General features: G+C 39.7%; 1 long non-coding RNA gene across 1 annotated transcript; it reads left to right on the top strand.

Moving 5' to 3' along the window:
* The first annotated feature begins 41,005 nt into the window (after positions 1–41,005).
* On the top strand, positions 41,006–48,330 carry LOC132322233 (uncharacterized). Its single transcript, XR_009485052.1, has 2 exons — positions 41,006–46,263; positions 46,943–48,330. It is a non-coding gene; the product is annotated as an uncharacterized LOC132322233 (long non-coding RNA).
* Positions 48,331–72,089: the final 23,759 nt, after the last annotated feature.

Genomic DNA, 72,089 nt, shown 5'->3' with positions numbered 1-72,089 from the left:
ATTCTCTACATTGTTAACTTCAAACACAGACATTGCAACTATCTTTAGACTATCAGCGGTTTCAGCAGTATTTTAAAATGAACAGTATTATAACTGATTTAGTTTCATTTCCAGTTTCACATCATACCCCCACTTCAAAGTATGTGCTTGAGACCAGCTGTGGTTTAGATATTTTTGTAAAACATATATTGGCACTTTAATGTTTTTCCACTGATAAGTTTTTGTTAATGCTTAACCATGAGCAAGTGTTGTATTGGATCATAATATCACTCTTTCACTAGTCATTAAAATGATGAGGCATATCTTCTTCTCATGCCCCAGGTGCTTATTCCATTAAGAGGAGATGACCTTTAACTGATATATATTTTGTTCTCAGTAATTCAGTGTGACAGAAAAACCTACCTTATTAGTCTTTATATCCCATGGAAGCCGTATAAACTGCTCCATACTTCATGGAGAAGTTTAGAGATGCAAGTAACATGTTTGGAAGTACAATACACACAATTCTTAGCCCTTAAGTGTGGAGGATAAATCTCCTACCACTGTCAAACAGGGGATTAAAGAACCAGGCTACCTGCAGACAGGGTAGGTGAACTAGATATGCAGTATGGAGAAAACCAGGAAAGAAACTGCTCTCCTCCCAACTCCTGAAGTTTTGCTTCCCGGGGATCATGAGATTTGCTCATTTTTCTTTTTGCATATAAACACATGGGCTGTAAGGGACTAATTTCTGTGGATCCTGAAATGCAACTGATGCTAATGTATTCTGCATTTAAGGGAAGAAAGGGTGCATAAGAACCTGAATTTCCAGGGTACTCTGGTACTTCTGTGCCGGTGAGAAAAATATGCCATTTTAAATGGTGACCTGTGAGAAATTCATTAGGAGGACTGTCATAGGATATCTTAGGGTATTCTTTTCTCTTTCCTTTTCAGCACAAGGATGCTTTTCATCTCTGGGTTGGCTATTTCTGATACTAGCTGGGGCATGTTTCAAGGCAATCTCCACACTTCATGAAGAGCTAATGAAAATGCTATTTTTATCACATGACTATTAGCAAGTCTGTCCAGTTCTCCTGCCTCCCTCAGGGTCAAATTCTCCCCTGAAAGGGCTCTGATTATGTAAGAGATTTAAATTGTAATTCCATTGGGAAGCTGTGGCTAGCATAAAGCCAAAGAGAAAATTACTTGTGTGGCTTTGGGCAAACAAAAGAAGATCATTCTCTTAAATAAATCAGCATTTATTTTTGTTTCCTCTGAGGTATCAGTGGTTTAATAAACATCCAACACATAACTTTCATTCTCAAACCAGCTTACATCTCCTGCTGCTTCAACATCCTCTCCCTGCCAAATCTGAGACAGGAAGATTCTACGAAATAGCTACATCTCTGTGTATTATGACCATTATGATCCTAGTCATTATGATCATAATGACTAGGATCAAAACCTGATATTTCTAGTCCCACAAAGAGTATTTTCTTATCTCTTCATGAAGTCTGAGATTACCTTAAGTTTCAACTATGCAATTACCATGATCTATCAGTAGCAGCACCATTTTACTCCTTTACTCTATGTCCACAGCATGTAGTCACTGGGCCAGACTTTAGCCTTCTCAAGAAGCAACACTTCTCAATCTAATCCTGTCTGTTTGAGAGACACTTTTGTTTAAAGAAGCAGTCACGATACATAAGAAAATACTGTAATACCCTCACACCATATATGGATCATTGTAATATGTGTTTTGTAACTGTGTGCAGAAACCTGAGTTAGCCAGCTATTATAAGTCCAGCAAAAGTTTTGAAGTATAAATGTTACAGCCTGAGAAGGAAAAAGAGGGAAAGAATTTATTTTAGAGTTGTCTACACTTGGATGACCAGCAGTTCCACAGGTTATATGCATTCTAGAAGAATTTAAATAGCAGAAATGTTTGTGGTTAAAGGAGTAAAGAGTATCCAGGTCAGCAAGTGAAGTAAGGAGTAGCAGCAGGATCCCAGAGTAGAGTTATTAGAAGAAAGGTTTACCTGGCATCTCACAGTGAGAAAGTCCTTGTACCTCTGTTTTGAACAAACGAGTTCCACTAGATGACCTTGATGTGATGCAGACATACTCCTTTTTTCTGATTGGCAATCTGGATTGTGAAATGAAACTAGCTGAGAGACAACAGATTTGCTGAATGCTGCTGGCACAACAGAGAGTGCAAAATGGCCTTGTGATTTCTTCAGTAGTGGGAGCAGCAATGAGAATTTATGCAGGAGGGCGCTCCTGCATAGGCAAGCAAAGAAGAAGGCAGAGAGGCAGAGTTCATTGCCGCCCCAAAAAGTGGTGTCAATCATCAGTTTGGTCTGATTTAGTTGAGAAGGACAAGAGGACCTTAAAGGAAGAATGAATCTTCATTGCTAGGAATGAATGGGCGAATGGTACTCATAATTGTGAGATATATATTTATACACACACATATTTACTCTTCATTAGATAAATGAAATGAAAAATGACAGGAGCCAAGCATGTCTTGACTTACCTTGTAATGCCATTAAGCACATCATCTCTGTCTTACATGAGAACGGTCACCAATACTTGCTACTGCTGTAGTGAATGCAGTCTGCCACTTTCTTTAGGGTGTGCTGAAAGAATTGTCTTGTCTGAGAACTTCAAGAAATAGTGAAAAAGACATATGTTTGATACAACAGAAGTCTCAGCTATCACACAAACTGCCAGAATTCAAGCAAGCTGTATTATATATGTTTTCAGCAATGCAAAAGAGCAATACAAATTTCTACCTGATACATAGAGAAAAATCAAAATCGTCAACAAAGATGACAATGATCATGCATGACTAATCATAGTGGGAAATTCTGGTAGCGCAACATTTTTACAGACATAATTTTATCAATTTTCTGTAATAATTTTTTGAAAGTCCAAAAACTTAAATTTAGCCAGGCTAAGCTTTACCATTCTTAATATAATCTGTTTCGTAGTGTTTTCATTGGCCAAGAAGCTGCTCTTCTATTAATACTTTTAGTTAATTCAAGAATATATTTATTTAACTTCTTTAGTCCTAGTATGGCAGGGATCATAAACATAATTCTGTATAAGTAACATTCATTTACTGTTGCTGTAGAACCTCCATTCTGCCTTGGTGGCAAATCATGCCCCACTTGTCAAAGGTAACAATACTCATGGTTACAGCTGTACAAAAGAAACATCGCCAAGAAGGTGAATTCTTTAAAAACAAATGTTTTCACTCTGGTTTCATCACAGTGTTGAATGAAAGAAAAGTGATACCAAGAAAAAACTATAAGAAAAAAAAGGTATCATAATAGATTTATAGGATTCAGACAAATCAGAATGATGAAACATCTCAGCTTGCATTGGGGCCTTCTATTCAGCCCATCTGGCTCAAAGCCTTTAGCTAGTGCTGGCTTCAGAACTATTATCTGAATTTCTCCTTCCCTAGACTACATCAGGCATTCAGCACAAAAAATATTTCAAGCATCTACCCTCAGAATTGTTTCCTACTCCATGAGCTAATCAGTTTTGTCAGAGTTGTCCTAGATACATCACTATACCACTACAAATACTTAATGACTTTCTAAATTCTGTTTTTATTAATAGTTGGACTTAATTTCTCCGCTAAATTATGGGGGAAATATAGTCTATCACAATTGCCAGGATTAACTAAATTTTCTTCTCAGCAAATTTTTTCACTCTCTTTCAACATGTGACTAAAAGAACTTCTAAAATTCACTTGCCAGTATTTTTCTAACCCAAAAGCCTTTTCTTTAAAAAAAGGTAATATATTTTAAAACACTTCTGGTTTTGGCTCAGGTCTCATGAATGCCACTCATACATTCTTCTTAAGCTGTTTCATTTAGCTAGGAAAAACAGCAAGAAAAGGAGAGACTTAACCTGCTTAATAGATTGTCAGCAGCACCTACTCTAAGTGCTATTTTCTGCAAAAATTAGGAAAATAAATTTTAGGAGATGGGGACTAGTGGAAGGGATATATGTGTCTGATTTTCTCCTTAATGGAAAGTGAATTTACAGGGGATCTAGGAAGTGCTGGGGTACATAAAAAAATGAGGGCAATTTCAGTAACTAGATGAGGCAGGAAGGTGGTAACCCTTTATGACTTGCTTTGAAGTTCCTAGGGCATAAGAGTGAAAACAAACAGATAAAACCCTTTGTCCCAGTGGGGAAAAAAAAAAAAAAAAAGCCAGAACAAATAGCTCAGACTCGTCACATTTAATTACAGAAAACAACAGTACTTGGAAAGGGTAGTAATTTGGCTTCTATTGAAACTGTTTATGCCATGTTACACGTCTCCATAAGCATAGTTTGGTGATAGTGGTACAGTTCTATAAATCCCTCCTGAAACAATGCCAAGGAGGCAGTTTACTGCACTCATGCAGACATTTAACATAAACTTACTTATGGTGGTTACTTGAATCAGGACTTTTAAATGCCTGATGCTGATTTACCACAAGTAGACCTCAATGCTTTTGCAAAGGAAGCTATGCTTTATCTGCATATACAGACATCCCTTTTTTTGTAATTAAATGATGGTATTTTGATCCCTAGTGCTGCCATTTCAAAAACTCAAGTTTAAAAACTTCATATCCTAGTCTCAGTTGAGGGGTCTGCCACAGATTGTAACTAAGAGAAGTCTGTAAACATGACCAGACCAAAACTCACTGGGGAAAAGAAACAGAGAGGTGGGAAATAACATATCCAGAGGCTGTTACCACTGACTCAGGTAACTGAAACAAAAAAACTCCAAGTGAAAACCTAAAGGAAACTGGTATGCTTATTAGTACAGATTTCAAATGGTCTGGTGGGCTACATCCAAGACTTTCTGCAACTTGAAAATGCAGGCAGCATAGTACTAATTATAATATTATTCACCAGACCACCAGAGAAACAGTTCCAACTCTGTCCTAGCATAATTTGCTGAACTTTGCCCTTCAACTTACCTATTTTTGAAGAAAGGCTGCAGGGTAATGACTAAATCATAAACTACATTACAAAGGTTTGACTGATGGTGAGCTGTATTAGCTGCTCAGTTCTAAGGTGAGATATGTTATATAACTATAAAATGTCTTTTCACACTGAAGTTTTTAGAATTCAAAAGAAAACTTTAGTATTCAATGCAAGTCTTGCAAGAAAATGTTCAGGTTAGAAATCCTCATGAATTGTAAAAATTTACTATGTATTTGACCCTTGATTTTACTCTCTAGAAACCATGTGCAAAAACACATTAAGAATTAATCATGCTATAGAGCAAGAATAACAATAAGAATAAATATGACTTCTTACAGATGCGTGCATGTGTGTTATAGACAGATGTTGCGAGTTGGCATTAAATATAATTCAGTATGCAGTACAATATCTTTGTTCCTTTTCTAAAAATTAGTTCAAATGCCAGAGATTCTTAGCAAAACATTCAACTTCTGGGATCTTTACATTGATTTTAGATCAGGTGTTCTTGCTTCCAACTAGGGTAATAATGGCACAGATAGTGTTTGTTCTTATCTATTTTTACTCCTTTTCAGAAGCCAGTTTTTAGTGCCTGTGAAACACACCATTTTTTTTCCTACAAGAGCTCAAGCTGCAGTCCTAGACATTTTCCAGGAGTCCTCTTTGCTCCAGATATTGTATTACTTAGTAATTTCATATCAATTCTGGATCTTGCTTTTTAAGAAGAAATTACACACTATGAGCAGTGCTGAATTAAGAGCATACTCTCTTCCCTGCTTTACTAGATCACAAGGAGACCTGGTGAGAGTATTAATTCAGTCCTTGGGCAGCAAGACGCTTGTGGCTGAAAGATTGGAATTCTGCATAGCTTGAGCACTTGGAAATTACTAGGAAATTTTCTCTTTTGTTCTCATTAACAGAAGTCCACTAACTTTCTTGGTATTATGAATCAACAGCACTTCCAGCCCTCACTGATATGACACCTTATTCTAGTCCCTTGTTACTTATATTTACTCATTGGGAAGAATGCAAGGAACTAAAATTTCTCCACGGAGGTTTGTAATAGCAATAGCCAATAAAGCCACTGCAGACAAGGAGATAAAAAAACTTTCATTTAAAAATGTAAACTAGGAGTCATAAAATAAATTTTATGCAGATCTATCGGACATAGATAAAAGTGAATACAGAATAATACCAGTTGGGGGATTTTTACACATAACCACACCAGCCAGTAAGTAAATAAACTTCATCTTCTGTAGGGACTGAGAAATACAAAATATTGGAGAAGGAAGACTAAGCATAACATATTTTGGTGACACCAAACATCTCAGGATTAAAACAGTAAAAAAAATCACCCTACAGAAACCCAAATAGAAATGCAGTTCTTTCCAGTAAATGCAGATCTTGTAAACTTTAATGAGAGAAATCGAATTTAAAAAAAAATCACCTCCAGTGGTTCAAACACCTCTAGTAGTGTTTAAAAAAATTATTCTTATAATTCATTGCTTCTTTAACCACCATGATGCCTGCAAGATTGGCTGTAGGAGTACCTTAAAGTACCCATGACATAAATGTTAACTATACACACAATTCTTAACAGCCCACAGATTCTTAAGAGCACTGGGCTGCTTAGAGATGCAGTACCATGTTGGATTAAACAGCTGGGAACGATGTGCATGTCACACAGCCTTTTTTCTTTGCCAGCTTGAAGAACACATCACAAGCCAACAAAATTAGGAGACGTGTCACCACCAAAAATTTGATAATAAAAAAATTAAGAAGGTAAATTATTTGTCCAAACAAAACAAAGTAAAACAAAGCAGACTGATTTCCTTACTTTTCAGAAGAAAAATAACAAGGAAAAATATTCAAAAATATTCAAAATGTTGAACTTGCTACTTGGTACACCAGACTTTCCAGGGAATGACTAACAACTACATTTGAAAAATCCAGAAATGCCTTCCAAGAATTTACCAATCATGCAACAATCAGCTGATTTCCAGGACTAGTTTCTTGGTTTCCTCTGCAGGATTCTTTTTTTTTTTTTTTTTTTCCTGACAGAATGGCAACTAAAATACTCCAATCCAAACGACTGAGTCTGATATGGGACTCCAGTACTCAGGAGTTAGTACTCTGTTTCCAGGAGTAAATGGTGCTCACAGAAATTTGCAACAGCCATCTGCTAGGACAAACTAAAGCCCATTGTTTGTCATAAAATACTTAATTTAAAAGCATCTATAATCACGGGCGATTTTTCCTCCTTCTTTCTTCAGACACGCCATGGATTTCAGCAAACCCTGCCGCGCAGCCCCCACGCACACCAGCGAGGCCGCACCCACGGCCGCCAGGCCCGTTCGGCGGCCGCTCCCTCCCCTCAGGGCGCTCCCGCCGCCCGCGCGCCGCCAGGTGGCGCCCCTCGCCCGCGCGCCGCCTGCCGCGCCCCGGGGCAAGATGGCGGCCTGAGGGCACGCGGGAAGATGGCGGCGGGCGGGGCTGGGCTGCGGTGGGTGCGGAGGGCTCCCCGGCAGAGACACTCCGCTCTCGTCCTCCTGATGGTCTCCTCACCAAGGCAACACTTGCTCTTCTGGAAAGTTCCAGCTGTCAGGCTGCCTTGCTTGCAGCTGTCCCCCATCTAGCCCTCCCCTTGCACTTTTATCAGCGTGTCCTAACAGCTGCTGAGGCCTCTTCCCTATCTTCCATGTAGAGCAGAGAAATGCTGATTGCCTTAGTTTGTAAAGGGCTTGGTGAGCTGCAGAGAGGAAAAAGGAATCACAAAGTTCAGTTCATGCCAGGTTTGGCTGGTAGATGTGCTCAGAACATGCCGAAGGTAGCCGGTTCTGCAGTCCCCACTGGTGAAAGCTGTTCACGGTCCTAGGGGATCAAGGCTAACTGTAAAAACCCTGATTTTCCTCAGTTTCTTTGTGCTTTGCAACATAATTCACACTATGAGAATTCTGTACTCAAATTAGGTAGCTTGTGTCGGCCACTTCTGATGGAAGAGTGAAAAACTCACCTTTGTTTTCCTTGTTTGCTCACTCTGTTGAAAGACAAGCTGGGGGAGCTTATATGACTCAAATGCAAACTGGTTATTATGCAGTAAAAGTTCTTCAGACAAAAAAAAAAAAAACAAAAAAAAACAACCAAACAAACAAACCAAAACAAAAAAAATCCCCCAACTCCACAAACTAAAAAACAGAGGCAATGGTTTAGAAGTTCTCCTTTTTCACGAAATTTTTGTAGAGTTAAACTGCAGCAGTTTCAGTGGACTACACTAAATAGGAACATATACTAAATAAGGAACATATACTTCATCGGAAACAAATATAGGTCCAGTACCAAACATACAGTAACTTATTCCAGATGGTGTTGCCAAATGGAGTAACACAACATGACAATAATATCAGTGTCTTCTATCTAGTACCTTTATGAATGTATATTTTTCTATAAAAACACCCATTAGGATGTCCTTTGGCTCTCTATTTTCCTGGCCTTTTTCCAGAGAAATGTCCCAAAGAAGAGGAAGAATTGCTCAGTAAAGCAAGTGTCTCAAAGACAATTCCTAAACCTTCCTGGGTGTGCCATGCTTTGGTGTTCCATTGCTGTCCTGTTGGTGAGCCAGACTGCTATGGGAATATGGTTTGCTTAGACTGGGGCTGGTGTTTTTTCCTCTGTTGCTCTTGTGAGGACAAATTGCTAAGCAGGGGATGTAAAAAACCTTACCATCCATTAGTGTTGGAGCTGTATTTTTCTGTTAATGAAGCTCAGACTAACGTTATTGAAATGAATGGTCTTTAATATAATGAACGGTTTTCAAATATATCAATAACAAGAAGAAAGCAAAGGATAATGACAGACATGCTACTAAGCAAGAGGAAGCAGAGAATGCAGAGTTACTGAATGCCATCTTTGCATCAGTCTTCACTGAGAAGAGCAGCCCTTAAGAATCTCTGACCCAGGAGACCAGAGTACAGAAATATTGGAAGGAAGATTTTTCCTTAGTCAAGGAGAATTGCGTTAAAGAACATCTATACATTAAGGTGTATAAGTCCATGGCTCCTGATGGGAGGCATCCATGAGTGCTGAGAGAGCTGGTGGACACCTAGTAGTGGCTGCTCACAGTCATTTTTGAAAGGTCTTGGCAGCCAAGAGAGCTCCTGGAAGCCTGTAAACCATGGCTGGATATTTCTTGCTCTTGTGTGATACAAGTAAAATCCGTGGAAAGTAACTATTGAAGAGGGGTCGGCATGGAATTGCAGAGTTTTTCCAGCAACTGGAGAATATTTAACCAGACCTAACTTTAGTGGTCTGTTCTCAATGCGCAGTCCTCACATTCTTATATTGTGTTTTCAGTATTATACAGATATTATGTTAAAAATCTTAGGAATTTCTAAATTACAGGCTAAACATCTCTGCACTGAAAAATGTAGAATTATAGTGAGAGAAGTACCAAAAAACCAGTCTTTTCCTTATTTGCTGGTAACTGGCATAAAGTCCCTGTACATCTTGGAGAAGCAGGTGATTATCAAAGAAGGGGAGAGACCTCAGCAGCTATGGAAATGCAGCTGCCATCTTTCTATTAGCCATCCACACAGCAAATGGTTTCTGGCTTTATAGTCATTCAGCATTGCTTGAATTTTATTACACAGAATTGCTCAGTAAAGCACAGTCTCAGTTGCTACATAACTTCAGAGATGTGACTGATAAGAGTAATTTTAGGTACAGAACCATGTAGTGCTCCTTGTGTTGCAGTTTAAAGATAAACAGTATTAATCCCAGGAAAACAAAGTTAAGAAATTCTCGATGCCAGATTGAAGCAAAGATTTCGTTGTCCATCCTAAAATGTTGATTCTCTTGCTTAACCCTGGTCATTAGAGAGGAAAGAAGAATGTAAAATATAAAGAACTGGATACATTACCAGGCTTCTCCTTGGAAGTCAGTTAATACACCTGGAATATAGAATGTGCTGCCTGTCTGACTAGAGAAAAGAGAAAGGAACTATTGAGAAATATATAATTTCTGTGTTTTAGTAGATGCAGCTGGAATAAAGTGCAACAGCTCTAAGTGTTACTAAACTTTGTATGGAAGAGTTTATCGTACAGTTCGTAAGATTAAAATAAGTGACAATAGCTTCTGAGAATGTCATTTGTGAACATGTGAATTCCAGCAAAATTTCCTTTAGCTGAACTGATTTTTCACTCTCAAAAATGTGAAAATTGATTGTGGACACCATATTCCAGAAATCATTCAGCAGAACACTAAAATACATTTCTTAGGTAGATATTGACCCATGACTTCACTCCAGCACAGAATTACAGCATTTTCTGGTCACCTGTGCTGTATTTAAGAGTAAAGGTATTCCAGTTTTCTTGACTGTAGGTCTGTGTAGGTCAAGTTAACCACGTCAGTTCATTTTATATGGGCTGATAAATAGCTGTTAGATAATGTCAGATTCCAGTTCCTGCTGTGCTAGGCAGGATGCAGCCTGTTGCCATAGAAGTCTCAGAGCAAAAGTACCTCTAAGATGCTGCTTTGAATCTGTTCCAAAGGCTTTTTCAGAAAGTTAAGGTTTCATGTTCAGTTGGTCTGTAAATGATGTCTAGAAAATGTCTTCACTCTCTACATGCATTAGATATGCATGTGTCCATGGAGACTTATATTTCAACAGTTGTTTGATTCATACATGCCAGTCTGCTTTAAAAAATCCCCACAGCTAAACCTGGTAAATACAGTGACTTTCTCATGTGTGAGCAGCTTGACAGCTGTCACAGTAAGCAGTGGGTTAGGTTTGATAGTACGAGCTTCAGCAAGTAGAGCTTTTACAGGCATCAAAGGGTTGTTGTACATTGTCCTGTATTTTATATGTGTGCATACAAATTTATATGTTCGTACTTCTCCAGCAGGTCCATTGCTTGCTCTTCCTTTCTGTACTGTTTACCAGGCAGAAAAGGGATTTCTTGAACTGATAGACCTGTGTGAGGCATGGCCATTTCCTGAGACAAAAGTGAAATCATGGAATAGTCTGAGTTGGGAGGGACCCACAAGGGTCACCAAGTCCAACTCCTAAGTGAATGGCCTATACAGGGATCAAACCCACAACTGCAGCGTTATTAGCAACATGCCTAACCAGTTGAACCAATCTTAAAGTAAGGTGTGTTCCCTTGGAAAAAAACTGGTTTCTTGAACCCTTTTTCTAACCCAAATATTTCTAACAAAAGCTTTTCTCTGAGCTTTTGTAATAAATGCACAAGGGTATAAAGCAAAACTGTATTTAAATGTTTGAATCTAAGAAACAAACTTCTATATTAATATTTACCATATCCACTTTAGGCATTAAGCCCCTCATGTTAAAATCTAGTTTTCCCAGCCCCGTTCATGTTTCCTTTCCTTCTAAGCTCAGATATTTTTCTTTGCCTATCAGTGTTATGTCATTTTGAATTCATTGCAAAACTCATTTGGAGGAAGAAAGGAAGGATAATGAAGCTATACATAACTTTATAAGAAGGTGTGAAAACAGCAGATGCCTGCTCAATCAGGCAATGAGATAATGGTCCTCAAGGTTTCTCTCCAGGATTCTGGTCACTAGAAGCCTAATTAAAGCCCATGCTGAGCATGAGCTGAGGCTCCTTCTCACCTCTGAAGGACTGAAATCTAGAATTTAGTGAGGGTCATGCTGTAGTGTCATACTCACCTGTCATCCAGAATTGCACTTAGCCTGACTTTGGGAAGTTTCTGGCAGGGCTCTTCCTTTACCCAAGTGAAGATATTATTGTTCTTCCTGTGCTGCTATCAGCCTTGTCTCCCTGCAAAAGTGAAAGCAACATAGCCGCTAAACCGTTGTATTAAGGCCTGCTTAAACTAACACAATTAGGTTCTCCTGTTGGAGTTGGAATTCACCAAGCCTCTTTCAATCATTTTCCAGCACTCCTTGCTAACAAGGGAGGTCCCACACAGCCAGAGGTGGTCTGGTGTGATGCACATCTGTTAGAAGGGTTGGAAGGAGGATCTAAAAAACTACAGGCTTGTCAACCTCAACTCAGTGCTGAGGAACGTCATGAAGTAGATCAGCCTGAGTGCCATCATATGGCCCAGCCCACCACAGCTCCATTGTGGTGAATGCAGTTAAATCCTGTTGGTGAGCAGTCACCAGTAGTGTTCCCTGGGGATCAGTATCAGATCCAGTCCTATTTAATATCTCTATCAGTGATCAGGATGAGGGGATTGAGTGCACTGTCAGTAAGTTTGCAGATGACACCAAGCTGATCTGCTGGAGGGCTCTGCAGAGGGATCTGGACAGCCTGGATTGGCTGGCCAAGGTCAGTTGTATGAGGTTAAACAAGGCCAAGTGCCAGGTCCTGCACTTGGGTCACAACAGAACTGCAGGCTGGAGAGGGAAGAGCTAGAAATCAGCCCAGAGGTGAAGGGCCTATTAATCAGCAACAGCTGAACATGAGCCAGCAGTATGCCCAGGTGGCCAAGAAGGCCAATAGTGTCCTCCTGGCCTGTACCAGCAATAGTGAGGCAGCAGAACCAGGGCAGTGATTCCTATTCTCAACACTGGTGAGGCCAGCCTTGAGTTCTGTGTCCTGTTCTGAGCCCCTCACTACAAGAAAATTGTTGAGTGAGTCCAGATAAGCACAATGGAGCTGGTGAAAGCTCTGGAGCACAGTCTGATGAGGATCAGCGGAGGGAGCTGATCATGGACAGCCAGTGAAAAGGAGACTCAAGGGAAACCTTACAGCCCTCTACAACTGCTTGAAAGGAGACTGTAGTGAGGTGGGCGTCAGGCTCTTCTCCCAGGTAACAAGTGACATGGCAACAGGAAATGGCCTCAGGCTTTATCAGGGGAGGTTTCAATTGAATATTAGGGAAAGTTGCTTCTCTGAAAGGGTAGCCAAGTACTGGAACAGGCTTGAAATGGGGAGTTGGTTCAGTCACCATCCCTGGAAGTATATAATAGGTAAATGTGGCATTTGGAGATTTAGTAGAATAGATGGCAGTGTTAGATTAAGAGCTGAACTCAGTGATCTCAGAAATCTTTTCTTGATCAATTCTGTGGTGCTATAAAAGGAGTGAGAGATAGAAGCTGCATTAGCATGTGAGTTAGACGGTCTATTTGGATATAGTGAGCAGAATGGACCACTGGGTACCTAATTTAAAACTACGAGATTTCAAATGGCCTGAGCTGGCAAAGACACCAGGCACGAAAGCATTGCTTATCAGATTTTCCACAACTGTCTGTGTATTGCCAAGTTGTGCCAAAAGAATGTATTGTAAACATGAAGACATCTGGTCTCATGTTTGAATGATATTGACTATAGTGGAATTTATAATCCTGAAAACTGGTGAAATGTAGAAAAAAATACTGGTATTTTACTTACTTTACTTACTGTTTGCTGTAAGACACTGGTATTTTAGAATTTGACAGCTGTTGTTAAGACGGGAACATCAGTGAAATGTACAGTGTTTCTTTTTAATGAGTTTTGCAAATTTAATTGCATTTCAGTAAAAATTCCAGTTGAGTGAAATATATGTTTACATTTGTGAATAAGCTTAAATATATTGAGGGATGGCAATTTCAAACCAATGCATGGTTGGGAGGTTTACTTTGAGATAAATATCTAAAAAGCCAGAATTTGGGGGCAGAATTGTTAAAAATAAACCAAAAGAAATTTACAGCAGAAACCCATTATGCTGGTAATGGTCTGCAGAAGCTTGTACAATCACACTGTTAATTGGTGAAGCCTTGCTTAGGCCTGTAGCAACCAAAAGATGATGCTGTGGTTGGATGGAAAAGTCCCTATCAGGAAGCCCAGTGCTGTTTCAGCTGCCCACAATACCAGAGAGGGCAAAGCATCCTCTTGAATGAGCTGCTTTCCCACAGTCCTAGGTCACAGTGGCAGCAGAGACAGCAGAGGAAGTTCAGTCTTCTGTGGAGTGTGTGTGTGTGTGTGTCTATGCCCAAGACTGCTCAACGTACATTTGATGGGGACAAAAGGAAAGCTCTTTTTCAGTTACTTTTGCTAGCAAGTTTCTCCAACAGTGTTTTCTTCTCCATAAACTATTCTACTGACTCCTGGAGTTCCTCTCAAAAGCCGTGCAGTTTGCCCAGCTGTGTTTCCTGCCTGACATTGCAACTGTTTGCTTTTAAGTCCTTCATAGACAAGGGCCTTCATAGACTGTTCCTTTCTCTTTCTCCCACATTCCTTTTAGTTCTCTCATAAAATATAATCTTCTTACTCTTTTGGCTGCTCCTTTATTTGAGGAGAGGTAGGCTTTGTACTGCTTCTTGTAACATGAAGGCATCTACTGCAGAAACCCTGATGATATCCCCTAATATGGGGACCTGGACAGAATCAGCAGGATTTGGAGGTCTCTGCTGCCTAGCTCTTAGTAGAGCATACACTCTGCTGAACCAAAATGCTCCTGTATCATCTTATTTCTTGCTGCAACAAATTACTTTATTGAGTGCAAAAACTGAATTGGGAAGAGTGGAAATACTTTCTCCATTTTTCTTTAGAAATAAATAACAGTCTTTACTGTGGTCCTAGTTGATGAAATGTGGGAGATGCGCCAAACATCTGTTTCAAAAAGTAACACTTCTTTACAGAAAAAAAGAGAGCAAACAAAACCAATCAAACAAATAAAAATATCACAAAAAGCCCCCAAGCGTGGCAGCTTTTAAAATCCACTGGATGCCAGTATTGTTCTAATATGTCAGTATGATTTCTTTCCATTTCTCTCATATTTGAATTGTTGCTGGTTGCCCTTAGCTATAACACAAGTTCTTCCACTTAGTGGTTTGTCCCTTGCATCTGAAAAAGATGTGTAATACTGAGCAGGGAGACTCCTTATGTTCACTTTACTTGCACATATTTTTTTAAATTTTTTGATCCCACTGTTTCTATGGTGTCTTCTTAACGAGGATCCCAAGGACTGGTGATGCCCCAGGCACTGCTTTCCCTTTCCTTACACCCCCAAGAGTGATCCTCCCAGCAGTGGGCATTCCTGCAGCCTGGTAGAGCAGGATGGCCATGCTGGTCTCCTACTACCTCAGCAGTCAGTTTCCAAATCAAAGCACCTGGTTGGCTGCACCTAGGCTGCTATGAGATACTTGAGAGACAGACTTACATTGCTTGCTGTTGTCTTCTGTTTGTTTTTTCTTCATCTACCACAGTTTGTACTGATTCAGTGCTTGTACTACATAATGTTACAAAGTCTTACAGTTTTTTTTAAAACATGTGTTTTTTTTTAAACACATGACAGAGTGACTGTAAAATGAAGTTCCTCTGAGATGAAGTTGGTAGCATCTCTTTGGCTTGAGAATGATATTTATCAATAATTTATCAATTATTAAATATTGAATGATATTGCAATGTCTGTATTCAATGTCTGTATTTCAGATAGCTCTGTCTCACAGCTTGTCTACATCTCTTTATTATGGATGCTGTTCCACTGAATTCTTGCCTACCTATGTTGTTGAGGTTGAGCACACTGAAGTTTTGATGAAAACAGTTACTAAGCTACATAATTAGGGAAGTCCTACAGAAACTGTATACCTGAATTTGCAGTTAGGAATTAATTTATTTTGTTACAGCAAATTTAAGGGGTCAATGGCTGGGCATTTTGTTTATAGACAGCAAGCTGTAACTAATGTACTCAGTGACTCCAGGAATGTGAGAAGCTTGTTTATTAGTATTCAAAAGCTCAAAGTAATCAAGATGTAACTTCTAATTTCTTTTTCTTGCCAAAATCCCAGGTTGCCAATCTTTTCTGCAGGGCAGTTTAATATGTATGCAGTAAAGTTTAGTATGTATATCTAGAACACCATAAAACATGGTGTTAATGATAAAGATTGGTTTCCTTTTGGGGCATCATGCAGTAAAATTAAACAGTATGAAGCTTAATTTTTCAAGAGAATTTTGGTTTACAACCATAGCTTCTCTGTTTCTAAGTGCAAATCATTATTTAGTCTTCTCTTCTGCTTAATTCCTCTATTTCACAAATTTGCAATCTCATTCCTATGTAGAATTTTTAGCTCATTCAACTGTAATTGCTTGCTATTTAGAATTTAGTTATAATCATATTTCTGGATAAAATTTAAGAAGTCACTTCCCATTGTGGACTAAATAGTGCCACTATGAAAGAAAGTGTTTATATTTAGAAGGAAATCAGTGCACAATACAGCAGGGCAGAGACATGAATGCAGAGTGTAACTCAAGCATGTCTAGGGATACTACTCCTTTACTGTTACTGTAAAGGTGTTCATGAAGAAATCATTGCATTTTCTTTTTTAATTTATGGTTAAACTGGTTATTATTTAATATATCTTATTATTTTCATTCTCCCTAAAATTCATTTTTCAAATGGGTCTGCTGTCATGGTTGTGTTGCAAATATTTCCTGTCTAGTCTCCACTGGTGGCTTCTTGGATGCAGCTGAAAGGACAGAAACCATGTTCTTGTGGATTCCTTCAGGGATGGTGAAACACAGACTTTAGAGTGTGTGAACTGAATCATTTTACTCTCTTTCACCTACCTCTCAAGTGTAATGTCCTGTTGGACTCACATTCATGATAATTCAGTTTTTGATGTTGTAGCAGTCTTTTCCCCCCTCATCCTGGAAATCAGGTTTGATTCTCAAGACTTGCCTGCAATCAGCTGCTACTGGCCTGTCACAGAATCATAGACTCACAGAATGGCATGTTGGAAAGGGACCGCAGTGGGTCATCTCATCTAACCTCCCTGCTCAAGCAAGGTCTCCCTCCCTATAGCACACTGTTCAAAATTGCATCCAGACGGTTCTTGAGTGTGTCCAGGAGATATCTCCAGGAGGAGAGTCCATGTGGGTGTTTCCTCTTCCTCACCTCTCATAGCAGAATTCTTTAATCTCCTCCCAAAGAGCAGGCCTGCGTGCCTAACGTATCTTCAGCAGTGGCTCCCTGCCCAGAGCCCCATATGGCAGAACACTTGCTTCCCAAGCTGTTGCTCAGGAGCACCTGCAGGAATAGCACAGCCTCTATAAGTGATGGTCGGGGCCCTGGAATTGTGGCCACATGCTTGGGATGGTCAGACTTGCTGTCTGCAGTGCACTTGCCAAGGCACCAGTGCTTCCTGCAGAAATGTGCCACCTGCTTCCTGCTCTGGCATGCCACTGCCATGGCATGGACTGGGATGTTAAGTCACAGGCATGACAGATAACTCATCCAACAGCTGCTTCCCCACGCTGTGGGACAAGAAAGGGACTATCTGGGTTCATTTTCAGCTTCTCTCACAGGACTGCCAGGCAGGAGGCAGCAGGGTCAAGTTGTTACAGGATAGTGATCCCTAATTCTCCAGTCATGGGCTTGTGCTGGAATGTATCCAGAAAACATTTAAAATTGAACTTATGGGTGACTTTGAGAGCCGGAGAGTAACACTGTCTCAGCAAAGACCCATAGACCAGCTTTAAGAGCCTAATCTCCTGTCCACAGAAATTAATGAAACTAATGAAATTAATCTAGCTGCAGAGATTGTTGTTCAAGTGCAAAATCATGGTTTCAGAACTGGGTCAGGAAGACAGGAAACTAAGATTAAAACTTTTCTTCCTTCTTGCATAAGTGGAAGAGTAGCAGCCCAAAAGTATATTTGCACAAGTCTGACCATGGTAAAAGTCCTTTAGAGATTATGCAGATGGTAGTCTTTGCTTTATGACCAAAGAACAATGCAGCATTTAAAATAGCAAACCTGTGACCATTAGGCAAGAAGATAGCAGCAACATAAATGGCAAACAGAGGCTTTTCCAGTTCTTACAGAAATTCAGTGTTCTGCTTCCATGCAGATAAACATGCTGATAACATGATAAAGGTGTTACATGTTTATCATGTTACATGCTGGTAACATGGTAAGCATGGCAGTGGGAACAAATTATGTAAGGATTCTGATCTGGTGAAAACTAAGCAAATGTTGACCCTTTAAATATTGTTGTTACAGATGACCCAAACTGTTCTTTTCTCTGGGAGATATTCATTGTGGTTAGTGCAAAGATCAGATGATTCAGTTTTTGCTAGCATTTTATTTGTTCATTTGCTTTATGAAAGTAAAGAAAGTGTGTCAACTGAAAGAAAGAATAGGCTGTTCTTTTTATTATAATATATGGCAACTGTGTCCACTGTTATGTTATACTTCTCTGCTGGATAAGGTCCCTGATAGTCTCTCTTCCACTTCTCTGACTTCTGTCCCTGGTATTTGTTGTAAATGTGAATCTGTGTTAAACAGCAGCTCTGATCCTTTGAATCCCTGGTTATTCAGCAGCACAACTGTTTTGCATGGAGCTGTCTGTATGTTTTATTAATCCCCAAATTAAAAATTAAAATCAAAACTGATCTGCCTGATCTTTCAGATGTGAAAGGAGTATTTTAAAAGGATTTTCCTTTTGTATCATAAAACTTACAAGCTGTTGTGATTGTAAAATCAAACTTGTCCTAGCTAAAACCTATTTGTACTTTAGGCGGCTTCATTTTTTAAAAATGTCTACTCCTGTTGTCACAGCCAGTATAGCCAGTATGGGTTATTCTGTTGGTAATCCGTGGGCTCTGGAAATGTTTCATAGCTATTATAATTTTCATTTCTTTTCATCTCTTCTCTTCAATTTATGCTGTACAATTTCCTGTTTTCCTAGTATTTCAAAAATATACCTTGAAGTTTGACTTCAAATGATAAAAAGCAAGAAATTCAGACTTAGAGAGAAACTTGTAGTTAATTTGCTTTCTGGCACGTAAAGGCCAAAGAGCAGCAGGACTTCATTGGGAGACCATCTGGGAAAGCTCTTGGCTTGCCTCATTACCTATTTTTCAGTAATCTCTGCATTTGCAGAGAATCAGGAGACTGAAAAGTATTCATAACCTGCAGTATATTGGGGCCAATATATTCAGAAGGAGGATTGTTCAGTCCTTGTAACCATGGCATAATTCATGTGATTTAAAAATTGGTGAAGTTTTGTTTGTGTTCTTTCCTGGTAGACCACAGCTTTGGGAGCCAGCTTTGATTGACAGCTTGGTCCAATGCTCTAAGGTAAACTTCAGTTTTAAACTTTGCTTGGGAACAAGGATGTGTTAGGAAGCCCAGTTCAGGGTACTGAGAAGAGAAAACTGGACCTGTTCCCGAAGGGAAGTTTCTTTGGCCTTAGCCTTAGCACAGGCCATAGCCTGAAAAAAGGATGAAAGAAGAAATTGCAAAAAAAAAAAACTGCGTTAAAAAACAGAATTTGTCTTGGCTGTGACATTGAGAAGGAAGTTAGCCTTTATAGAATGAAGGCTTTAGAACTCAGGGAAACTGTCATAGGAAATCTAGTAGGCTTGTCCAAGCCCTAATACTATTCCTTCAGCCAAAAGTAATCCTTTTTTCCACAACAGACTCCAACAACTGCAACTGGACCTGTGGAAGATACAATGAGAAAGTTTCTTCTGGCTCTGACCCTGCTATTGAGACCAGGTTGTTCAGAGAAGAAAGACAGATACCAAGGTTGTAGCAGCTAAACATCTGTATGTCAAAAGTGAGAGAGACTGTTGGAAAATAATATCAGCAGAAAGGCAAAATTAATTTTCTGAGTTTTGGAGTGGAATAGTAGGGCCAGAGATCCAGCTTCACATAAAAAATATCTTTGCAACTTGACAAGGAATAGAGATTTGAAGGGTGAATGACTTTGACTTGGCAGGAGTAAAAGTTGGAACTGATTTAAGAAAAGATAAGTGTTAATAGGTGAAAGTGAAATTGAAGACTCAAGGAGAGACAGTACAATATGTTGTGCAAATTGCATTTAAGAGAGGTATGCATGATAAGGCATCTAACACTTTTCATTTCTGAGACTGTTGGAGGACAGGATCTTGTGAGAAATAAAAATATGTAAGAGTTTCAGTCCTGCTCTCTCCCTCCTGCCTTTCTCCACATCTGTTCTTCTCACAAGATTCCTCATGATGACCTGGCTTTGGTAGATGACATCTCCAGGATATCTTTGCTAGATGAGAAATTGCTTGTTTGAGCCCCTCTTTCCTTAAGACACTCATAAAGGTGTGGAAGAATTGTTGGATGAATGAAATAGTACATTATATTTGCAACTCACAGACCTGTCATCAGTTTAGCTTAGAGCCACAAAGACTTCCAACAACAAAGACTTTCAACCACAAGGACTTCCAGCCACAAAGACTTCTAGCCACAAAGCCTCATCTTATTGTGTGGGACATATGCATCCTATTTTGCATAAACTGCTAGCACTTTATGTCTCAGGCAATTAAAGGATTTGAGGGAAAATAAAGTATTGAGAACGAAGAGTAAAGAATTTTCATGCTTCTGATGGCCTAGAGTGGCATGGGTTGCAGAAACCATAGATTCGAACATAGACTTATTAAGCACAAAACATTCTGCATAATAGGTTTTATGTTGTTTGAGAGTCAAATACCATGCAGTGGTGCTTGACACCTGTGCTTGTATCTACTGGGAGAAATACTTCCAACAGATACCATGCAAGATAATTTTGAAAGAATATACAGTTAAAGCCTGTGAGGTGAGATCTAGAGCATTACCCTGTTTGACTTTAGTAAAACTTAACTGATAAGTCTGAATACTTATTCTGCTGCCACAAGGCCTGTCAATTGATTTTCCTTTATCCTTTGCATTATATCCATGACTAAATTTATGATTGAGTCCCTGCTGGATGACTGTCCCCATAAGAAGTTATTTTTAGATCTCATTTCTTGGCCTTTGTGATTTTCTTACCTGCTTCTAGCCCTTCTGCTTTCTAAACATTAAAGGCAAAGCCATATCATTTTATGCATGTCCATATGACATGTTGGGTTTCCCTGTCTCAGCTGGGGAATGACAGAGTACAAGGTAACAAAGGCATTGTTCCACTATTCTGTTGTCTGTATAGTTTTTCTTTCTTGCACTGATGTGCAGTGAGGCTGGGAGGAAATATTCTTTGTGAGACAAATACTATTCCAAGTGAGGAAAAAGTAGGCAGACTTGTAAATTGACATAAAGATCAGAGATAGCAAGAAACTCACAGTAACCTGGGCTGAGTCAGACTGTTCACCAATCCTTGAAGCCATGATTCTGCTGAAAAATTGCTTGATTTTAAGTTTCTGAAAATTTTCTCAGATTCTCATGCTTAACATTTTTTTTCTCCCTTAGAGCATCATAAGCTGGAAGTATGACTAGAAAAGCAAAGTTGTATTTCTTATTTTCCTAAAAGACCACATTTTTGGGTGACAACTGAAGAACAGCACTGCCTTTCCTTCCCCCATTGTTCCATGTGTGGAACTGGCATGAAGAGTTGCATACAAGGAGTACCCCAGGTAAATAATCCCTGTATTCAGTACCTGTGTAGCTGTTTCTCTGCTTGAGGCAGACAGATCTGTGCCATCCTACCTTTAAAGATATAAACAGTGGAGAGAGAGATGTCACACTGCCAGCCTGTGGGTGCTGTCAGAGAAGGGATGAGATCACTGGCTCTTCAAACACCTTATCAAATGTACTGATGGCTCACATATACCCTGTTGTAGCCTCCAGTCACAAGTGATGTAAAAAAACCTGCAGATAGGGTGGTTAGAATGATCCTGTGCTGCCAGAAAGCTATGTGGTAAAAGTTTAACCTGCAGGGTCTTGGTTTCTTGCAGGCACAGCTGTTAGGCAGTAGGGTGCTGTTAGGCTGCAGAAAATGCTGTTGTCATCTCTCTTGTATTAGTGTTCTTGAAAAGCATGAAGCAAGAGAAAATGCTATTTCAAGTGTATAGGAGAAAATAGAGCACTTCCTGTTTAATGTGCAGAACAAAGTGTTCCAGCTTTTCTGCTGTCTGGTTGTAAACCTGTCTTTGCTGATACTGATGATGACTGAGTTCCAATGCGTGGGGCTGCTTCAGCCAAAAGCATGTGAACGCTTGCATGTTGTCTGGCCAGCAGAGGACTCTTCACCTTAAAGATGTGGTGTATTTTCCATGCTGTAGGTATTAGTATGTTTGAGCCCCATTTACAGTCCTGAGGAAGTTTATAGAAAAGACAAGACTTTATAATTTGTATCTGCATGGTTCTAAAATTAAAAGCTCGCTTGTCACTTGATTCCATAGCAAGACATTTCTCATGAAATTTGAAATGTGACTCACTGGCGACTTTCTGACTCATAAGGCTGAAGTCAAATTACTTGAAAAACTTCTTCATCATAAAAGGCTTCAATGTAAACTCACTGTTTACAGAAATGAGGAATTTGTATCAAGTGACTAATCTGAACTAATAATGAATTTTACTCTATAAAATGTTTGTATGATTTCCTAGGAAAATAATTTGATTGTAAGCTAACTTACTCTAAATGTGAATTAATATTTTTTGAGCTGTAATGAGCAGCTAAAGGCTCTGGCTTTGCCTAGTTTGGAAAAAAGGGGACTAATGGGTGACCTCATTGCTCTCTTCAGCTTCCTGAGGAGAGGAAAGTGAGAGGGAGGTACGGAGCTCTTTTACCTGATACCCAGTGACAGAATACATAGAAATGGTTCAAAGCTTCACCAGGTGAGGTTTAGACTTGATAGTAGGAAGCATTTCTTCATTTCTTCACTGAGAGGGAGGTGAAATACTGGAATGGGCTTCCTGGAGAGGTGCCTGATGTCCCAAGTATGCCAGTGTTTGAGATACTGGGACAGCACCCTCTTAACCTTTTTGTCACCCCAGAAGGGGTCAGGCAGTTGGACTGGATGATTTTTGTATGTCTCTTCCAGCTGAAACTATTCTGTTCTTCTGTATTATAGTCCATTTCATTCCATTATATTATTTTACTAAAAGTAATTTAATTGGTTTTTTAAATACCTCTCACTTGTTTTTTGATATGGCTCTGAATGACAGCATTTCTCATTCCTTGAGGCCAATGACAAATTTTCTACCGATTCACTGTAAAATAGTAAAAGATATACTGTGGTTAATGTGATGCAATAAATAATTTTTGAAACTGCTCAGCATGAAAATAAATATCAAATATAATTTTTTATTGGAACTACCATCTTTGCAGTAAGTTCTTCCTGACTGTTTTAGTTATGGATTGTCCTGTTTTCAGAAACTATGAAGCTGTAAAGTTCTCTGCATTTTACTTCATCTCTACATATCTACAATTCAAATTTAGAATATCCTCCCTGGTGTAAATATTTTCATACTTTTTGAAAATTTTGGCTTACAAAGCTTTGAACAGATCTTTTTAGAGTTCTCAGAAACTGCTAGTTTAATATTGTTCTGACTGTTAAGGACATATAACCCAATTACGAAGAGAGTTTTCCAAATCTGCTCTGGCTAATGGAATACCATGACTTTAGTATTGAACTTTTCCTTACCACTCAGACAAAGATCCTCTTTGAGCACACATGCTTGAAAATATCAGCAAACACTGCTGTCCTTGTTGTCCAAACAATGTGATATTATGCAATTTTAAATTGGATGGATTATTACTCTTCTGTGGAAAGAAGCATCAATTTTGCTGCTTACAGAAAATTAGTTTTCAATTATGGGATAAATATGGAGAACTACTGTGTTTTGGTCCTAATAAAACTGAGAAAACTCTCATTGACTTAGGGTGATACAGATTTTTTACACAGCGAGGTTATTCTGAGAGTTTATACAAGTGAGAAAGCTTGTCTTAGTACCTGATAGAGTCCTTCTTAATCAGAGCCAGCTGACAGCTTTTCACTGTGAGGAACAAACCTTTGCTAGCTTGTAGATGAGAAACAGGATTATTTTTTGCCTCAGGGTGAAAATAAAAGGGTAAGAAAAGTCAGGACATAATCAGGAAGCAAAGCAGATGTCTGAAGGGTAATGCTTACCACTTTTGCAGGTTTTAGGGGCTGCAAGAGATGCCAGAATGCAAAATTCACCCTTTGTCTCAGGTCTCTAATAAATCAACTTATCATAGAGTAGAGCCATGGTCCCTTTGACTGATTTTCCATCAGTCTTAACCTGAACCTTGCTGTGCCTATGTTTAAAACTGTCACTGTTGGACCAATTCAGAAGATCATGAAAGTAAAACATTCTACTGAAGTTAGTACTGCTTTACACTAGATGAAGATTTGACTTTCTGTGTATGTGTTTACTCCCAACATATATTATGTTTTTTACATGATATGCAAAGTTACCTTTGAAATTTAAGATTACCCATATAGATGACAGCTCTGTCTCTCTTCCAGTAGAACTGACTGCATTAAAGACCAAATAAAAAACTATTGTTTGGCTTTCTTGCAGAATTTCTAGTCATTAGACTGCTTGTAAAAGCTAGGTATTTATCCTCTGGCGTGAAAAAGAATTCTTTGTTGGTAGCTGCACTATATAGTTATAGGCTGATTCTTGGTCCTTGATGCACAAAGACAACTTTTTTCAACAACAGAAATAGACTTAAGACAATATTATAGTTGCAAAAGGGAAACATAGGTGGTTAGTGTGATCTAATCCCTGTTGCTAGAGGCAGAGTTGTTTTCCTATGAAAGCAGTTGGATGTTGTAGGTTAGAAACTCACAGAGATGCAGAGAAACAGAGAATTTTCCAAATAAATCACAGTTGTTGAAGGAAGCAGACATGTCTGAGCTTTTCTGGAAATGAGTCTGAACAACCCACCACAAAAAAGAACCAAGATGGTTTAAGCAGGCATTCGATCCACCAAAGTAAAATATTTCAAGTGTGCCTCAAAAAGTGCCATATGGCTTAAGTGATAATGCATTTAGGATCTAGATTGGGAGTCTATCACCCACATTTACTCAAGGTAAATAATTAATTCAACCTGTTGTTAGTACTGAGGGAGATTGAAAATGCTTTTACTTTACCTCATAATCAATTTTCTGCTAATTCATCCAGAAACCAACCTGAAGTGTTATAAAAATAATGCATTTGTTGTTAATTTCATTTTTGCACCATTCACATTCTTCTTATGCTTCTCTTCATGAATATAGCTAGGGAATCTTCTTAGACAGCTCTAGAGAAATATACAAAATGTTTGCTCAAAAATTAGTTGTTTGTGAACCAAAGAAAAATTTTTAGAAAGGACTGAATCTAAATTTATTTGAGAGGAGTCTGGACCTAGTCAAAGAAGAGGGAAGAGAGAAATGAAATTGGGGAGCAATGCAGGGACAAATGTATACTGTCTTTACCTTTTTGCTTGAGGCATGATCAATCCTAACATTTATTTGCTTTCCCGTTGTTGTTTTTTCACCATGCTACTGAGGAGAAGGCCATGTAATTACAGAACAAAATTAATACTAAAAAACTCTGGAATTCTTTATGCTTATATTAATGACAGTATAAAGCTAGATGCTGAATAGTATTCAACAACAACCTCTTCCAAGAGAAAAGGGAAAATGCAGATATTTTTTCTCCTTTAGGAGTGCTTTATCAGTACAGTGTTTTTAGTGCTCTTGAGTGGTAGCAAACATTATTCATTATGAAGAGTGCTTGTTTTCCTTCAGTGTAGAAAATACTGGTCTGACCTTAAAATTACCAGATTTAGTGTAGGCAAGGGCAAGCAATTTGATAAAATGGGGCAATATTTGTATGTCTTTGTTCCCTGATATTAAAATATTATTTCAGATTGGGAGGAATAATGACATTTTTTTTTCTGAAAATGTGTCCTGCTTGTTCAGAAAAATAGGCTTGTTACCTTATCTTCCAGGTCTCCGTACAATAAAATGTTTCTAGAAAGTCATGTAGCAACTTCCTAAGTGAATCAGAGTTACTCTGAAAATTCAAGGGAAAATTAATTTCTGGTGGCCTTGCATAGGAATGTACTGATTAGCAGTTCTCATCACACTGAGACATCCCTTCTGCTTGCTTCGAAAGACCATTATTTTTCTCTTTTCAAGGGATGCCTTTTGTCTTAATTAAAAATGGCTCTTTGATGAATGATGTCACAGTAAATATCCTTAAGCCATTAAGCCAGTTTCTCATTCACCTTTGAATAAAGCTGACTGGGATGTGGAGAATAATCTTCAGTATTTCCATAGCTGTGGCTGCAGTCCTTCAATTGAAGAGAATAATTTGAATAAATCACATCGGTGAAAAGTAAGGATACCTGATTGAGTGCTGAAGAGAATGTTCCCTTCCTAATCAGATTAATTCCACTTCCTTTAATCACTGAATCATTGAATGCTTTGGGTTGGCAAGAGCCTTAAAGATCATCTAGTTCCAACCCTCTGGCCATGGGCAGGGATGCTACACATTAGATCAGGTCCAATCTGGCCTTTAAAATTTTTCAATTCTGTACAAGACTGCCATGAAGTAAAGCTCTTTGACTTACTGAATGACAATTCAAATTACAAAAGCAGAAGAAAAACACCACCCCAAAATACTGATATTCAGAGGACAATGTAATCACTAACCTGTGGGACTGGAAGTACTCTGGTGAAACTTCTGTTTAGCATTTCCTGTTCTTCTGTTTCGTGTGCAAGGACTTACATCCATGCAGCTTTAGTTGAATATTCTGTTGCTGTTGATTTTTTAGATGAATTGTGAGGATCCAAGATTACACTTTCTAGTGTATCAAAGTATGTCATCTGGGACACAAATATCAGCACTGTATAGAATGTCATGGAAGTCTGATCCTCCATGTAATTTGATCACAAAAGAATGTCTATTAAAGACATTAAACTCTCTTTTACTTTGTTATTTAATCTTACTGCTTTCATAATGTGCTCTTGATTAACCAGTGTTTATTGCCATTCAGAAGTATATTTTCCCCTAGAAATATCCCTTTAACATCAAGGAGACAGCAATTTTGTTCTTGTCATACTGCAATATTAGGAAGACACTGTTTACTCTTAGGAACCCAATTTCATTTTCAGAATTTAGTCTTCATGTTCCACACACATGTTCTTTGTTTCATCCAAGAGCTGGGGCTATTTAGCTATTTCCCTAGACCTCGTTAAAGAGGCCTGATACTTAGTGATGTAAGTGAAAGTCACTTTTCAAATTATTCAGAGAGTGGTGGTGATCTTCCTACTGGATATGGGAATTTTGCTTACCACACTCTCAGTTGCATAGGCATCCACTATATGTGGTACTTGTACAGAGCAACTTTGTTAAAAACTGTTAGGCCAAAAGAAATCTATAACCATTTATTTCTTGAAATCAGATTTGAGACAAACTTCCCAGAATAGGATGATATTAAGTAGTAAGTATGTCCATTTTCTAAGCAAACAGAGATTACTCCCAAAACCTGATTTATGAAGAATAAAAGCCAGGATCCTTGTTTCTCTATTTTCTTTGTTTCAAAGACTGATTAGCAAGATAATTTTCTTCTGATGTTTGGAGCTTATTAACCTTTGTAGAAAAAATAGGATACAGTGATTGCATGGCACTTCTGACTTGGAAACACCTGGTTTTCATTTGCAAATTACATGAGAAGCTCTGGTCCTGTGTTCAATTTCAAATGAAATCTGTGTGGCTGTAATGCAGAGCAGCACTGTTCTGGGTCCTGGTTACAAGGAGCACCTTAATTGAATTGACAAAACCACTCCCCTTTCATCTCTTCCTCACCAACTCCCCCAAGTTCAAAGTTATATTAGGAATAAAGAGTTGGAATGAAATAAAATTAAATTAAATAAAGACAAGGACACTTTCCAAACATCATGCTCTAAAGTGTCTGGATAAAAAAAACCCTATAGCTTGAGCCTATCCTATGATACTGATCAATCAGCTATGAATTCCACTGTGAAGGGAAAAAAAATTAGGAAAAAAGTGGGAAGAGTGCACTAGAAAGTTCACAAATGTAAATGTTGGTAGGTGTAAAATTAATGGATCTTCAGCTGCATGGATAAACCTTGTACATTGGGTAATTTTACAGCATACATCCCTCAGTGGGTACCTCATGGGGGAGCTGCAAAGGAAGGAAGCAATCCTTTTACTTTGTCTTCATTTTTGAAGATAGTACAAGTTTTGAATACTCTTTTTGAGACTAATTTCAACCACATGGAGGGCTGCCTTTTCTCTAGTTGCTACCTTCAGACTGAGTTAGCCACCTTCTTGGGAATTTAACTGTCTCTGATGGCAACTTGCCCATCTAGATGTAGATAAAATCATCTAAATTCTGATTTTTCTACCACCTTTCCACAATTCCCTGTTGCTGGTAAGATAACAACCACACCGTTCCTGGGAAAGAATAGTAATGCAATTTACCTTTTGCAGGTGAGGATTTGCCGCGCAAACTTCCAGAAGAAAACCTAAAATGCACACAAGTACATCCTGCTGCACAGCAGGAACGTCTTGAAGCTGTTGTTTCTACTGACAAAACCAATGTTGCCATTGTGCTTGCCTTAGACAGACTGAAAGACAAAGTGAAAGAGAAATTTTGCTGCATCCAGACATGATGAACAAAATCCAGACAATGGCATTCCCTTAAACTTTTGACCAATGGGTTGTTAATTTCTCAGAAACAAAAGGATTAGCTGTATCTAGACCCATCCATCACCACACAAGGTAACCTCCAAGTAAGCTTCACTTTCAGCTCTTTTTTCACCTTGAGTTTTGTGTCCTAAACTCCCAAACCTTGGACACAAGGCTGTAGTGCAGGTTGGCCAAGCTGTGCACTGTGCAGATAATACAATAATTCTGGTGATGAAAAATCAGGAAGAGAAATACTTTGCTGGATGTGGGTTCTCTTGATTCCTAATCACTCTCATTGCTGTCTGCACTAATGAAGTAGAAATCAGGCGAGAATGTTTCTTGCCATACTGTATGGTGCCCAAAGCAATGGCTCTTTCCTACAGCTCACCCATGTCCTCAACCTCACTATAAGGATGGCACTTTTTGGATTATAGTTTTCTTCAAACTTGTCAGCCTGCTTGGTATTGTGGTGCCACAGCATTTATGTGGCTGTTGGTGTTATGTCTGTCTCTGTATGCTGGAGTGACTTGTAGAACAGACATAATCCCATTGTTCTGATCATTTGCAACTGTATGGGAGACAGTTCTGGAAATGTACTGGCGGGATGAGCTCTGGACATTTGATATAGCTTAGTGAATCTATTCTATCTTCAACTACAATAATTAACATCTCATTTGTTTTATTTCAGTGATTAGTGGCTCTTGAACAGCTGGTAAAAATATCCAATACTATTCATGTGAAAACTAAGTGAAGCAATCAGCAAACAGCTGCATACATCCAGACTTCAAGGATGGTGAAAGCTGTGGAAGGGAAGCTGTAGGAGAAGTAGCTGAGATTGCTTGGTCTGTTCAGCCTGGAGAAGAAGGGACTGAGGGGAGACCTCATTGCAGTTACAATTTCTTTGAGAGGAGAAGAGGAGGGACAGCACTGATCTCTTTGCTGTGGTGACAGTGACAGGACCTGAGGGAATGGCCTGAAGCTGGGTCAAGGGAGGTTTAAGTTGGGTGTCAGGTAAAAGTTCTTCACCTGACGAGGGTGGTTGGGTACTGGGACAGGCTCCTGAGGCAAGTGGTCACAGCACCAGCCAGATAGAATTCAGTAAGTGTGTGACTCTTGGGGTGTCCTGCAAAGAGCCAGGAGTTGGACTCAATGGTCCTGATGGGTCCCTTCCAACTCAGTATATTCTGTTATTCTATGATTCATTTGCAGTTTTAATCAGCAAGAAACCTAAGTTGTCCCTTCTGAGATTTTCTCTTACTCTCTGGTCCCCTTCATCCATCCACTACTGTTTAGCACATTAAACAACTTCAGGCTGCTCTCTTATAACCTTCTTTGTGGTTACAGGATGTGCTCAAAAGGCAAATCAGTCAGGGTGTGAGCTGAAGCCTTGTCTATGCTGCTTTTCTTTGTTCTCATTACTTCCTTACCTTGTATCAGAGAGCAGACTATTTCCCTTCAACCACTCATTTTGGCTTCTATTACACATGAAATTGGAAGACCTTTGACCTTATTACTAAAAATAAATAAGTTTTTACTTAAAAAAGATAAATTATAGGCTTTAAATGATCTGCTTTTGGGGGGCAGGAAAGAAAATTCCAGTATTTGAGAAAACACTATAGTAGGTGAGCATAGAAATTCCCCTCTAACCTGTCAGAGCAAAACGTCTTCACTCTTTTAAATGTGATTTGTTTTTGTAATGTGACCAAACTATTAAACTTATTAGAGATCATGGCAGATGGCAGGTGTCATATGAATTTGAGCAAATGTTATTGGCTTAGGAATCATAAAAAAAAATTGAAAACTCTAGCTCTTAGCTGCATAGGCAAGAAATAATTTTAACATAGAAAAATGCTATAAAGCTTTCTTTGCATACATAAACCCTCCCTCTCAGAAACGGGTCTTGGTGTCAGAGGCCTTCTGAGGAAAAACAGATTTCTCAAAGGCAAGAGGGGCTATTCTTCAGCAAAACGGTGGTTCAGAGACATTCCCCAAATCACGTAATGAGAAGTGCTTTGTTTTTTTGCAACTCAGTTATTTTCTTTTCATGCTAAGAAGTTCCAGATACCTGAAATGAGATGATTTTCTCTATTCTTTAGCCTCTGTTTTACATTGCATATGAAATGTTCTCTAAACTCTTTAAAGATTTGTTCCCAATTTTAAGCCCCTTTACTCTGACACCAGACACCGTGATCTGCCCTCCAGCCTAAGGCTGAATAATGCGGTGGCGGCTGCATGGGTGGAGCCATGAAATACCCAGCAGACTCCCTGTGTGTGTGTGCTGGACCACCCACGAGGAGATTAATGCATGAGCAACTCTTCAGACTGCAAGAAACAGCTCCTTGTAGGACTTTCAGAGCTGCAACACACAGACATGCAAACATTGTCAAGGGCTAAATATGTGACTTGCACCCCATCAAAGACACACAGATGCAGGTCCTGAAACACTTGCATGTAAAACATCTTCCTCCAAGTGCTGCATCTATTGAGGTAAGTGAATTCTGGCATCCACTAAACAAAGGGTGTTCTTCTTGGATATGCCTGTAGAATGGCCAGAAGCAGGATGTAAGCAAATGCCCCCATGCAGTCTCTGTCCCTTGGACAGAGATGAGCTGTCAGATTTCAGGCCCCATCCATGTGTACAAATTGATAACTGTCCTTTTTAAAAATAGTTCTGATTTTGGGGATGTTATGGTTTAACCCCAGCCAGCTAAGTACCACTCAGCCACTTGCTCACTCCAACACCAGTAGGATGGTGATGGTATCAAAACAGTGAGAAAACTTTTGGGTTGAGATAAATCCTAGTTTAATAGGGAAAGCAGAAGCTGCACACAAGTAAACAAAAGAAATAATTAGTTCACTGATTCCCATGAGTAGATGGATGTTTAGCCATCTCCAGTAGAGCAGGACCTCATCATGCAAGCAGTTACATGGGCAGACAAACACCATTACTCCAGACATCCTCACAGTCCTTCTTCTGTCCCTGGCTTTATATGCTGATACCACAGAGTACAGATATCCCTTGGGTCTGTTGGGGTCAGCAGTCACAGCTGGTTGCCTCCCAGCTTCTTGTGTGCCCCCAGCCTGCTTGCTGGGAGGGTGATAAAAGAGGCAGCAAAGGCTTGGCTCTGTGTAAGCGCTGCTCAGCAATAACAAAAACATTCCTGTACTATCAACACTGTTTTCAGCACAAATCCAAAACATAGTCCCATACCAGCTACTGTGAAGAAAATTAACTCTATCACAGCCAAAACCAGCACTTCATTTCTTGAAGTGAAAACTATTGCTGAAGTGATATGGCTGCAATAACACATTATGGCTCTGCCCCATCTCCCTTTGCATTGACTGCATCATCAGAGCAGAGGCACCATGTCTATAGCACCACTTCTGATTTAATGTATTCCTACAACAACTACTAATTAAGAAGTCAGGGAAGGAGAAAGTTACACCAGATCTTAATCATAAGAATTAGAATTGTCTTTCATTGAATTGTCTTTCATTAAAATTGTCTGGTAGGTAGCCTACCAGACATCAAGGCTCACAAGGAAATTCAGGTCTCAATTTCAGTTTTTTTCATTATAACACCTGTTCAAATCTGCTCTTCATCTAAAGGGGAGAGTGTTCCTAAATGGCAAGATAAGAGTTCCAAAACTTCTTGTCTAGGAAATAGTCTGAGAATTACCATCCACACCTTTAGTCTGCAGACACAATTATTTTTAAAGTCACCTAAACATTTGGAAGGAAGTTCTAGTTACTTATTTCAAGTCAGTAGTTTTTTTAAAAATGTATCATTAAATGGTACTTTAAAAGGTTAATTTAACAACTTCTGAGTTTCACTCAGTTGTTTCCCTACTGAATCAAAAGGTGTTTCTAATTTTCTATTTCCCACCATTTGGAAGATTTCATGCCATTAATCTCATCTTGGATGCATTGTGTATGTGTTTGGCGACACCATCTGAACCTACAAACTTATAAGTAAATGAAAATTGGCAAAACAGCAAAGTGGAGTTACTATGTGAAATAATAGCATTTGCTATTACATCCATTTGCCTTCAAAACAGTCAGAAGAGATATTTCGGTCTCTACATGCCAAGTGGAGTCAGTCAAAAAGGTGTTTAAACAATTTAACATCTAAATGCAACTTCTTGGAAAACAGAGGAGTCTGGACAAGGCTGGCTGGGCTCCTCTAGGCAACACACAATGCAGCCAGTGTTTATTTCCAGGAATGCTGGAAACTAGATCTCAATGCCCCGCTGTTTGCCTACATCTCTCTTGGTGGCCCCATGCAAACACTTGCAGTACTGCATGGCCATGAACTTGGCCCTGCTGTGTGTTTTAGGAAGTCTAGAAGGCATGGAAAAGGAAGAAAGTTTGTTAAGAATTGCCTGCTCTGTTTACCTTTGTCATTTTTAATTTTCTTTTCTTTAATTAAAAGTTAGTCTCTGCAAGGGCTGGATGAGATATGGAGCCTTTGAACATCAGAGAGTGCAATACCATCCTTACAAGGGCAGACCACTCCAGCACTATACTTCCTCTTCTCTGAGAATTCATTTGCTAATAACCTATAAATAAACATGCTTTCCATTAACTCAGCTTCCAAGAAGTAATCAGGAACCTGTTAGTCATTGTACCCCAAATCATCTGCTCAGAAAGAAACTGCATTACTCACAGATGGCCAGTTTCAATGTCAAAGGTAATGAAATATAGTAAAGAAGCTCTAATTTAAAGTCAGATTTATCACTAAGTAGTCAGAAGACTAATTTTGTGAAGTGTGAAAATGATGCTTTATTCTAGAAAAGACAGCAGGATGTAGCTCACTATTATTTATTTTAACAAGCATAGAGGAGGGATGGGGAACTGCTCATTACAGTTACAGGGCCATTAGTAAACATTTTTCTTGCTTTTGTACTTTTCTTCCTCATAAGGAAACGTGGGAACAGACAGAGGTTCTCTGGTTTTAGACCCATTTCTCCCTCAAGACGTTTACCCTGAGCAAGCTCTGATAAGCTGAATGCCCAGATTCACAGAGGATTGCATGGCATCTGGCTGCTCCTGGTCTCAGGATACCAGCTCCGTGTCTTCCCTCCAAAAATGTACACTCCTCTACTTTGGTCTGTGTCCACTTTTTGGATTCTTTCTAAAAACTCACAATCAACCCGAGTAAGAGAAAAGAATATGCTTAGTTCTTATTTCCTCCAAATGTTTTCCATTTGGAGCTAATTCCAGTATTTATTAAACCAGACAGTCTTCACAGTTGGCTTTTAAATATTAAGTAATATAAACAGATTGTGATGGGATTTGCTTTTTGGATAGATGATTCTTCAAAACCAAATTGTCTCTTGATTCATATCAAACTAATGTATACCATTAGTATTGATGTGTAATGCTGCACAAGAAAATAACTGAACGAAAGTCTCAAATCTCATCTAGCCTCCAGACCAGAAAAGTGGTTAAGTATGTGCATGAGCGATTATGATGCTTAAAACTTCTGTGTCTCCATTAAAAATCACAGCTTTGATAAAATGGAAGTTTCACTGTTATATGAGGAATTTTTTTTTTTTTTTTTTTTTTTTTTTTAAGGAATAGGGATGTCTTCAGGCAATAAAATTTGGGTTTGAAAATGTTGTTGCCTTTACCCGCGCTCAGGTAATTTGACCTGGAGTTCTGTCGTCTGATGAGCAGTGAATTGCTTTAGTGGTTTGGCTTAGACTTTAAATATTAACCATGGTCCACATGGATTACCAAATATTTAACCACAAAACACTAACATGTTCCATTCCCCTATGTCTCAAGCAGTGCATACCTACAAAGCCTGTGTGGTTCAGCTGAGCTTGTGAAGAAGTGGAACTCTGGATATTTAGTGATTCTTCTTCTGATGCCATGTCCCTGTAAGTAAGCCATGTGCTCTGCAAATTTATTAGCAGTAATGATTTGGAAAGACACGGAGGGACAAAAGGTGGATTGAATTGGCTGGATAGCTGTGTCAGTACAGAGAAAGTCTCTCTTCCTCCCTCCAGGCCTGCATGTTGTCAATGGAGAAATTGTCCCAGGGGTTCCCACATTTTGAAGAGGATGTACTTCCCATGTGTAGGGATCAGTATCTTATAAATTAGCAATAAGCATTCCTCTGCTCAAGAGAGAGGATACAGTGGGTACACACCATTGGCCACTCTATACTTTTGCCTGCATGACCATGGAGAGGAAATGATGAAGGGTTATGGAACATCTGCTTTGACCCTAGAGACATGGGTTCATGAGTTGCAGGGAAAACCAATCACAAAACAGTGTTCTTCAAGGAAAATTGCTGCTCTGGTTTCTAGTGTGCAGTTCCCAAACAGTCCGGAAGAGCTGGTCTTATTTCTGATCTTAATAAAGAGAGAGTTCTGATTTGTATTTACAAGAAGCGAATAATGAATACTGACCAGGACTTACTGGACTGTGTGGATTTGATGGCCTGGCACAGCAGCAGCACAGGAATACAAGGCTTTGGTAGACACTGGTGCAGCGCAAAGTGTACCTAATGCCATCAGACTGTGCAGAGACAGAACCCACTTGTGACAGGGGGATCCAAACGGCTGCCTTTATGGAAGTCTGGAGTCAGCTTGATTGGGAATGAGCGGCAAGAGCAACCCATTGTCACCGGCCCAGAGGCATCCTTGTCGTAGACTATCTCAGGAGAGGAAATTTAAAGGACAGAAAATGGTAAATTGGCCTTAGGTGTTTACACCTTGGAGGCAGAGGAAATCAGGCCTCTGTCTACCTTGCCTGGTCTCAGAGGACTCTCCTGTTGCTGAAGAGCAGCAGGTGCCAGCACCACCATAATTGTGCATGGGAGGTAATAAGGCTCCAAAGGAGACTCTGTAATTCCTACCCATGAGGTGGTTCGCTGGCTGGAGAGCCAAGGAGTGATCAGCAGGACCTGCTTATCCCTTAACAGCCCCATCTAGCAAGTGTGAAAGTCTAATGGGGATGGAGACTAAGGGTAGAATATCATGGCCTGAGTGAATGCCACCTCTGAGTGCTGCCACACCCAACTGGTGTAAATTCTGGAGCTTTAATACTAGCACGAGTCAAAGGCAGCCAAGTGGTGCCACCACTGGCATTGGTGACGTGTTTTTCTCAATCCCTCTGGCAGCAGAAAGCAGGCCACAGTTTGTTTACACTTGGAGGGATGTCCAGTCAGGTCCATCCTAGACCTGACTGTGCCAGGGATGGAAACACAGCCGCACTATCTGCCGTGGATTGATCCAGACTGCACTGGAACAGGGTGAAGCTCCAGAACACCTGGAATATATTGATAACATCATTGTATGGAGCAACACAGCAGATGAGGGTTTTGAAAAGAAAAATGGGAAGAAAATGGTCTGACTTTGCTCTAAGCAAAAGTGACATCAAGGGACCTACTCAGTAGATCCAGTTTTTAGGAGTAAGATGGCAAGATGGAAGTCATGTCCCAATGGATGAGGTAAAGTAGATAACAGCAGTGTTTCCACCAACTAGAAAACAGGAAACAAGGTTTCTTAGGTGTTGTGGGGTTTTGGAGAGGGCACACCCCAAATTAGTCTGAGTGTTGGCCCTCTTTGTCAAGAAACTGGAAAGAAAATCAGTTTTCACATGGGGGCTCTGAGCAACAGCAGGAATTTGAATAAACTCAGTTTATTCAAATTTGAAAAAAACTCACCCACTTCAGTGGATGATAATTCAATATGCGTAAGTTGTAAACAATGTGTTCTACACTGCAGCTGGGGATGCTCTTTCCTGGAGCCTCTGACAGAAAGTAGCAGGGGAAACTCAAGGTCGACCCTTAGGGCTTTGGAGCTGGGCGTACAGAGGATCTAAGGCCCATTATAGTCCAGCTGAAAAGGAGATACTTGAAGCTTACAAAGGGTTTCAAGCTGCTCTGAAGTGATGGGCACTGAAGCACGGCTTCTCAAGTCGCTCTGATTGCCAGTGCTGGGCTGGGCAGGGTCTCCTATACACATCATGTGGCTGATGCTACATGGAGTGAGTTGCACTTGTCGCACAGCAAGCTCAGATAGGAAACCCCAGTCACTCAGGCCCTTGAGCAAAAGCAAGGTTTTATCACAGGTGGGCCTGCCTTAGCCTGAGGCAAGAATAATGCAGACTGCTTTCCCCAGCGTATTTTTTATGTTCGATGCAGGAACATTATCCCCTTATACAGTACATAAAAGTTTTGATTGGACAGGGGCAGCCTGACTAGTAGATCCCCTAATGCTGACAAGCAAGGTAGATTTTGTTCTTCCCTTGTTTTGCATAGCTTGTTTTTAATGGATTTTATGTCTCCTGTCGTTTTGTTGTTTTCCTTTCTATTACTGTTGTTGTTGCTTAAGCTGTACTTACCTCAAACCACAACTTTTCCGTCTTTCACCCTTTTGATTCTCTCCCCCATTCCAACAGAAGGCTAGTGATTGAGTGGCTGTGTGGTAATTGCTGTCTGGGATTGAAGTATGAGATTGGCATTGGTTCAAAGAAGTTATTCAGACCAGTGGGCCATCCCATCTCATATCCTGTCCTTGGCACTTTTAGCTGCTGCAGAGGAAGTTTAAGAAAACCATGCAGTATAGTTACAGAATAAACAAGGATTATTTTTGCAGTGTGACACAGTCACATTGATAATTAATAAACTTAAATACTAGAATTTCATTCTTCAAATGTTGCATTATTTTGCTGAGGATTTGATATCTGTGCTCTTCAAGTTTTCTTTAATTTGTATCTAAAATTTTTCAAATATACCAAAGTTCACCAAAAGTTTAGAAAAGATTTTCTTCTCTGTAATGTAAAACCTCCCAGAAAGTCAATTATGTCAAACCACTACTATTATTTCCTCATCTGCCATGTTTTTTGTCTGGGAAAGCTTCCATGAAATTTTCTTCCTCTCTGAATTCCTACACAAAAAATGAATTGAAAAAATAATGCCTTGAAAACTTAATGGAAATAGGTCTTGCCTTTATTTTCTTCAAAAACAGAGAAATACATTTAAGTGAAGGCTTTTGAGCAGGTTCTTGTTCAGAGGCATTCTACCCTTTGTAAAACTACATGGAGTTAATAAACTCTATGGTTCTTCTGATATATTGGCACTTGCTTTTGCTTCCCATTTAATTTCTTCAGTGAACAAATATGGTTCTCTCTCTGTGCAGAGAAATTTTATTTCATTTCATCTGAATATACCTCAGAAGGAAGGGTTTTCAGACATCTCTACACAGGTACCACAGGTTCAAATATGCAAACAAATAACACCACAAGTGTAAAGAGTCAAAAAAAAAAAAAAAAAAGGCAAAACAAAAAAACCCACTACCCACCCTACCAAAAAAAAAAAAAAAAAAAAAAACAGACCAAACAAAATAAATAAACCAAAAACCAAAACAAATAAACAACAAAACAAAACAAAAGTCATTTCAGGGCATGTAGGATATTAAGAATGCTTTAAGAAATTTATATACTCTCAGAAATCATTATTCAGGCCATCATGTGCTTAACTTTCTCATGTCTAGTTTAAGACAAAAGCTGTTAATAATGAAATTATTTCTCATGGTAGTTGATGCTGAGCATGGCACTTGCTTTCCAAGTTCAACCTTTCCCTTTTGTTCTGTGACCCATCCTTTTGTTCCCTCTTCTCTAATCCTTAGTAGAGATGCCTATGATGAGATAATAATGATTTTCTTTTTGGATTAGTCTATACTCTTTTTAACTCATACCTACCACTGAGATTTGATATAAACTCAAAACTAGAGGTCAAGCCTCATTCCATAATGGAATATTATTGACTGTGTATGAAATAAATACAGAGGATAAAGAACCAAGAATACAGAGATTTTGGTACTTTTGAGTAGATGTTTAGAGGACTGTTGTAAGCCAGATGGTTGTTTTTACCATTATCTGTCTCTATTTTTCTCATGTTTATTACCAAAATTTTCCTGTAATTATAATATTTAGTATAAACTTATGGGAAGGGGGGAAAAAAAGGAACAGAAAGGGAGGCAGACTGAGTTCTAGGGGTCTGAAACACCAACGAATATGAATATTAATTTGTTTTTACATGCTGGTATGTAGATTTCTAAGCTTGAAGTGATAATCACTTGAAATAGTGCCTCAAGTTTATCTTACTTGAGATAAAGTAAGGTAAAAAAAGTAAGCTAGACTTTTTCATACAAGAATATGAAAAAATAAGCACTCCTTAACGAAACTAATTCCTTTATAAAAACAAGTAGGAGGAGACATAAATAAGAGCTTCAAGAACTGTAGACATGTTCAGAGTTTCATTGAATGTTTGATGAAATCAAATAGTTTAGCAGCCTGTTGCTTATCAGAGAAATATTCTGTCCTCTACCAAGATTTTCATACAGCTGTGGGATGCCAACTGCAGGATAAAGATAATCCTGTGGTGCACTGGAACCATGGGACAACCTCTTTCTGCATCCAATGTAAGGGTCTGGGTGAAATAAGTGTAAATGGGCTCATGTATGTATTATTGATCTGTCCCAAGAGAGCAAGACCAGAGAAATGCCTGGCCATCTTTCTGTGCCTTCTTGGCTAAGCCTAGTGAGAGCCCTCTTAAGTCTAGTCAAATTCCAGCAGGACAATTTTGCGTGAAAAGAGTGGCTTCCTTTTCATCCTCTCTGGGTGTATGTTGGAAACAAGGAGGAGAAAGGCAAAAGTGCTTACCATATGAGATTATTCAGCCAGGCTACAGAAGAAGGAAGCCTTCTTCTGAAATCCCTGTTGGGCCTGGACTCATCACTTGGAGGGCTGATCTGATAATGGGAACCAAACTGAGATGTAACATCTGTCACCAGCCAGACATAGCCAAATTCTGAATTCTACATGCACACCAGAAACTTGGCAATGGCCTATTCTTCAGGAAAAAAGGACACTTCTGCTGCCTACAGCTTCACTGGAAGACATTGAACAAGAGCTATCAGACAAATTTCTGCATTTGTTTCCCCTCCCGGAGACTGGCATGAGTTTTCACCCTTGTATTCCCAAAAAATTGTCATAGAGTTTACCATCTATTCTAGTTTGCACATCTACTATGTTAGTGATTTTGTAGAGGCACATATTTGTCCATGACCTGTCCCTTGTGTCAGCTTATTAATTTTTGCCTTTTTGCGACTAAAAATACTGATTACATGAATAGCTGGAGGCAGAAGTTGCCAGGCCATGCAGCACCTGGTAGCCACTATGAAAGGGCTTTCAGCTTTGTATTTGGCTAGGATCCTACATGAATCAGTCAAGAGAGGGCTATAGCTGTTTGTCATCTACAGGCCATCTGACTGGTGTGTGCTGCAGTTGCACACTGTGCATGCTGGATCAGAAGTCTGGCAGAGGCATTGCCACATCCCTATGCATGAATGTCTGCCAGGGCATGGGTACTCTCTGAGGTCTACTACTGCTTTTGCAAATACTGTTTCTCAGGCACCTGAATGGTCTGGTTTTGCTTGGCCTTACTGACTTTGCCAAGGTTAATAAAAAATATATTCCCCAGGTCAAAACCAGCAGGAACAGTTGTTTCAGAGGTAAGGGGGGAGGAATAACTTCCTTCCTTTGTAGTGTGGCTCGCAGATCACTTTCTCGGATGCTCCTGTGCTCCTGGAGGGTCCCAGGGTTTTGATCTTGCTCCAGTCCTCTTCTGATGTGACTGTGTGATTTGAGGCTGTTGGTTCTGAATTACCTTCATTTATTTGTTTTGGGAGAATGTAATTTATGACTTTTTAATATGAAGGAAGTATTGGGAAATTCTCTTTCCAGAAGGAATGTCTAGCTCACAGTTCCTTGTTCGTTGCATGAAATGGAACTTGTCCAAGCAGGCAAGTCCTTACACACCTGTATTTCTATACTGCTGGCCATATCAATAGAAAACTCCTCTAAGACATGTTCTAAAATTCTTGTGAAACTTGAGAGAAAGGTTTCATTCTTTCCTCATAACTCCTACAAGTCATTCTTATGAAAAGCAGGAGTTTGGGAAGATGGTTCTACCCACAAGGTTATGCATTTGAAAATGGCTGATCCTGCCACTAGATTCTTGTGGGAGAAACTACTTCACAAAGGTACAGATTCCATAGAATTATTGACCAGAGATGTATAAAATACTAAGTGAACATGAATTCAGATTATTCTGTATGCTGGAACAACAAGTTTTTGTGTGATTCCCCTCCCACACCCTGCTTCGAACTACAAATAATTGGATAATCCAATAATTGTCCAACAAAATAAATTTATCATGCTGGTTGTGGTGCTGAATTAGGATTATAACTGAGCTGTTGTAGAATTCCAGCTCTGACTAAGAAAGAAAAAGCCCATATTTGGTTGGAGGGGAAAGAATTTCTTTGAAGTAAAGGAAGCTCATTAAACCCCTGTGCTCTTTAACTGCAAATTTGTTATTGTATATGACCAGCCTGCCAGCAAGGTTCAGTGTGTAATGTTCCTTCTATCCATCAGGTTTACATCTCCTCCTGTGAAAATATAGTTGGGCCGTAGTTTGTTCCTTGTGGCCTTTGCATACGCTTCCTGTGTGACATTGATGTGGTAGGGCCCAGCACAAGTGAGTTATTGTCCTTGCTTGCTGGACGAGTCCTTCCCATCAGAGCATGGTAACGTGTTCTGCTGGCTGCCAAAACTCCCCTTCCCCCCACACCTCCTCTCCCCCTGATTAAAAACAAAAAGCACCAGGACTCAGTATTTTCATAACTTTTGGGACCTCTTGCATGGAGAGGAAGGGGGAGAGAAGGTGGATGCGGAGCAGCCACAGCCAGCGGGTTTGTGCCTGTCGATTTACGCCTTGGAGCTTCTCTCACTGGGTGGACCTGAACAAGCCGGTGCTGCCATGCCAGCTTTTCCATGTGGGAGAAGTGTTCGCTCTGGCAGGTGTGAAAGCAGCTGGGGAGTCAGGGTGAGCGGGTGCCAAAAGACTGCTGGGGTCACAGACCGTCTGGGATGCACACAGCAAGTTTGGTGCTAAAACTTTTCTATGTTTCTGTGTTCAGAGACTGAAAACCCAAGGGATCTTGAACTTCCTAGTCCTTTAAACTTGCAGATCAGCATGGATACTGGATGAAATCTTAGCTGCTCTATAATTTCAATGAAACCAGAGTTTTAATTTGTAAGGGGTGAATAAAACCAAGGAAATAGTTGTGGTTTTGTGACTATTAAAAGAGCATTCATTGTTTGACTTACAGGACTTCCTAAATCTGTAAGAGTACAAGAACAGGAGGTTTTCTTTTACTTCTAGGCCGGATAGTATGCAGCAGACTGCAGAGATCTAAACCCATAGCTAACAAACAGCATGCATCTGAGGTATTTCTCATGTTCTTTTCTAAAAGTCTATTTCAATTTCCTCATCCGCTCTTGCTACTTCTCCAGGTACTTTACAAAGTCAAAAAAATATTCTTTTTACAAACATGTGTTCTACCTGATTTCTCACTATGCATATGAAGATACAGCATATTTAGAAAAATATTAGGAAAAAAATGTGTGAAAAATAAATGCTGTACAATTTGAAAACACATATATTTGAACAAATGTTAATAGATTTTTTTCACAATTTTTCAAATTTTACTTTTGCCATCTCTAATTAGCTTTTCTAAAGAGCAGTTATCTTTCTGTAAAATGTTGAAATGTGTTTAAAAAATACATTACTAAAGTATGCTACTTTGCATAATATTCCATCAAAACAGTTCTCTGCTTTTTAAATTGTTTGGTTCTTGCCAAATGCCTGAAAACAACTTCAAGTTCATCAGAGAAGAAATTGTCACTGGTTTTTGGGAGTCGATTTAATGGATTGCTTTGTGAGACACATCTGAGATTTCTTAATTTCTGCACCTCATGTTGAAATATAAATAGGTATTTTCTAAATGTCCAGTGTATTTCTATGGAAGCACTTGTGCCAAAACTGACTATTGTACTGCAAACATCATGAACCGCACCACAGTTTCATCCAAAAATTGAAGACCTGGCATTTTGCCATCCTGTGAAAGAGCAGATTGAGGTTTTGCTAACATTGCCTTGAGACTGAAAAAATATTATACAAAGAAATTTACCCTGAGTATAACCTGAGCAAGTCTGGAGTTCTTGGTATTTTGTTGTTCATTCATTGCACAGTCACTACTTGGTATAAGTTAACAAATATATAACACAATGAAATCACTCCAACACCCTGGGTTACAAGCCTAATTCCTTCTAAAGCCACTGTAGAAACAAAACATTGAAGCAGAACTGTGTAGTTTCTTTTCTTTAGCTTTATGAGACCTGCACTTTTAATTCAGGTCTGTGTTTGTGAAGATGAAGTCTGTGAAACAGGACAGGGCTGCCCTGGTACCTCATGACTCATCTGATTTCAAAAGGCAAGGAGCCCAGTGTAGTAACCACTAGTTCACTCATGCTGTATTTACTAACGTGTGGGAATGCATTAATCTCATAAATAGAGTTGTCCATTTTGTAGGAAACCAAAGAATTAGCTGTATAACTAGTCCATCTCCAGTGCACCCAATAGCCTTCTGGAAAACTCAAGCTGTATTTCTAACCCTGTGATTTTTTTATTGCTCTCAAATCATTGCTAGACAATGTCCTTCATTTTATGTTGTCCCAGGGACTTGGAAAGAGATTCCAGTGAGAAAGTTTCTCCCCTTCCTACTATTGAAAATATAAAATCTAACTATAGGGTTGAAGTAAAAATAGTAGCATAGCAAGCACCATGAATATGGTCATTCTCTGTGAATGAATGTAACTGTGTTTTCTTTATGGCACAAGAGCAAGTGAGCAGTGTTTAGCGTCCTGTGTCCATAATGGCTACATTTATTCCTGTGTTGTGGGCTGCGTTACGTCAGGTGTTTGCAGGGAAAAGAAAGCCTTAAAAATAAAAAAGAAGCTACAAATAAAAATGGTAAGTGCTGGCACAGAGCAAAAAGGAAAAAACCATTTAGCTATAGTATTTTACATCCCAGCATGAATCATTTCATAAATTGCAGTTTTAACTAAAACTTGAAAAATTCACAAATTCTGTCCTTGGTCTCTGTAGTACAAATTCAGAATGATCATTTATTGTCAATGAAGCTGCATTAAAATAAATAAAACACTTGCATTAAAATAAATGATTTGTAGTGGCCAACACGCTAGCAGGCCCATTAAATTTCCAACAACTCATAAAGTTCCACTGGGATCACAAATGGATTGTGGTGAAGTTCGTGTCTTTCTTTCTTTGTGGTGTCTGAGGTTTGGGATTTTTTCATTCCCTCATGCCATCAGTCACTGGGGTCATAGAGAGCAGTGGCAGGCAGTGTGTGGACGCCAGACCACTGATGGTTCAGCCACAACTGTGCCTCATGTGGCTGTGTGCTCCGCCAGCTGTGGGAGAGGCAGCTGTCTTCAGGAACACTGGGTACTCCATGGTTCATTTGGTTTTTTCAGAAAGTCACACCCTGCTTTTCTGGGACCATTTCCCTAAGCCCCGAGTCCTTTAATATGAGCAACACAGGTATGCAGGGATTACTTTAAGTGAGAAAATATGGGAAATGAGAAAAGACTCTGGTTGACAGTGTGTCAGGGTTTGTCAAGTCTGGGGTTGCCAGTGACATTAAGTCTGAAGGCTTTATCAGCATGCTAGGCTACACCTCAGCCACCTACTCAAGGAAATCTTTTCAGCCTAGGTGGCCTAATCTGCTAGCCTCTGGATTTGCAGGTTTACAGATTACCTCGAAGTGGCATTATGCCACAGGGTGATTATGTTGCTGAGGAGACTTCTCCAGAAGTTTCCTGGAAGGTGGTGAGTGTTCTGCTTTCATCTCTCTGAGGTACAGCTCTTGGTATATGGATGAAATAGAGGATTTGCACGGATGATCACTCAAACACACCAGTGAACATTTCTGACCTACAGTATATCTTTTTCTACCTTCTGGTGTTTCAAGACAAGATTTTCACGCTCAAAAGCCTTGCAATATTTATACTACATTTGAGCAAACAAAACCATAACATTTTCCACATTATCAGAAAGGTAGAGCTGGGACTAAAAGGTCTGCTCAGTGCATCTTATTGAAGCATTATGGATAAAAAAATAGAGAACAAGGCAGAAAATAGAAGCAAAAGTAATTGTAATTATATCATTCAACCTCACAGTATGTTCTTACCATGCCTCTCTATCTCCTTATATTGACAGTCAATGGTTTATTTTTGCAGATAACAACCTGTTCCTTATGAAAAGATAAAAAGGAATTAACTTCTTAGGTCAGAGGGGAGGAAAAGGTGATGTAATAGAGGATGAATAAAAAATGTACAGAGCAAAGTATGTCATTCTGGTGTACTCTTTAAATAATACATAATGTTGGGGTCAGTTAAATTGAAGGGTGGAAAAAGCATGAAATTACATAAACTGAAAGTATGAAACAGTACCATGAAGTTAGCCTTTGAATCTTGCTGCTGCAAGCATTGCTGTGAAAACAAGCGTTGCAGATTTGAAAAGAGTCTGATGGTACCACGAAACAAGGAAACATCCATCATCATTGCAAAATGGGATAAAATTTCCATGACAGCATTCTTCATGCAAATTCCTTAGGTTAAGGAATTAAGAAAGGTTAAGGTTAAGAAAACTGCCAGTGGAAGCCAGGTACCTCAAAGCATTTCAAGAGCTGTGTGGCTTGGCAGTGGTTGGTAGAGCCTGTGCAAGGTCCCACAGACCAAAGCAATATTGTTCTGACAAGGAAACTGATAGTCCTACACTTCTCATTCCCCAAAGTGCCTGATTTTAATTCTTGTCCAGTCTTACAGGCCCTTGATACTGTGTGTGAGAGCTGGAGAAGTGATTTGGTCTGTGGTCAACTCTGCTTTCTGAGCTGCTGAGGATCTGAGCCATATCTCTATTTTCAGGCAGCAGAATCTCACCCACATTCAGTCCCTTATTTTGTCCTGAAGCTTTAGATTCAGACTGTGTTCACCACTTAAGTCAGTCATGGCAGTTTTGACTCACTGGTTGTGACAGCATAGCATTTATTCCTTATGAATATCACATTAATGTCTGTGTTGAAATCCAGAGACTTTAGATTTGCTTTTTTTTTTTCCTTTTTTTTCTTTTTTTTCCCCCTCCCTCTCTCTTGATGTTCTAAGACTTCCAGCTGGTCAGCTTTTCTTTAAAAACAACTTCATTTGCCAGCATTGTGATGAGGATTGCCCTTCCAATCTGAAGGTACTGGGATGTTGGGGAGGGAAGAAAAGGTGTTGAAGAGCATAATGTGCAATTTTTAAGTGCTCCGTGCACGTTCCACATTTGCCTATTTCATCTCTCCCTCCTCCCCCCTCCCTCCCCACTGCAGACTCACATCTGTCCGCCCTCTGGCTCACCTCACCCACAGCCTCCCTTCCAGGAGGAGAATGGTGATTTCATTTGGAGCACACCAGTCAGGGTGCTGCACAGGCACTACACACAGGGCTTCACTCCCTAAAACTTATATAGCTGCAGGGCCTAAAAATCCAACTTTTTTTTTTTCCTTGTTATTCAAGGCTTACTGTGTCAGGTAAATTCCTGGCAATAGGCACTTTGATAATGAAGAATAAATATATGCAATTAAAATAAAACCTGACTATATGTAATATAATATTTAATAACTTATCAATATCTGTGCAGGGAGTCAGCCCTATGGTGGGCATGTGTGGCATGGTAGGCATGTGTGGCATGGTGGGCATCCTGTGTCTGATGTCCACACTGTCTCCTCCCTCAAGATCTTGCTTTGTTGAGATATGTATGATACTATGCAGGCAGGAGGTGGCTTGTGTCTGCTGTATTACCTTTGTGAAATTATTTTTTCCTTCTATTTCCCAATACAAAACGTGGAAGTCTGTTAATTTGTTTCACAGATTCATGGAGAGGCTACCATAGTTACTTCCCTCTTCTCATCAGTGACAGACATGTAGCTTCCTCAGAACTGAAGGTAAATGGTCATATATCAAAGTACTATAGTGTGAGTTTGTTTTTTTCTTTTGCATGGTAGCCAGAAAATGGGCTTGCTCTGAAGCACTAAGATATCTAGGGTCAGAGTTATCATTATGGATGCTACTTATCTGTGCCAAATCCATTTGTTTTAAGCTTGTTGTCTTCCTAGGGATGACTCTTTCCCTGCTTGCTTTTGATTATTACATTTTATAGACCATTTCTCCCTATGCTAAAAAAGGAGTCTAAAGCCTGTTCTTCACATGATGCATGGTGATTACTTCTGAACCCAAATTTTTGCAACATGAAAGTTTAGTACAGGCTCTCTACTGAATTAAATCTACATATCTGTTCCTAAGATGTAGTTGAGATAATGCATTTCTAAATGAAAGAGAATACATTCTTATAGTCAGAGCTTTCTAGTCTGAGAAGTCGTGTAGCTCTTCCATTCTGGCTTTACTCTAAAAACTTGAGAATGGACAGAGAGATGCCTAAATCTAATTGTGATGGTCTTCATATTTTTTGTTGTTGTTGTCTCATGGCAGTAGAATAAAAATTACTTGGGAACAAAAAGCAAGCATGATGGAAACCTCTATTCACAGAGTAACTTCTTCCAGACATCTGATTCATGTTCTTAATTTTATTTTACTTTCTCTTTTTTACCTTTCTCTTTTTAATAGGTGGATGACTCTGATCAAATGTTTCTGGTTGTGCAACCTTTGGGGTGACTCTGTCAGTTCAGTGGGCAAACCTTTGAGTCTTTGTGTGGTGCCTTGTAGAGCCAGCTGACACTGTTCAGAGTTGTCGTCCTGAAAGCAGATCTCCTGGGAGCCCTGCTGAAGTGCAGGCCTGATTTCATCAGCTGTATGAAGTGGAAATACGTAGGATGTTCACCTTTCCTGAAAGCCAGGTTGCTAACAGCACGCAGAAATACGTTCCTGAAAAGCTGACTGAGGTGGGAACTCTGTGGCAGTTGGCCCCTGTCCTGATTAGCTCGTATTGAACATGAATATTTAATATTTAAGGGACAGAGACAGAGAGATTGCATCCCCAAACTTTTGTTTTTCTGTATTACCTAACCAATATGAAATTCAGTGCATTATCAGGATCTGGGGAGTCAGCAGGAAATTTTTGGATTCTCTGAAATTTTGGTCCAGTGCCACCTTTTCCTTGTGATTATGCCAATTTAAGAGAAGACAATCTCTCCCTTTCCTCCTTGGCCCACACCACAGCAGCTCCAAATCCCTGAAAACCCTAGCCTCTTAGTCTTAAAACTGCATGCTGGCTCTTTAATGTGGCATATTTGTCTGAAAGCTACTTTACTGTCTGTGTGATATGGTGAAGTACAAGGAGCAGGAGTGATTAAAACCGGCTGTTTTCCCTGAGAAGTTTTGCTGAGTTCTTTTCATTTAGTGTTCTTTCAATAAAGAATGAGAAAACAGTGAAATTGATAAGACAGCATAAGAATATTCTTCTACGTATGGAAATTACTGCAGCAGAATGGAATTTCAACAGTGTTAGGAAACCAGTTCTTAAGCCAGTGCGCAGAATTCCCTCCAACAACCTTTTATTAAATTAGCCTGTTGAATTCTGTCAGGTTTTTTCATCCTTTGGTAATGCCATAGGGTTTTCTGATTAAGGGATGGATCTGTTTTTGTTTTTTTCCACTCTCAATACAGATGAGGTAAACAAAAGCCGAAGCATTGTGATACTTGCTTTCCCCATAGTGTTTTTCAGGCAAATTCTATTGATAGAAGGGCCTGATCATTAACACCCTGCTGTGGTTCAAAACTCTCTGGAACAAATCTTTTAGAAAGAAAAACAAGTCTGATCAAAGCATTTTGAAGGAAATATTTTAAGTGAGAGTGATTACTTGAATGCCTCCCTGATCTTTTGACAGATGATGTTTTCTTCCTCTCTGCTGGTCTTGCAAGGACTTGGCTTTCCTAGTTGGCAATGAGGGTCTTGTTGCTGGAGTGTGCATTTGTAGAAAGGGGCTGTCTACTGTATCTGAGCTACAATCATCCTGATCCTTTTTATTCCCAAACCATAAATGAAATTCTGTGAACCATTTAGTGCCTTCATTGTCTTCAAAAGTGGTCTTTTACTAGCGCCCTGCAGTGTCCCACTGCAAGCTGCCTGTAATAGTAGGCATTCAGCCACATCCTTAAAACACAAGAAGGTCAAGGGATGCTAATTTGACATTTAACAGTGCACATTTCTTGTAAGTGACATTTTATTGGAGGAGGTCTGATAAAGACAGCACTATAACAAGAATCAGGAAGTGAACATACAGTTGTAATTCAAAAAATTAGTACACTTCTATTTTGTGGTAGTTTTTGTCAGTAATGTAGGCTTCAGTACTAGTTTGTTTCTGGCAGTGATGCACATAAAGGGAAAAGTAATCTAAAAATGCTTCATCTTTTATGGGAAACCACAACAATTCTGAAATTTAGGATTAGTTTCATTTGGGAAGAAAAAATTTTATCAACCATTTTGAGTCCCTGTGTAAAAGTAATTTGATAAATAGAAGGGGTAGTTGCCAGGGAGCAATGTTATCTTTACTTTTAAGCAGTAGCCTACAGGTCTTTTGAGCATATTTATGTTTTCAAGATGGAATCTAATGCAGCATACTGGAGACTGCAAGTGTATTATTTCAGTCCCAAATCTGGTTTGTTGATTGTTGAAATGATTTAAATTCTTCTAGTGGCTGTGCTCATATCCTTTTCTCATTTACCTATTCTAAATTATAAGTGAAAGACATCCACGAATAAATGATCATTCATATGTCATTTTCAGGCCAAGATGACCTGCCTCAAGAGAGGGAAAAAAGGTTTTGTTAAATTTGTGCTTAAGCAGGCTGATTGCCTCTACTTTTAAGCACCTCACTGCAGAAGGTTGATTTGCTGAAATGTCTTTAGAGCATGGCATTTGTCAAACCATATCATCCTAGCAGGAAGAGCACCTACACTCGAGGCATCCACAGAGATGGTGATGGGGTACAGGAGCAAAGATCACGGCTGGTTTGTTGTCAAAGGGGAAGTCATCTCCTCTATCCCTTTAAAAGGACCTTACTCTTGTAAAATTCAACCATAGGCGAAAACACCAGGAAGATGCCAATTAAAAACTCTGGATCCAATTTATTCAGCAGGCACATGTTTTCAGGAAGGATTAGGAGGGGAAAAGTGGGGAGGAAATGAGAAACACCCTTGTCAAGGTCAGATGTAAAGCAGAAGGGCATTACTTGTTTCATATCAGAACATGGGGGGGAATGGCAGGTCTCAGAAAATTATATCTAATCATGCTCATGGCTGCCCAATCAGGAAGGGAAAGTAACTGTCAGACAAATCTTCCTCATTAAAGAGTCAGCATGACATCCACAGATGCTAGATTATTTAAGGATTTTTTGTTTGCTTTAAGGTTGGGGCAGGGGTTATTTCTTTTGAAAGTTGGCGGCTCTGGGCATCTTTCAGGAGTTAACAGGAAATGTAGCCTGTCTATTCAACAAAACACACGATTGTCACTGGGCTTGTGTGCTGTCCCTCTGAAGAGTTCTCTTAAATCATGCATGTTTCATCACTGAAATGAAGTGTGATGGAAATTGCCTACTTGCACCACCACCACTACCACCACCACCTTATTAACAGTTAATCCTGTAGGTGCCCCAAAAACACAACCCCATGTCTGATCCCTTAATAATTTTGATCAAATTCTTAGAAGGGAAAGGGAGAGCTGTATCTAGGAGGAAAGGGAGAGCTGCATCAGCTGTATCTAGGAGGAAAGGGACAGCTGCATCAGAGGGAGGTGAGCAAAAAAGGCATCCCAGTGATATATTACACTTACATTCAAGGCTGCAGAGATATAGAAACTTCAATATTTAGTAGAGAGCTTTGGAAGCTGGGAAAGAAGACAAGGAGTTCCTCTTTTCAAGGAAAATATAGAAAACAAGAAGGTAAACAAATGTAACCTACTGACCACAAGCTGGTCAGGGAGAAATTTCTGTGCAGAATTGCAAGTGCAGGACTTGGTGCTGATGGTTCTGATGGAGTTTTGGGGACTGGAGATCTCTGGAAAGACAGGCAGGAGCTGCTTACAGTTTTATCTGAGATTCCATCTGCCCAACTTATATCCCTGTGAAGTGAGCATGGGGAGTGGCTAACAAGGTCTGTTGGCTGGGGCTGGCCAGGTAGGGCCCAAGAATAGCTTCACCCATCTCTCTGGAGTTTAGAGATTCCTGAACCTTTCACAGGGTTTTCAGAATGGAGTGAACTCCATGGATGGTGAGATGAAAGGGATTTTGCTGTGGGAACTGATATTAGTATATGATTAGCTAACTGGTGCTAGCAAGAAAAAAAGAAAATTAATTTTTAAGGGGAAAGGTCTGCTTTGTGACCAGTGGTCTTTGCATTGAATAGTGTATCCTGTTCTTACTAGCCAGTATATGCAGATGAGCTGGGAAATGTATAAATTTTATACTACTACGCAAAAGCTGTACTTATGTGCATGGTGAGGTGAGAGAAAACATTAGAAGTATTAGAAATTTAATAACCCATTATTCAATGTAGTGGGAAACAAAAAAAAAAAAAAAGAATGTGGGAAAGTATATTTACATAATAAATGAAGGGAAACCCATTTAATGGGCATCTCAAGTAGGAGGGAGACAGTAAACAAAGTTCTCTTTTTTAAATTAGGAGTTGGTAAACCTTGGTTACCTCATTTATCAGTTACATTTTTTGTAGTTTGGCCAGCCCAAGCAGGGTTCAGGCCCTGCACAAATCTAAAAGTGGCCTCAAATCTCAAAGATTATAACTACAGTAGTTCATCCTGAGTGGGCTCGTTCTGAACCACCAAATTGCAGATGGGTTGTGTTTTTCAGCTTGAGCTTGTGGAACAGAAGGCACACATACATACACACTTTGCTTTCATGCAAAAAAGGGAAGACTGTCCACTTTTTCAGGTTTTGAGGGAACATACTTGGCTTTAATAACAAATCTGACTGAAGACTGGGTTTTACACAGACATTTTTCTGTGACAAAAAAAGGCATTGGAGGAATTTATCACTGATGCCCTTGTTTATGTCTGGTATTATATACTTGCATAGCATTTAGTTTACTTTTATGGAAATATTCATTTTCAGCTGCTTTCTCACTGGAGAAAACAAATAGTGATTTAGAGATTAGTAACACAGAAATTTAGTTCTGTTGTTTGTCAAGGTTTTACCTTTCCTTCTCCTGCCTAAATCCCCAACAGTGGAATCTATTTAAAATACTCTATGTGTTAAGGACACAGTAGAAAACTCATGTGCCAGCCAAATTGCTATTCAATCCAAGTGATGTCAAACAAGCCCATCTAGTCAGATTTTGAGAACCATTTTTTTTCTTTACTTTTATGAGAGGTCTAAAAGGTCTATAAGACTTCAAAAATTGTGGTTTTCAAAAGCAAAAGTTAGAGACAATAGTTTTTGACAATTCTATTATGAAATTTACCTAATTATTTTTTAAATGCTAACTAAAAAAGCCCTCCATTTTCAGTTGAAGATGCAGTTGTCCTTAACTAAATCTTGTTGAAATATGGTGTATATAAAAGACACATGGTACAGTTTAAGTAATAAAACATAACAAATAGGAAAATTGAGGAAAGATTGAAATGATGGTTTGCCTCAGAATTTCTATTAAGATCACTTGGTGCAGTTCTTCTCCAATGTGTAGGTAAAGGGAGTAAAAATAATTTCCTTGGGCGCATTTAACTAATTAGTTAATTTCGTATAGAAACCAAAGTACAATTTAAACAATGAAAAATCTATTGGTCTGTGACTTGGCTTCGTATTTTCACTTTGAGAGGAAAAATCTCTGAAAACCAAGCTGACACTGTTTTATGATTTGATCTTTAACAGCCAGGCCTCCATATGGAAAAGCTTTAGAATTTGTCTGGAAAATTTAACCCTTTTTTAAGACCTTTAAAAGTGTACTAGAAAACTTGCACTGGTCAATAACTTCTCACAGAAAATTTTAAAAATAAATGAGAAGGGCTGTTGCTAAACTCTAATACTTGGACCAGCTATTACTGTAAATAGAAAAGCTACATTAAAATCAACATAACTGCTGCATTAAAAATAATGGATATTTTTGCACCGTGTAATAATACAACCTGAAAATATTTGCAAGGGGCTAATTTCTAGGGAATTCCACTAGTTTCATCCCTGTCAAATGCTAGTAAGCTTGTCCCAGATGCTGGCTTGCTTGCTTCCCATTGTGGTTATGCATCTACAAGCCACTCTGCACAGAGGTCAGTCTTTTTTATCTTGGCTTCCAAAGGAAATAAGACTTTTGCCGTTGCATTGTCTGCCTCCTTTGGAAAGCAGATGAAGGGGAAAGGCAGAAGAGTACTGCTTGAGCCTGGGGACTGCTGCCTGTCGTGCTTTGCGGGAAGGTGTGTGTGTGCAGCTCAGAGGAGTGCTGGCCCCTGAGCACCAGGAATGTAAACACTGGCAAACCAGGGTCCTTGCACCCTCTTTTTTTTTTTTTTTTCATGTGTGTGTCTATTTCTATCTTTTTTTACCTTGAGAATAACTCAGCTTTTCTGATAAGTTCTGAGTATTATTTGCTCCTGTTGACATTCCACATGGCGATCATACCTTCATACTATTTAATTTGAAAACCAAGGCAGAACTAAACTAAACTAAAATTATTCCAATAAGTTTGATCTTCTGTTGTTTAACCTACAGGCCACAGATTTTTTTTAATTTGGTACACCATAAAACAATTGAGAAAAATTTGGAACCAGAGGACATCTTTCAGGATGAAATCCATGCCTGGATGGCTCAAGAGCTGGCTCAAGAGCTTTCCCAGCTTCTGTTAGTTTACACTGATTTGTTTTGAATGCTCTATTTGCTTAAATGCTTTTCAAGCCATTATATAATTCTCCATTTTCACTCTATTCCACTCACACCTAAAACTGCTACAATCAAGCCAAGTCTATATGTCCAAAGAAAACACATTTTTCAGATGGAATATGGCAGTGATCCACTTTAGAACACATGCTTCAGTTTTCACACGCAAGCAGTCCCACTGAGTTTCAGGCTTTTTCAAAATAAAGTGTCTTGTAAAATTCTTTGCACAATTGGGGACAAGAAGAAGAGGGATCCATGAGCTCAGAGATGCTGTGGGTCTTATGCTCAGTTGCTGTCAATTTGGAAACATTAAAATACCAGCTACTTCCCATGTCTGGTATTAGCAATGTGAAAATTGTTAGCATTATTCCAAATGATATTAAAAACAGAGCATTCAACACTGCACTTGGAAAAGTTATAACTGCAGGGGCTTATTGGGACTGAAAGAACACAGGGAAAGAGGACAGCCTGGAGTGAGTGAAACTGGGAGGACTGAGTGGAAAAGTATAAAAGCAAAAGAGTGATTTTGTTTTTAAAAGTAAATGCTAAAAAAAGAAGTAAGTAAAAGGGAAGGTGGGCAGAAAGTTTGTTGGTCTTGTGAAACTGATTTCTGGAAACTTAGATCAGAGCCAATTCAGGCAGGAATATAATGTTTTATTTACTTTTACATGCAAATATTACTCATACCTGACCTCTTACGAATCATGAAAGATGTACTTAGCACCAAAACTCATTTGCACAGTGACTGGCAGCAGAACTACTGGGGTTTTTTCCTCAGAGATTTGTTAGTTTAAAAACAAAACAAAACAAAACCCACCAAAAAAAAAAAAAGGAAAATAAAAAGGTACAGATTTTAGGAGAGCTGCAATACAATTTCTCATGTACTTGATATATTAACCAAGTCCACTCGTACTCATGATTTGGACAATGATTGATGCATAATGCAGAAAATGACATAGTTTTTATAACAATTAGTGGTCAATGTTTTTTAATGCCTCCCTTGCTGTGTGTCTGCAATGGAATTCTGTCTTCAGCTTCAGTATTTTTTTTGGTAATTTTCTCTCCTACAGAGTGAAGAGTCCTCAGATGAGCACTCTCTGCACCCTTTTTCTCCCAGATATGATGGTAAAAAGCCATGTGGGGCCCTGGAACAGCTTTTTTTACTCTTTCCTGAAAAAACCCACTCATTTTCCATTGGATCCTACTCTCTTTTATAACTTTGGAGGACAGACTACAGGTTAATTTTTTTTATCTCCACAGTTGTGATGTCTGCGCTTTGTGGATAACTTGTACTGGTTGCTTATAAAGTAATCTCAAAGTCAAAATAGCTTGTTTGAATGACTGTACAGAATGTTTCACACTGTCTATTTCAGACAAAGATGTACTTACCTGTTGCTAAACTTCAGCTTTTCTGCTGTTCTTGATATCAATTTACCAATCCAAATGGGTTAGCTCAGGATTTTTTAAAGTCAGTCTTATGTTTCTTAAAGGTTGATTCAAAACCTAATGGAAATTTTTCCGTGCTTATAAGATTTTCTCTATCTTTTTGTGGACTTCAGAACATGCCTCATTCTGAAAATGCAGGGTGACTTTCATGCTAAGCCAAAGTCCTTCTTGGCTATGTTGAGTAGACACTTTGGGGAAAGAGAGAATCCACAGAAAATACCCTATTTCACAGAGGAGTGGGAGGACTCCCAGGATGAAGATAGAAAACAACTGACAACCTACATTTTCATTTCTTTTAGGAGTGCTTTTACCTAAACTTTGCAGAAAAAATATTCCAAACCTATCACTAGTTAGGTATGCACAGTAGTAAGTATTGAGTTTTTCTAAGAAAAAAAAAAAAAAAAACTTGCACACAGTTGAAGTTTTAGGCCAATTTGGAGATATTCTTCAGTGTTCAACAATACCAGTTTTGCATGAAACATCTACCAGTCACAACAGAGGAGACATGGAGTAGAAATGGGAAAACAGGGACCTTGGGATCACCTAGAGCAAATTATCAGTTCAGCTGGGGTTCCTCATCAGTTAATATTTGTGGTTATTCATCAGTAAAACACATACTGGGGTTTGCAACTTGATGACTTCACAGACATGGGGAAACTGAAGTGTTTTTGTCCAGCAGAGCAGAAGGCATTACAGCTGCCTTGCTTTTTCATTTGAGCATGGAGAGAGAGCCCTCACTGGTGTAACACCCACCAAAAAACAAGAAACACAGATAAACGCTAAGAATTATTTTAACTGAAGTGAGTATTGCCGTAGCCATCCTCACACACACACCTCCTTTCATCAAGCCTTCTCTTAAATTCTGATGAACTAATTAAAAGACTTGAGACTTTTCATGTTTTTTGGGTCAAAGCCAATCTTATGTGCAAGAAAATGTAAGAGAATGAGGAGTTGTTTATGTGGCTAATCCCTAGAAATAGTTGGATCTTCTGTGATGAGCTCTCACAGTTTCAGTGGGATATACTGTACAGTGGGATACAGGTCAGAAAAGTGTTGCAGCCTATTCCATTAAAATCCAGACTGGCAAGGGAATGATTTCCATGGCACATGATTATATCAGCACAGCTATTTCAACAGAGAATAAGACACCACTCACCTTAGCAGTGCCTACCTGAAGACATTCAGATGGAAAATGTTCAGTGCTGCACCTTTTGGACCCATTAAAAGAGAAAGGTCCCATTAAGAAGAAGTGATTATTAGATTTCTGCTTCCCTGGCCTTCGTGATGCCAGAGGAGCAGAATAAGCCATGGGCCAAACATTTCCAGTGCTTTCATATTAAGGAAATAATTTTTTATCTGTAGGAGACTTGATTCTCTTTTGTTTTGCTTGGGTTTTCACTTGGGTTTGGTTTGGTTTGGTTTGGTGTTTTTGCTTGTGATGTCTGTTTTGTGGCAGATTACACCTCCTGACGCTCCCCAGCTCTAAACTCTGGAAAACATGTGGCATTACAGGAGTTTCCAAAAGCACTGATTTTTAGGAAAATGTTAAAACAGAGTGAAAAAGAAATTAACCATCCTTCCTAAAAGAGTAACAGTCTTAAAAAGATGCTTATGTATGTTTGTCAGGAGAGGGAAGCCCAGAGATCAGACCATGATTTATTAGGAGGACATACTGAAAAGTCTTCATCAGAGGGTGAAATTTCAAGTTTGTACTTTTCTGTGTGTTATCTTGTCTATGTTATGGTTTAAGGATGTAATAACTCAGTACCTAAGATTTCTTCCTAGGCTAAATTCCCACTTACATGTCAATTCAAAAATCCTTTTCATGGGGCTTTGATAACATCTGTGTCCTTCCTAAACATTACCTGATTTTTGACCTGGAGCTGAGTGTAAATGTTCTCTGTGTGTCATGCTGACTGCCTGGGCAGAGCTATGCCACACAGAAAACAAGCATCATGCTTTGAAAGTAATGCTCTATGATTGAGTGCCTGAACAGGAAATTATTAAGGTAGAGCTCAGATTAATGAAAACTGGTCCAACTACTGATTGCTCTGTTGCAGGGAACAACAATACAGCAAATCAGCCATACCAACAAAAAGCCAAAAAGACCGCTATAATAATTTCTAATACATATCTCTTGCAAAGAAATGTATAGCAGTTGAGGTTTCAGAGCTTAAAAGGTCAGGATATTTTCTTTGTATGTGTGTATGTATGTATGTATGTATGTATGTATGTATAAATGTACATTCTAAGAGAAGAAAGAAAGGAAGAAAGGAAGAAAGGAAGAAAGGAAGAAAGAAAGAAAGGAAGAAAGGAAGAAAGAGAAAGAAAGAAAGAAAGAAAGAAAGAAAGAAAGAAAGAAAGAAAGAAAGAAAGAAAGAAAGAAAGAAAGAAAGAAAGAAAGAAAGAAAGAAAGAAAGAAAAAGAAAGAAAGAGAGAAAGAGAGAGAGAGAAAGAGAGAGAGAGAGAAAGAGAAAGAAAGAGAGAGAGAGAGAGAGAGAGAAAGAGAGAAAGAAAGAGAGAAAGAGAGAAAGAAAGGAAAGAAAGAAAGGAAAGAAAGAAAGAAAGAAAGAAAGAAAGAAAGAAAGAAAGAAAGAAAGAAAGAAAGAAAGAAGGAAAGAAAGAAAGAAAAGAAAGAAAGAAAGAAAGGAAAGAAAGGAAAGAAAGAAAGAAAGAAAGAAGGAAAGAAGGAAAGAAAGAAAGAAAGAAAGAAAGAAAGAAAGAAAGAAAGAAAGAAAGAAAGAAAGAAAGAAAGAAAGAAAAAAGAAAGAAAGAAAGCTCTTCAGTCAGCAGAGAAGAAAAACTGTTTAAGGCCAGGATTTGACATGACAATGCAGAGGTAACTGAAAACAATGTTTCTTCAAACAACAAGTGATGCAAAACAGCTGCCCAGAGCTCCAGATGTTTAGTCCTTCCCTCACCATCTTCAATGAAACATGACATGTAAACAATACAGTACTCTCTACAGAAAAAAAATACAGGGAAAGTCCGAGTGTGTGGCTGAAGAGCTTTGTCAGGGTAAGAGAGGGATGGATGGGAACAACCTCCCCAAAGTTTCCTTTCCCCTTTTTCCCTCTCTCTCCATGTGCCAGTTTCTGTTTCATAATATGATGAGTATCAGAAGTTTGTGAACCAGCAGTGTGACCTTTCCTCACACCCCTGTCAGAAGGCTGAATGCAAAAGCTGTGTGCCTAATTCCCCACATAGAGCGTGGGTCATAACCTGTTATTGTTGTTTGGTTGTAGTGGTGCCAGAACAGACATTTTTCTTGTCTGGATTCCAGTAATATATCTCACAGCTTGTTTTTTTGGTTTTTTTTTCATTACTTGGCTAGTCGATCCTCTCAGCTTAAAATTTCCCCAGTACTGCTGGTTGCTCCGTTGGCTACTAGACTGCTGAAATCTGCTGCAATCATTCCTCTCATGATGATGTGGGAGAATACAAGGCTGTGGCTGGGGAATTTGGGGAATTACTGTGTGAATAGTAGAGGGAAAGAATTACATACGCTTTGTGCAAAGCAGACCATTGGCTCAGGCAGGGTTGCTATTTTTCCAGAAGTTTCCCCTTGCTGTCCTTTCACTGTCCTGGAAAAAAAAGATTTTAAAAAAAGGAAAAGACAGAGTTTTCCAGGATTCTTGCCTGATGAGATCGCCCTGATCCTAGATGGAAAAGTGGGAGTGTGAGAGAGCAATTCCATGTGTAGACAGATCAGAGAAGAGGCCTTGTCCCTGCTTTGTTGCTGGGGTAAACTTAATGCCTGTTCTGGCCTTTCTTACAGTCTGTGTTTGTTTCTGTAGAGAATCTGAGACAGAGTAAGTGGTAGTATGTTTTAAGATATGATTGCATATCTTTAAATCACTTGATGTGATATTCAATGCACATTGCTAGGAAAGATGTGGTGAAAGAATGCGCTAATAATTAGTCTCTCCTGATATTTAGCTATCCCTGGTTTTGTGCTATGCATTAGGACCAGTAGGTATTTGTGTATGATGTCAAAAACTTGAAGAAAATGAGGAAATGATGAATTGTTTTTTAAAAAGCTGTTATTTATTTTATTTTTTAGATAAGTAGAGTGTAAGAAAAGTGCAATGACTAAGTTTGATCAAGTTGTACCAGTTGTATAAATCTCCGTGCTGCAGATGTCAGCTGCATCCTAATTGTAGGTAGGGCATGAAATATAGAAGATTTTCTGTTTTGTGTCTCTTCAACAAGAGGAAAGTGAAATCATGTCTCAAAATACATTTCAATTTAATTTTGAAAAATGTTCTTTCCTTTTTGGGTTAGCAGTTGAAGTTTCTAGGAGTTGATATATATATTTGTTTCTTTTTATCTCATTTACTTCCCACCAATATTAAAAATTCTTTACCTGTGGACAAAACACTGAACAGTAAGACAGATATACCACAGGGGTTAGGTGTTGAGGCTGTTTGTTTTTACAGTAACTGTAATTGCTTCAGCCAGTTCTTTCACATCCTAAAGTAGTTCCATGTCAATCTGGAAGTCCAGCAGAACCTGCATGCAGTACCAGTTGCATCAGCTCTCAGGTATCAGAGAACAGCAGGCCTAAATGAAAGTGGCTGTTTTCAACACCCTTGGGAAGCTTCAAGGGAGATAGGAACAGGGGGTTTGTCAGTGCCAAGTGGGGAGTTGTGCTATGGGGCTTGCCAAAGGGGTTTGGTGAAGGAAGAAGAAAAGAGATTGTGGGGACATTGCTTATCTCCCCTCAGAGCAGTATCACGTTGGTAGATCACACATTTGCACAGTAGCCCACCTGTGCACTCGAGACTAAGAGACAAGTGCCACATTCTCAAGGCAAAACAAAAATATTCAGCCCATACGTTTATTTTATTGCAAACTGAATAGCTAATATAACAGCTTAGGACTGCCTTCCTGCATATTTTCTGTCTCAATTTAAACACAGAGATCTCAGTTCAGAAAACAGAATCTAAGAGGTTTTACCAGAGCCTAGAAATGACATCATTTATGGATAGGAGATATTTAAATTAATGTGATAGATACCGATTTGAAGATTATGGCCTTAATTTCTGGTAAATCTCGGGGGGAAAAGGAAGCCAAAAAGTATCACATCCAATTATTTTATATATTATTTTTGAGTTACTTCAGGCAAGATCTGAAAGGCATTGCACAGACAAAAAGCTCCTCTCCAGGAAAGTTAAAAGTCTAGATGAAAATGTCATACAGTCTGCTGTAGGAGAAAAGTGGGGAAGGACTATTTTTTAGAATAAAATAATCAGTATGAAAGTTCAGAAGAGAAAAACAGGTGTCCTAACTGCCTTAGGTAGAAGATAACATTAACTCGCCTGTTCCAAGGTCAAAATTCCATAGTTTTGTCTTGTCTTTGTGCATTGTTGGAAAAGTCTAGGAAAGGATGTTGATCATTTGGGAACAGTCTGGAGGAGGCTGATGAGAACAAACTGGAAAATAGTGTAGCTGGTGAACGAGAGCTACACAAACAAGGGTTATTTAGTCTGCAAGATAGTAGAGGGGGAAGAAAGTAATACTCTAACCTGTGAAAGCTTTCTGCATAGACAAGGGGTATTATTTGCAGTCCCTTCAACTACAGATGTTTAGAAAAAGTAGTAGGAAATAATACTCAGGTTCAGCATGAGAAAGATCATTACAATTATATAGGTGGAGAGTAGACCTAGGGACTGACTGGACTATGAGTCACACTGTCTCTATCCACTCCCTGGAAATATTTAAAAATTCCTTAGGTTTTCAAGAATGATAGGAATTATTTGTGAGGCAGCTGTATGCACAAGAGGAGTCCTTAAGGTCTGTTCTAAGTCATCATCTGTGTACTGAAACCCTGGAAGCAGTTTTGTCTGTTGCATTTAAAATAGGCTCTAGAGTAATGCCGTGGCAGACTGCAGTTGTGCATCTGTGCATATGTAATAATATCCATGTATGACTAGGAGATGAGAAAGGTTGTACAGACAACCAAGGAGCTGATCTGACCATCTTCCCCTGTTGCCTGTGGCTGTCACTTGGTGTCACACCCCAGGAAGAGGGTTAGAGTGCAGCGTGGTTCTTAGGAGCACAGGTCGGGGATACCGCAGTAACCTCCCTATTTCATGACCCAGAGAGAGGACAGCCAGCAGGGCACTGCCACCAGGCCTGGGACTACCATGAAGAAGCATGAAATTTCTTTTCAGTAGGTGAAACTTTGGTGCTTGATGCCAGTGTATTTTCCCTGTTGGATAATTTTTTCCTTCACATTCAGGATGTCAGTGGTCAGTGCGTCCTCCCATCTCCCTTTCAGCACTTCTGTGTTTTTACTCCCTGCAAATTCATTCTGTAACTTTTGCTTCACCTCTCCTTGTGTGTATGTCTTTAAGTGTCATCAAAAGTTAAGCACAAGTTCAGGCCTGCTGTTTCAGTTGTCTGTGATGGTGCCTATTCAGAACTACCAGTCTACCTGGATTATGTCTTTTGATCCCTGACCACCCCATTTAATGCAGACAGGCTTTCTGTTTTGCCTGAGCAAGAGGAAAAAATGCAAGGGGTTTTTCCAGGAGAGATAATCAGAGGAACTAGATCATCCTTCTAGTCAGTAGTCCTTATTTCCTCCTTTCTCTGACTATGTGACTGCTTTTAATTCCTCAGCTGAATAGACACAGCTTCATCTAAAGTTCCGTGCCTTCTTTCACCAAGGGTCAGGGACCTGGGAGAAATTAAAGGCTAATAGCAGGAACATTTTTAAAGCTTCACACATATTAGAGACAGCTGGTGAAGCAAGGGAGGCAAACAGGGGAAAATAATGTTTATTGAGGGCTTCTATCCCACTACTGAAAAATAAATATAGTTTATTCTTCTGCTATGGAACACATTCATTAAAACATTAATTAGTCCTTGTGAACAGATACTTTGCCTTGCTTCCCTCACTTCTGAGAAGTTGCAGTGATTTATGCTTGTAAGAAGTTTGCCCCACAAATTATAAGAATGATCGGGTAACACTATCTCATTGTACTCCTTGCATTCACAGAGCATAAGATTGCAGCCAGATGTCCAGAAACAGAAGATATAATGATGAAAAAGGCATTTCAGCGTGTAGATGAACTGAATTCACAGTGAGAATTATACTAAATAAGGGGAATGCTGCTGCAGGTGCGTAGAACAAAGAATAAATGTAAGTTTGCACTCTGTGTTGTGTGGACTAATGCTTGTGAAATACTATAGTGTTAGGGAGAGATTTGCCTCCTTTGATTCATTAATTTCCCTTTAAGGTGCTTCATTTCCCCTACCAATCATCCGTCAGTTATTTTTTTGCCACAACACCCCTTGAAATGTGGAAGTGCTTCAGCTCCAAGTCTGGCTCTTGCCCTCCCTTCTACTCTGTCTGTGACCTTAGGACTTCAAAATTGTTTTTTTTCCTGAGCCAGGAAGAAGGGGGCAGCTGGCTAGGACCTTGCACTCATCACTGTTTGTCCACCTATAGTATGTTTGCTTTCCTTTTCCAGCTGCAGTTTTATCTTTCCCCTTTCAGTCACTCATTTTTTGGCATATATCATGGGCTCAGTTCTCCAGTTATTTAGCACGTGCACAACATTGTTTGCTTCAGAGGGGTTTATGGTTTTAACAGAGAAGAGACCTTGATTAGGTGCTGGTGCTTGCAAATACACACTCTACCAACCTAAGTGGGAGTGAGTTGTTGCAGGTCGTGCAAATTCAGTAGAAATATAAGAAGTTGGCTGATGTCAAGTTAAAATTACTTAAAAAGAAAGAGGAAAAAGTCCCCCAAAGAATCCTATTGAACATATCTGTCAGCATGTTTTCTGGAAGGGAGAAGGGAGGGCTGGACAGCTGCAATCCTCTGCCTTTGTATTTAAATCAGGCTGTGTAGTTATTTTATCACCTTTCTCATTGTATACTTTTTTTCCCCCCTCATCTTCCTGAGGCTACATGTGGATTCCCAACTGTCAAGACAATTAGGCTAGATGAAATCTAGGTGTGGTACATGGATAATGTCAAGGTTCTGTAAAATAAAAAGGAAGATCCTGCTGTGTGTTGGATTACTTTAGATTTTCTTTATTTGGTACTCTGGTTCAGAGGTAGATATGGCAAGTGAATAGAAGATGCCATTCATCAGTCTCCACCTGCAGATACATGGCTGTAGTTCTGACAATTTTGAAGAATTTCTTCATCAAATGGAACATAGAATGGTAGCTCAAGATATCTGGAACTGGACTGTAGTTTCAAATAAGTCTCCATCGTGTACTGTTGTTCTCAGACACGAGCACTTGCATTCTCATAGAAGTTCATCCTGCAAGTTGCAATGCACTCTGACCCTGGTCCAGTAAGGCACTTAAACACATGCTAAACTCAGATATGTTGATCGTGCTGTGTTTTTTTGCATGCCTAGTATGAAGCACATGCTTAATAGCTTTGCTGGATTGGGCTCAGGGTGCTTTGCAACTCGCACAATGGGATCCATCACTCACACAGATAATCAAGGGTTTGAAAGACTTCATAAATTAGTAGCTGGGGATTCACTATAACAGCTCATAGCTATTGTTCCTCATGAAAGCAAAGAAAATCAATCCGTTTTCTAACAGTTCTCTTTCTAAGGTCACTTCTTTTTTCTGTATCTTGTCAAGGTGTTCACTGTTAACCTCTGTCTAAAAAAGACAGTCAGTCATTGGCATAACAAGGCCATGAAACAGACATCTGTATGCACAACAAACAGCACATTTTTACTATGGATTGTGGAGACTGACCTGTCTTTAATCTGCTTTTGGAATTTCCCCTGGTCTCCTTTGTGGATTACAATTCAATGTTCAGGTGCTATCCCCAGACATGTAGAAGTTCTTAACATAAAGATAGGAAGGATCTGCAGGGTGCCTCACTGAGTCTAATGCAGCTGTGTTCCCCAGTGTGCCACTCTCCTGCCTTTGCCCACAAGCATGCACACATCCATATTTAGTCATCTCATTTCGCAAGATGCTCTTTTCTTAGCAAGGGAAAGGGGATGTGGGATCAACACATCTGAAAACACTGGGCTGCTGGCACAACTTATGTGACAGAATCTGCTGCTTGCTCTGTTTGATTGCTCTGTTCCCTTGCATTGCTAAATGAAGAAAGACATGTTGTAGAAATTTCTGGCAAGTCTTAGGGTAAAGTAAGAGTAACCTTTGTTTAGTAATTATGAACTAAAGCCCTGGCTTTAGCCTTTTGCTAAACTATCCCTTTTCCATATAACCTAGTTTACTTGGTTATGCCTTTCATGATAAGATACGACTTGGCCCTACTGTTTTCTGTGACTGAGCTGTGTTACTGTCACACCATACCTGCTTACTGCTCTGACTATTCGTTGCCTGGACTCTTCTAGGGTTTTTTCCTTACCATCCACAAAATCCTTGTCTGAGCACTAAAACTGACTTTGACTAGACATTAATTATTTCAGCAGAAATTCTAGATGGCCATGGTGGATAGAACATGTATGTATTCAACTATTTATTCCACATTTTAGTTATATTAATATAATGTATGTGGATATTACCGCGTAGAGAACAAATACAAGTAATTCTGAATCAGCAAGCCTAGAAGTGGGAAACTGTATTACCAAGCTTTTATTCCTGCCATTAAAATGCCTATTGAAAAATGAAATTTGCATACTTTTTAGTTCTGCATTTGTAACTGTGTAAGAACCCATTGTTTCATCTTTTTATTATTTTTCCACCTCATTAGCCATTACTAGAAGGACTCTGCATCAGCTCTGTGTACTTTGTCTTAAATTTACAGTGGGCACAGACAGTATTTTCTGAGAGACACTGCAGAAGATCTTTCAGATGTGCTAGAAATTTCCTCATCATTTAAATGTTCTCTAGCATCAGATTACAGAGAGGACACAATCCCAGCTGAAGGCCAGCTGTAGGTTTGCTGACCAGGTCTGGAGATCCACCCTGCATTTTAGACCTGTCAGTCAGACTTGTTGCATAACTCAGAAGAGTTTGTCTAGTCACCACTGCAGTGTTTGAGCTTGCTCACCTTCCACAGAAGCATTTAGCCTTGGCTGAAGCTTTGAGAGGGAAGCAGGCTGCCATTTTGTGACCAGGTAACCTGTCTTGTTCACTGACAAGACTTTGCCTCTGTTGTGATGGAAGCTGGCTGGTTTCGGATTGTGTTGGTTGCTTCATATTATGTGACAAATAAGGATCATGATGAGCTGTTTTTTTGCTCTCCATGTATTGACCATGCTGAAAAGTAACTGTGGCCAGAGTGTGATGAAGAAGCTGAAGTATCTGAAGCATGCATATCTGAGTATGCCAACACAAAAAGCATTAGTGTAATTAAAAAGCTAACAAGAGAAGTTATTGAAGAGATGCCTTGTCCTTAGCATTAGTACCATTGCATGGAATGACACCTTCCTTTTACCAGCACACGATTTTGACCACTGCATGATGCCTTTGCATCCCTTGTGCTGAGCCTCAGAACAGAGAGGGAATCAGGCAGAAACTCTGCCCCAGTCAATTAGAAAGGTAGAGGTGACTGATCAAGAGAACAGCAGTCCCTGTGCTCCCAATGCCATAGAGCTGCCCTGTTACCACCAGGCTGGCCAGCAGCTTTTGCAGCAGCTGGGGAAAGGTGGAGAAGAGGGATAAAAAGTCCTCCTGCAAGAGTGGCTTTCTGATTGCAGGCCTTTGAAGCATGTGGGTTGTGTCCAGCCCTCCACCCTCCAGCACCAGGTGCCAAAAAGGCAGCAGACTGGGAGAGGGAACCCAGATGATGCTCCCAGCCTGGAGCATGAACTCCACTGGTGCTCCATCTCTTGAGTGGATGCAGCCAACCTCCTTAAGCATCAGCCCCCAAGCAGCTGAGCAAGAGCAAGAGGATCCTGGGTTTCCAGTCCATTTGCAAAGTGCTCTTCTTAGGGACCAGGAGAGCAATCCCCCAAGACCACATCCCAGCTGTAGCATGGTGAATGATGGTCTCTGATGCCTCTTCCCCACTGCCTGCCATTGTTCTGACAGAGAAACTCCGAAAGGAAACAGGTAAATAGTAAATAGTAGGTCAATCCAGCTGTGCTGCCAAATTCATGTGTTGGGAAGATCCCTAGGCACCCCACCAGGCACCTTGTTGATAGTCAGTGTGCTGGAGGGTCCTCAGCTGTACATGCACAGACTACAAATTACATGTCTGGCCTGTGGATGTCAGAAAGTTCCTCTGAAATCTCACTGAGCTGACATTTCTTCACTTACCCTTCCAGCCCTGCTCTAACTTAATTTAAAAAATTAAAAAAAAAAAAAAATCTGCCCCCCCTTCAAAAAATAAGCTAAGGGGCTGAAGTATTAAACTAACATGGTTTTGATTTTTTATTTTCTGCACTTAAGTAACATGTTTTAAAGTTCTTTTCTGTGGCATAAGTACAAGTGATGGTTTATACAGATTTTTTTTTTAATAATATTTCTTTTTTTCTGCTTTCAAACCCACAGATGGACAATTTTGTTTAGTTTTCATTTATTAACCTGCTTTGGCCTGGCATAGTTTCAAAGACTCCTAGCAAGAGACATATAAGGTACTGTCATTTGTGCTTTTAAATTGTCCTAGGCCAGAGAAACAGTTAACATGACCTTGTCATCCTTTGGTGTTCAAGGTGCAGTTTATTAATACCACAATGTGGTGTTTGATTTGGACTCCTGAGGTTTTTCTCATGGTTCTCAGTGCTGGTGGGGAGTGCAGATGGAGCACTAGTACCAGCTTGTTAGAAAGTCCAGGGAAATGCCAGTCTCGGGCTCCTAACCAGTGGAAAAAGACAAGCCCTGTGAAACAAGTGGGTAATTCAGCACATTAAGCAAAGGGATGCAAAAGAGAGTTTGTCTGGGAGAAAGTAGATTTTGTAGGCTTTCTGTGAGCGTTGGAAGGTGGAATTGTGGGCCAAACCATGGGGGCCTTCCTTTGCTTTAAGAGGGGGAAAAAGCTACTGGTGAGGAACTTGGAGATTGCACCTGGAAAGAACTTTTTTCAAAGAGGTTTAAATTCTGTGCTCAGCTAGAAAAAATAAAAGGAGAAGGGAGAGGCATGAGCAGGAGTGGACCATGGGAGGGAAGGGTAGAACAGAAGAAGAACAGAGACACTTTGTCTCTGGAAGCTTTGCAGGCCCTGGTTTGTGCTGCAGGAGAACTCTATACCCCACAGGACACGAGTGAGTGCTCCATCTCCCTTCACACAGCCCTCCACAGCTTGTGTGTAGCTGCACTGCCAGCAAGGATCCTCCACCCAGGAAAACCCCGCCAGCTGCCAGCCACACGTCTTCCCTAGTTTTAAACATAATAAGGAGTCTACATTTGTTTGAAATTCCTCTGTTAATTATGAAGCACAGCAGTTCTCAAAACTTTCTTGTCTTGGTTTTGGTCTACAACCAAAACCATTGACCTTTGTTTCTCCTTTTCATAATCTTTTGTCCCTGCTCACTTCATTGAAATCATACTCATGAAATTTCAAGCCTGTCAGCTCTATAAGAGCTCTTAAATGAAATCAGAAACCTCTGAACCAGGTGCACTGCCCTCCCTTAGTCAGGGATAACACTCAAGGCGTTCACGTCCCTGTTGGCTTTTCCAGCAATTCCAAACTTTGGCACTCCTGGACCATCAGCAGTGAGTCTTCCACGGCAGTGGATGCACTGTTCATTGCTTTGCTGATATTGTCTCTGTCTGTGTTTGGAGGTAGGTACTTGTGCAGAGCACACATGTTTGGAATGCAGGGGTGTTGTCACAGGGGTGCAATACAATGCTCTTACAGCACCAGGGGCCTTGTAACCTCAACTGTGAGGCTTCTGCGTGCAAATGGTGAATACCCACCTTTCCTTACCCACATCCCCTGCTCTGGGAGGTCCGTGGGCATACATCTGTTCTGGCATCGGGTCCTTCATGGGCTGCAGGTGCACCTCTGCTTCACCATGGTCCTCCATGGACTGCAGGGACACGGCTGTCTTACAATGGTCTTCACCACAGGCTGTGCAGGAATCTCACCTCTGGAGCCCAGAGTACCTCCTGTCCTCCTTCTCCACTGACCTGGGTGTCTGCAGAGTGCTTCCTCTCATAGATTCTCACTCTACTCCGCGCCGACTGCAGTTATTCCTGTGCAATAATTTAATTATTTAGTTTTATTTTTAATTATGTTATCACAAAGATGATCTCACTGTCACTGATGGGCTTGGCCTTGGCCAGTGGCAGGTCCATATTGGTAGAATCTTCTCAGAGAAGCCACCCCTGGATCCCCCACTCAGCTACCAAGACCTGGCCATACAAAACCAGTACACAACATTGCAGAATTTCTGTCCTGACCTACTTTATCCTGAGGAAACGAAATTTGAGGCATTTCCCAATACACTTACAAGCAAACAGAATTATTGAAGACAAGTTTTTTTTCATTTTAACTTGCTGGGGTTTTGTTTGTGTTTTATTTGTTTTCCTGGGGTCTTATTTGCCTCAAGGAGAATACATGTTCCATCTTCTAGTATGTGTTCCAAGTGTAACAGTGTAAGACTCTTCTCTTAGGGAGTTCTGAGACTGCAGTGAGCTTGGGGTTTTTTGTTTGTTTTGGGGGACTTTAGAGCAGAGGGACGGAAAGGTCAAGGCAGAACCAACCAATAACACCTCTGTGATAACCTATTTAAAAAGAAAAAAGAAGTTATTGCACACATGTAATTGCAGTCGAGCAAGAAAAGAGTGAGAACATGTGAGAGGAACAACAATGCAGTCACCAATTCCAGTGAAGAAGGGGGAGGAGGTCCTTCCCTGCCCTTCCTTCTCCTCCCCTTATCTCCCATCTTCCATCCCCTCCTCATTCCCCTTCCCATTTCCTTTTCTTTTTCCCCAAAGGTTGCATACAAGGGGAATACACTAGCAAGGAGTACAGCCACAGGTTCATTGCCAGTCGTCATTTCAGAAATCCTTCACACCAGCTCAGATAGGATTCACAAGATGCTTTTGAAATACTGGGTCAGTAAACTTAAGAAATGCTTATAGGACCTTCAAATTTGGGACAGACTTGCTTGCCTGTGGCAGACAAGGTAAAGGAGAGAGCACAGTTTCCCTAGGCCAGGAAATCCTGGGATCCTGGGACCTTGTTGAGGAGAGTCATCAGCAGTGAGAGTTCATGGCCTATTTTCATATCCTAAGATGATGGTGACATTTTCTTTCAAGTTATTTTGTGCGTGTAAACAAAAGCCCCTCAGATCTATTCTTTTTAAAGTAAGCTGTGTATAGGAATGGAAAGGGAAACAGCAATCACTAAAACAGAAAACAGCACTAAACTTGTTCTGAACACATATGTCACCATTTTTTAGATGGGTAAGGATTTAAAACTTTATGGGGCTCTGCAAGACAAGACAATGACATAAACCCTTTACACCCATTCCAAACAGAATGTTGCTTCTCATTAGCTGAGCACAATAGGATCAAAGATTAAAAGCAAAGTCATTGCCCAGTGTAAGAATGATTGGCTGTACACTTCCCATTGAAAGACTTTTCGAGGAGGCTTGCTTATTCACAGAAATGGTTTTGAAAAAGGCGATTTTTCATTGGGGGAGCCATGGTGCTTTGATTCATTTTCGCAATAAGTGGACAAAGGGACAGAAAAGCAGAGCTAAACTGGTAGCTGTTGTCAGTCTTTGCTGGGGCCTGATACCAACTCTATTACCATCCTGAACCCCCAGAGCTGCGTATGACAGAGTGGGTATTTAGGACTGGGTACAAATCCCAGCAGTTAAAAACCACTTTTTCATTTTCTTATTGATGCAGAGTAGCCATGGCAGCACAGAGCTTTAAAGAGAGTGGAAACCTGGCTCTGAAGTGTTGATTTACCTTTGTGTGGAGGCCTGTAAGGCACGGCAGAGTGCCAGCTGCTCCGTGAGAGCTGCATTTGCTCTGGGACAGCTGGATGTCTTTAAGGCAGCAATGGGAGCTATTCTGGCCATCCTCACACGTAAGGCAGACCCTGATGCTGGAAGGCATTAAAGGTCTGTGGGCCACCTCACCTTTTAGATTCTTGGTTTTTCAGAAGTTAGAAGGACGCCATTGACAAGTTAAATTTAAACCTGTGTGGCTCCACAAAAATTCTTTAGCATCTAGTATCTAAGTTAGACCAAAAAGCACATGAGTAGAGACTTAAAGATGTTCTAGAAAATTATTTAGGTTCCTAAGTTTCCCCAGTACTTTGATACATCGATTCAGCTGTAATATGATAAATTCCTCTGACTAAGAATTGGCTTTAAAATTTATATTTGGCTTTAAAATAAAAATGAAGACTCAGACAGATGTTTTTTCAATGGTTTATCTTCCTCTGTATGAAAGAAAGAATCTCAATGTTTTGTTTTTTTCTTTCGGGAGATATTTTTTTGAGAATATTTGTAAATTCTCTCTTCAGTGTAAGACAGTAGTTCTTTTTTATTTTATTCCTTTTTTTTAATTTAGTAAATTTCAGCTTAACTTTGATCAGTGAGATGCAGGTAGATTTGGCAAATAAAATTCTACTCTCAGCATCCTATGACACTTCATTCAGTGAAACAATGCTATCAAAAATACTTAGACCTTCAAAATCCCTAGGAAATGAATATTATTTTCCATGTTTTATTTCAGTACTGATTCATACAGATGGCTGTACCATGAAAAAAAGTACCCATCAAAATGCCAGGCATCTAAGAACAGCTGAAGTCAGGCTTCCCTTTTACTATTTTTATTAATAAATTGAGCTGAGACTTTATAATCATTCCCTGAAATGAATGGTAGGATTGGACCAAATATTTTTTCCCTTCTGCTGATTTTCACTTAAGTTCTTGTATGCTGCTTGTAATTTTTTCTTCACAAATCCATTCAGGAAGTTTAGCTTATTTTCTTGCATATGATTTTATAGAATCATCATTAAATGGGTACCACCGACTTAAAAAACCCAGAGCAATTTTGCAACCAAGAGTGGCTGTTCAGCAGCTGCTGTCCCATGCACCCTCAGAAAATAATTTCCAAGGACTCCTAAATCATCTTGGCATTTCTAAAGAATTGAATGTTTAAGAGGAAAGCAATATACCACCCATGTAAGGAAAGAAGAAAAGGGGGTGGAGGCGGAAGAAAACACACAAATATGAGAACTAAAGGCACTAAAAATAAGATGGGAAGAATACTGAGGCAGAAGTTTGAAAAGTTAATGCCCGATACTGTCACCTCCCTTCCTCTGCTGAGAGTTCCTGCATTTAGTGTCCACTCAGCAAAAGGATGTTCATCTTAATAAATTCAATGCAAAATCTGTGTCTTATTTTTAAAAGCCCATAAAATGGATTTTCACTACTTTGCCAGATTTTTTTTCTCTAGAGGCTCAGGGTGTGACTTGAATTTCCTCCTGCTGGCACAGTGGGGTGGCAGAGGAAGACTGAGGGCTGTGAGCTGTACTGAAAAGGCAATGGGCATTGATTGGCACGATTGGCTCTCATTAAAGCTGTGAGAATCTTGACTAATTGGCCAGATTCATTATAATCGTGGGGTTTCTGCCATCACTTTGTTGTGGCACTCCCAGAAAAATACTCTGGAGTCTGAGTTTAGAAGCAAGGAGCGATGGTGCAGCTCCAGCAAGACCAGTGTTAGTTCATGAAGATGGATATTGCAAGCACTGATGATCCTGGCATTGTCATCAGGCAGTGAATGTACACCAGAGGAAGTGTAGAATGATCACTGTTATGAAAATTGAGTGTCCAGGACTCCTTCTCGCTGAACAATATCTCAACCAGTTGTGGTCAAGGAAGATGGCAAGGCCTGATGGCCATTTGTTATAACCCTCTGGATAGTTTCCAGATTTTCCAGTTCATGTCTAGAGAGGGGATTTCCACTGCCATTTGCTAGCAGGAAGTGAAAAAGGTCTCCTTTCACCCCACAAAATCCCTTTGATCTCTAAAAGAAAACACATCTGGTGTAAGTACAAGCGACTTCTCAGTTGCCCTAGGTCAGCGCCTCACAGGCTGCAGCCAGACAAGCCCATTTTTCTTGGGCAAGTGTTTATGGCCAGAGTTTGGAATTAGGAGAGCACACAGGCTGGCAGGGCTCCCTTTTTCTGATGGTATCACTTGCCATCCTTCACACAGGATGGTGTCTGCAAGTGCCCTGGATCCTGCATCCCTGTATGCTTGGACTGCTTATGTGTAAAGCGGCAGTAATCATCTTATGCAGCTGCAGGTAATGCTGAGGTTCTGGCCATTCATTACGTGCTACTGGCATTTTTAAGTCATCACTGTGCTATACAGGCCTCCCAGGGTTTATAGCATCATTGAAGATGAAGATGATTAATAAAAAACATCAATAATCCCTTATGAGGAACAGAACCAGCTATAACCGTTGCCTCAAGATGAAGGGTTAAGTTCTAACCTTATCCTAAGTTGGAAACTAGTCAATAAAATAAATCCTTAAGAATTTTATTCCTTTCAGTCTTAATTCCCCTGTCTAGATTTCCTGACTGATAGCTTAATAATTTATTGCCTACCCACTCAT

Source organism: Haemorhous mexicanus, chromosome Z (genome assembly GCF_027477595.1).
Source record: "Haemorhous mexicanus isolate bHaeMex1 chromosome Z, bHaeMex1.pri, whole genome shotgun sequence".
NCBI lineage: Eukaryota > Metazoa > Chordata > Aves > Passeriformes > Fringillidae > Haemorhous > Haemorhous mexicanus.
This window is presented reverse-complemented; position numbering and strand designations above follow the sequence as displayed.